We start from the raw sequence: 66,110 nt of genomic DNA on the forward strand, positions 1-66,110 counted from the left end.
ATTAAGCAAAGAATGATCCATTCAAAAGCAGGAATCGTGGCTAATAATAAAATTTTTGCGATGTGAGGTAGCTTAAACTTAACAAATTGACCCATGTTGAAAGCACTTTTTACTTTTTTCCCTGACTTATTTGGTTCATCAACGTAAACAACTTGCCCTTCATCAACCCTTCGTTTGCACATACCGGTTATAGCTTTCCAAATTTCACTTCTCATGCATAATTCTATATTATATATGGTCAATTGAAAAATGATCATTTTATATATAATAAAATAATATGTTTTAGATATCTGAATGCATTGAGGGTAAGAAAATTAATTCAAGATATATTTTGGTGAGCAAAAAATTAATTCTTTAGTGGCCTGAATTCTAGAGTAAGATTTTTATAAACGTTTTACATTAGATAAAATGGTAAAATTTTATGAAGTTTGAAGCAAGCCAGAACTTTTATATTGCTGACATTTTTAATCATTCTTTTTTCTATTTTTCCATCGGCCCTACCCAGACTTTGTAATAAAAAATTTTTAGGCCCAGCCGGGGTTTGTAATATTTTACTTTTAAGACTGGCCTGGATTAAAAAAATTATCTTTTGTTCAGTTCCAGTCCGAGTTTCTAGACCTAGAAGTGTCTAGATTATATAATAATTAAATTATCGTTTGGTATAATAGTTCAAACTAATTTAATTTTTTTTAGTGCATTATTATAATGTGCATCGCCGAAAGATGAATATTTGCAGGAATTATGAGGCACAATATTGGTTGAGTTTATGCTGTAAATCAGTTTCTCAGATCTTAGGCAAAGTAGAGTCTGGCTTAGTCAAGTAATTTTTAAATTCTTTAGACAAATATTTAAGAAGTACAAGGTGATTTTTAAAAAAATATATATAAAGGGCTCCTTCGAAAATTTCTTCGGAATACCGTTCATTGGAAAATATTAAGAAAATATTCCTGAGCAAATTTTCTAAAATTATAAGAAATTACAGCCATAAGGATTAAATGGTGTTAAAATAACTAAAAAACGGAAACACAGGTGAAATCCCAGGAAACATGTTTCCTATAACCCAAGGGATTATTTTTATAAAAATTTGAATTATAGATTTTCTGAATTGATGGTGTTCTTAAAATAATTTTAAGTCACTTTCACATGTTCAATCAGCCAAAATAGTTTAGAATCACCAAATTTTTAAACTATAATGAGTGCATTAAAAAATCTGGGACATGAAATGGGTTAAAATATCCTCCAAGTAATGAATACCTAACAATAAATTTTATGTTATTTGAAAAAAATATATCAAGGTTTTTGAAAGAAGATAAAAAATTATAACAGACAAAAGTTCAAGCAGGTCCAATTCCAAAATTTCTTATATAGCTATTTTGTAAAACTCTTCTAGTTTTATATGATATGCCACAATCATTTTTAACATATGTTTTTTTTATTATATAAAATGCAGAGATCTGTAGAGGTACCATTTGTACAGCCCGGCCCGGATTTTTTTTTCAAAAATTTTTTACGGCCCGGTCCGGGTTTAAATTTTTTAGGCCCGGCTAGGATATTTAACAAAAAAAAATTTTTTTAGGCTCGGCTCGTAATTTTTTAAAATTATATTCGACCTGGTATACTAAAAATACGTCTATTTGGTATTTTATCATATTTTTCGGCGAGTATTATCATTTAATAACCATGCATATTAGCTAATGTTGTTAAACGGCTCGTTTTGAGCCGATTTTGAAATGTGTAAATGATATTTTGAGAATATACTATATTAATTGTATTTATAAAAAATTTGTGTAAATGATATTTTGAGAATATATTGTATTTATAAAAAAAAACTGTATTTTAATTAATAAAAAATATAACATATTATATATTAATGTATTTAATCCTTTGCGTATTTATTCCATGGCAGATTATGAGTGTTAGCTAGTGTTTAACTTTCACCAAACATTATATTAATCATAACTATACATAATCATTATAACCATATCTAATTGACAAATAAAATAATTCATGTTGTATGAATTTTTTAAGAAAATACAGCCCGGCCCTGGTATTTTAAAAAGATAATAAAAAAAAAATTCAGGCCCGGCCCGGGTATATTTTAAAAATTTAAAATACGGCCCGGCCTTGGTACTTGGGCCGGACCGGGCTTAGGGCTGGGCCTGCAGGTCTCTGATAAAATGTTTACAAATTGTAATCAAAGGTAATTGAATGATAACAATTTAGTTTTAAAGAAATGATTAAGTTTAAAATAAAACTTTATTATATTAAAATAAATCACAAATAATTCAATATTTATATTTCAGTGAACAAATATATAAATCAGAGACCTTCAGGTTCAGTACAGCCGTGCCGTATTTTAATTTTTTTTTAAATATACCCGGGCCAGGCCTAAAAATTTAAAAAATACCAGGGTTGGGCGTATAATTTTTTTTTAAAAAATACCCGAGCCGTATAACCTAAAACTGAATATTTTAAATGGCCACTATAAGCTATAAATATTAAAAATAAATGTAAAGTATTTTTAAAAAATCTGGGCCTGGTTGAAAGATTATTTTTTTAAAAAAATCCGCAAAATTGTCTTTATAAAAAATAATTAGGACAGGGCCAGGCAAATAGTACATCTACAGGTCTCTGATATAATTTACACAATATAATATTTAATTTTCATTGAGTTTAATATTTTAATTTGACTTTCTTAATTAACTATTTTTAAAGTTTGAGTGTGTCTAAGGTGTTAGTTTTTCTGCCAAAATAGGCTCTTAGACTAAACAACAATAGCGTCACGGGGAGAGGGGGGGGGGTCTCGAGTCCCATAAAAAAATTTGAAGAGCCTCTTCAAAATTTTGAATAATATTTTATAACACTGAAAAAATGGTGAAAATTTTGAGCCCCCTGAGTTGTTAAGGCTAGTGACGCTCCTGCTAAACAAATGTTCTACAGGAGCGATTTATGTGAGTGAGACACTATAAAGTAATTTCAAATTTGATCATCATATAAATACGGAAACGGATATATATTTAACATGAAACCTCTGTCCTTTTTTACATTCCAAATTTAACTAGTTACAGTTAAATAATGCTATTTTTTTCTCAAAAATATAACTAACTTCCCTGTAACTAATTACTTTAACAATTAATACTTTAAGTATTAAAAAATATTATTTTATATTTTAAATAAATACAAATATATAAATAATTTTATTTTATTATATTTCTTAATATTTTTTGTATACAAATATATTTTTTAAAAAAATTTTGCCAATCTTGGGTCTCTAAGAAGTAAAAAAAAACATTGGAATCATTTAATTTAAAATTCTATAAATTATTTTTTAATGGCTAATTTGAAGATTGAATAAAAAGTATTGTTTCCTTGTATTTAAATCATCATTTAAGTTTATTAAATTTATCGAATCACTTGTTTTGTATTTGTAAAAATTCAAGTGTGTAGTATTTAAATTTATTATACACTGTAGAAAGTGAATGTTTTCCATTTTCACAGGGGCAATATATTTATTCATTGAAATATTAGACATATGAAAATAAAACCATAAGATAATAATTGTCTTTTATGTGTAAACCCTCATAATTTCATCTGTGATATAATCATAATATTTTTATTAATGTTTTGTGTTTTATTAAAATCAAATTACAATTTATATTTTTCTATATAAAAAGAAATGATATTATAAAAAAATTCTTTAGAAACACAGAAGCATCGGTGGTTCAGTGGTAGAATTCTCGCCTGCCACGCGGGAGGCCCGGGTTCAATTCCCGGCCGATGCAAATATTTTTATTTCCTTTATTTAAGTTATTTTTTTCGATTATAAATCGCATAACGTATCAGTAAATTTTAAAAATATTGCCAAGTCACACAAAAAAACAAAGTTGAAAATATATCGTGCTTTTTCTTTACTTTTCTTAAATATTTTATATCAACTGCATACTTTATATGTAAAGGTTTGCAAAGAAGTATTTTGAGCCATGATTTTTCTAAGCCAGACAATTTACCTGGCCTTCAACCGAGCCTGGTGGAGGGGGGGGTCTTAATTTGGGATTTTTTTTAATATTATTTTTTTTCCTTTTGTTTTTATTTAGCTTTTTTTTTTAAAAAAAATTCTAAATATAAATAGAAAACTCTCTACTCATAATCCCTTAGAAGCTAATTATGTGAAGTGTGCCATTTTCGTCATTTTACCCCATACCCAGGGTAAAAATAATCTTTTTATAGCTTAAATCACACCTTAACTGTTTTAACCAAACACAAGGTGATATATTATGTACAACTCCTTTTTGCCTGACTTTAAGTCTATAAACTTCTGATAAATTTTATTTTGTAGCTATGGCTTTAAGAAAAATGTATATAAAATTAAATTCTAAGCCTCAATATATTGCTAAAAGCAAAATTAATTAGCGGGTAATTTTTATAATCTTTGGATAAAAAACGGTTTTTAAAATATGTCTAACCAGGAAAGTTTTTCTAAGGATAAACATAGGTAATAAATTAGATATAAAAAGAATACATCTTCGCACCAAATATAAGGTTATGTTCAAGGGTTAAAAAGTTATTCGCGTTAACATTGTTACCGTCAATCCTACCCCAGTGCCCCCTATAATTATTAAAGCTAGCATAGACCGATCCGGTTAACTCGGGTTACTCGTCGGATCCTGATTTTAGAGTAAATGGAAAAAATAACTATGCCGTCATGCTTCAAACGTAACAAACAAACTTTTGGAAACATTAATTCTGAAATTTATACCAAACTATTGAGTACTGCTTAATTAGTTTATTTTCGTTTTTCTATTGTATAAAAAGAAATTGTATTGACAAAATAATGGCATCATCCAGTATGAAAGTTTCTGGTTATGAATTTGCACAAAAACTAATTTTTTAAAAGTATTATGTTTCGGCTATTTGTGGCCAGGCTATTAAGATTTGTGTAAAATATTTTTAAATTAAAATTCCAATCTAATATTTATGTTGTTTATTAAAATATGAAATGCAAAAAAATTGGTTTTTATATTTCAATAATTAAATTCTTCCTGAAAAATTTGAAAAAAAAATAGATATAAAGAATTAACAAACTTAAGCAGAATTTATAGTAAACTCATACGTCGCGTTTCGTGCTTACTGTAAATGCGGCATGACTCAGTCGGCAATACGGTGTGTAAATTCATACAAATGTTAATTTTAATATGATAAAAAATTTTTATCAATTAGTCATGAACTCACTTAATAAAAAGAGACAGATAGCAGGAATTAACACAAAAAACAGGGAATATATCCTCCTCAGCCTTCTATTAGCCCAATGATGGCTTCTATTCTTTAGATATTCGACGGGCGATAATTTAAACGGTCTAAGGCGGTAACGAGGTCTTAGGTCCCGGATCGGCCTCGCAACTTGCAAAGGCTTGATTCTGATAGCGCCCGGTCCTCTTTCTCCACCAGCAGGGTATGAGCCTCTCGGAGGGTTACGGTATACTACGTAATTATAGACACCAGAGGAATTAGTAAAACTATCGTACGTTTCGTAAGGATTGCCGGCACCAACAGTTCCGACAACATTGCTACCAACATTTTCGACAACATTGCCACCATATCTAACATCATTAATGTTACCACCATATCTAACATCATTAACGTTACCACCATATCTCTCATTATTCGCATTTCTATAGTCCCCTCTATAATAATCGGAGGTATTTCTGTTTCTTAGTCCTGGGATGGAAGCCACTACCAGATTCCTAAACCTAGGTGTACCTATATCAACATGCTCGGGACCGCAAGGGCAAGAAAATACGAAAGATCTAAACAATCTCATGAGTAAATAAATCAAGAGGATGAAGAATAGTTCCCTCAATGTGGTCAAATGGTCTGATATGAAGCATTTGATCGATTTGAAGCAAGAATTGGCCGGGGCCTTATCCTTCGAATGATGTCCCTCCAGCGTTGTTTATTATTTAATTATATTTCCTTAAGAAAATTATGGAATAATTTATGCAAATATTTTTTTATTTATCCCGATATAAATTCGCGATCGAATGTTAAATAATATTCATTGACATAATTTTAATTTTTCTTCTAATAGTGATTATATTTAAATATTTTTTGTATAACTTTGTTATTTATTTATTTATTTATTGGGGGAGGGGGGGGGAATGAAAAATAAAGTAACAACTGAATATTATTATGATAGTGAAATCTATGACATATACCACATAAAATTTATTTATTTATTATATCTTATTTAAAGAGAGATTCTATTTCAATATATTTTTGTATTCTCTTAAAAATTTAAACATTGGGTGGAAAAATCGTTATAAAAAATACAAATAAAAGGTCACATATTATTATTATTATTTTTTTTTAAAAATCATATTTTTTTGGCAAGATACGTTATGATTGAAGGATGAAATGTTTCAAATAAAATAAATATTGAGAACTAAAATAATTAATAATAATCCTCATGTGGAGCACTTAATCACTGTTGTTAATTTCTTTGTGCCATCCCTAAACTTGTTCCGTTTACAATTTTCAAAGAATGCATTTCAAATATTATTGTGTTTTTCCAAAGGTAAAATTTTGTTATTTTTTATCCTATCGAGCGAAGAAACAATATCTAATATGAAATGTGATTGAGGTTACACAAATAAAAATCGATATTCATTGATACTTGCAAAAAAATATAAACCTACTTATTTTATCGGAGATTGTAATAAATTTTTAAATATATCATGAATATTAATTAATATGGGCGGTTATTATTATTATCATTATTATGACTATTATTTTATTAATAATTATTATTTCACTCCAATTTCCAATAGTATAATTACAAGGTGATCTTAAAATAAATAATCCATAAATTTAAATGAAGATGGGTTTTTACTTTATATATTTCATTTTTTTAAAAAATAAAGGTTGGAAAATTAAAATGTTTTTTTTGAAAAATCTTAAATATTTGGAATGCTTTGTTATTATGTTACAAAATAAAAAATCATAAGTTTTTTACGCAGAGAATGAATGAAGAAGAAAAAAGGAGTTACCTTATCGAAACGAAATTGACAATTATAGTTGTAATTATAATTAATGGTAATGAAATTTTTTTTATAATCCGATATATTTCTATTGTTTAGAAGCCGTGAAGAATATTAAGACAATGAGTTTTGTTATTGAAGTTTTTTGAATATAATATTATCATTTCAAATTTTATCCATTATGTGAATGTCAAGATTTAGAGGTTAAGTCTTAGTGTAACTACGAAATACGAATCATATTTGCATTATTCGTATTCGAATCTCGATAATTCCTTATTCATATTTGTAAGAAAATAAAAACATTAATGGATTTGATTCGTCGAATACGATTCGAAAATTAAATTCCATAAAAATATTTTCAAAAATGAATTATAAAAGTGAAGGGGCAAAAAAATAAAAAGTTCGGCGAAGAATATGTTAAATATTTAAGAATAATTTCAAATATTTAAAAATAATTTTGAGTATAGTGCGCTAAAAGTTAAAAGGACAAAAGTAAAATATCAGAAGAATATCGTTTTTTTCCTCATATAAAACATTAACCAAGACCAACCTCAACCAAAACCGAATATAATAAAGAAAAAAATTTAATCCTTTATGATCAATTAATTTGTGATTATTAATATTAATATAATATATCATTATACTTGATTTTATCCGTAAATCTATCGATACAAAATTATCAAGATAATATCCATGTATCCCCTCATTCACAGTTAGGGCGAATTTGCGGGGAAATAATAAGATAATTGTGAATGAGGAGTTAAGCTACAATGTGGCTTACACGTCGCTAAGAAATCTTAGCATCTATTAACCCCCCCCCTCCTTACAAAAAGCCAGAATCGCCCATGATTATACAACCATGTAATTACAATCTTGGCTATGGCTATGATACAAATTAAAAATTGACAAATAAAGCATTCCAATAAAAATAGACAATTTAACATAGTTAGTTCCTTATGACATAAAGTATTTCTAAATATGTATTTACACATATTGGCAATCAACATTAAAAAAAAATTCTTTTGCCGACTGCACGAGATAGATTATATATCATAGGAGGAAATAATTGTTTGGACTAAATAACAAAAATATGAATGGAATGAATGATTGCACTAATTACATAAATGTGCGATATTGATTTATAATAATTATAGATCATCAATGCGTTACATCTTTCATTCCTATTTTGTGTATATAATGGGTCTTTTAATTTAAGTTGTGAATTAAACCATTTATAATCAATTCTAAACCTACTAATTTGTGTTTTATTCTGATGTTTAATGGTGCAACCAAGTCAAAATTTTATTTTTAAAAAAACTAATTTATTATTGAAATTTACGAATTCGAGTTTGAACACATAATGTATAAATTCCGAGTTGACTTTGGAAGCACCACCCTAAATGTTTCTTATATAAAATAATCGATATTTATTTACATAAAAAGTTAGGGGCTATGTAGCTGGAACCACTGAACCCTTTAGAAAGATCCAGATACACCTGAACTAGCCAAATTATCATCTATCCTTGTTAATTTTGGCAATAATTCATTTAGTATTAGTAAAATGTTTACTATTTGGGTAAACAAGTTCTTTGAGGTGAGAGCGATTCACGTGACTTTTGATATATCAGGACTTGAAAGTGAATGAATTTAAAATTTCTAAGGGTAATAGTGTGTGAATACGCTTTTCAAAAATTTCTTCTAGTAGACGTGAATGAAGATTTCCTTATCAAGAATTGAATGTTTTTAGCAATTCTATATAATGCTTTGGTATAAAGTTATCAAGAGACCTGCAGAGGTACCAAGATTTTTTTTAAAATAATTATTCGGCCAAACCATGCATTTTTTTTTTTAAATGTTTTCGGCCCAGCTCGGGTTTTATATTTTCAGACCCTGCCTTTAAAATATATTTTATTTATTTTTAGTTTTTATAGATAATAATGACCATTTAGAATATTTGGTTTTAAAATAAAAAAAATCCCGTCCTGGGTGTATTTAAAAAATTAAAATACAGGGCCGGACCTGCAGGTCTCTGATATATATAATAGCAAATTTGAATTTTGGAAGATCCTTAAAAAAATAATTAATAAAGTTCCTTTTTAAACTTTGAAACTGATTTTGCTAGAATCATATTCCAAGATGTATAGGGTATATACCTTCCCTCTATATTTCAGATATATCTGCCGTGAGATTTTAAACTAATCTTATTTTATATTAATTTTAATATAATATACAGGGTTTCCCATTCAAAAAAGGAAAAGTCCCAATCAAAAAAGGAAAAATTTCAATCATAAAAGGAAAATGTCCGATCATAAAAGGAAAAGGTTCAATCAAAAAAGGAAAAGGTTCAATCAAAAAAGGAAAAGGTCCAAAAAAGGAAAATTTCCAAGAAAGGAAAAAGTTTGATCAAAAAAGGAAAAGGTTCAATCAAAAAAGAAAAAGTGTCAAATAAAGGAAAAGGTTCAATCAAAAAAGGAAAAGTGTCAATCGAAAAAGGAAAATTTTCAAAAGAAAAGGAAAAGTGTCAATCAAAAAAGGAAAATTCCCATTCAAAAAAGGAAAATCGTAATTTTTAAAATTTTTTTTAAAAAAATATAAATTTTTCAATTTTTCTTAAATTTTCTTTATTTTTGTCATTCCTTCTTATTTTATTTATAACTTTTTGCGATTACTTTATTTGTATCTTTTCTTAATTTATTTTTCTTACTATATTTTTTCTCAATTTTTTTCATCTCATTTTTGATAATTCTTTTGTATTTTTAAAAATAATTTATAAATTTAGGTCCATTTTTTTAACAATTCTTTACGTTTTTTTTCATCATACATATGTCGTAATTTTTAAAAGGATCATAACTATCCGGGATCTTCACGGGATTTAAAGGGATCCCTTTAAATTTCAATTTTTTAAAGGATAAAAAACTATACGGCATTATCACGTTTGAACCATGATAATATAGATGAATCTTATTATAAAAAGCGTTTTTCGCGCGTTTCGTTTCGTTTCGTTTCGTTTTTTAATTTTATTGTTATTCATTAATTTTCAATGTTGTTTTTTTTGGCCTTATGAAATAAGATATGTCTAATATAGGGTATCATCGATAGCTAACCAAAAGATCTATTCAACTGGATGTCAATCCTCCCAAAATGGAGAAGTCTAGCTTTTGGTGAGTCAGAAATATTTTTATCAAAACAAAATATCGATATGGGTATCAAATAAAAGCTAATTTAAATATCTTTAGATTGAGATTATATCATTGTCTTGATGGGTATGACTGTCAGCCCTCAACATATTAACAAAATGTCTAGTTGGATAGGATTTACAGAAATAAAAGAGAATGAAGATAAAACAATTTTTTATATCATTTTTCGGTTCCACAGTCTACCCATCAAAACAAAAAATGGATAATTTCAAGATATTAATTAGCTTTTATTTGATACCCATATCAAAAAAAATTATTGTTTACTCCCCCACCCCCTTTATTAACCCCCTCCTCCAGACCAAGTCATGCTAATAGACCAAGAATGAAGACTTTTAGTCAAACGATATTGTAAATTACCTTTTATTTGAAAAAAATTATTTTTTACTACCCCCCCCCTTCCATTAACCCCCTCCCACAGACCCAGTCATGCTAATCAAGACCAAGAATGAAGACTTTCAGTCAAACTATATTAAAATTAACTTTTATTTGATACCCATATCAAAAAAAGTTATTTTTTACACCCCCCCCCCCTCTATACATCCCCTTCCCACACCCAGACCAAGTCATACCCATCCAGACCAAGAATGAAGACTTTCAGTCAAACCATATTAAAATTAGCTTTAATTTGATACCCATCGATATTTTGTTTTGATAAAAATATTTCTGACCTTCCAAGACCTAGACCAGCCCATTGTGGGGGAGAGATTGACTTCCAGTTGAATAGATCTTTTGATTAGCTATCGATTGATACCCTATGTTAGACATATCTTATTTCATTAGGCCAAAAAAAACAACATTGAAAATTAATGAATAAAAATAAAATTAAAAAACGAAACGAAACGAAACGAAACGAAAACGCATTTTAAAATAAGATTTTTCTATATCATGGTTCAAATGTGACAATGCCGTATATTCTTTATCCTTTAAAAAATTGAAATTTTAAAGGGATCCCTTTAAATCCCGTGAAGATCCCGGATAGTTATGATCCCTTTAAAAATTACGACATATGTATGATGAAAAAAAAACGTAAAGAATTGTTAAAAAAATGGACCTAAATTTATTATTTTTAAAAAGCAAAAGAATTATCAAAAATGAGAAGAGAAAATTGAGAAAAAATATAGTAAGAAAAATAAATTGAGAAAAGATACAAATAAAGTAAAGAAATCGCAAAAAGGTAGAAATAAAATAAGAAGGAATGACAAAAATAAATAAAATTTAAGAAAAATTGAAATTTATATATTTTTTTTTTAAAAAAATTTTAAAAAATTACGATTTTCCTTTTTTAAATGGGAATTTTCCTTTTTGATTGACAATTTTCCTTTTCTTTTGGGAATTTTCCTTTTTCGATTGACACTTTTCCTTTTTTGATCGGACTTTTTCCTTTCTTTTTGGGAATTTTCTTTTTTGATTGACACTTTTCCTTTTTTATTTGGACCTTTTTCTTTTTTGTTTGGACCTTTTCCTTTTTTGATCGAACCTTTTCCTTTTATGATTGAAACTTTTCCTTTTTGATTGGGACTCTTCCTTTTTTGAAAGGGAAACCCTGTAATATAATAAATATGGATTAAAATAAAAATACATAAAAGTTTATGGCAAAATGGTCTGAATTTCAAAGGGTGGATATTATAATCTCCTTTGACATATGCATATCTATACTATAATATATTTAAAAATTAATATCTAACCAAAGAACCACCAAAAGGAGCTATGGAGCCAAAATTCGATTCTCATAATTTTCCCAGACCTTGAAAAAAGATTTGGCTGATTTATCAAGAGGAAATAAAAGGTGGATGATCATAATATTAAGAATGCAGCGTAATCGCTTAGTTCTATTGTATTATAGTATTTATAAACTCCTGCGAGGGGGGGGGGGCAAGCAGTGAGGTCACACTCGGTAGTCAATTGTGGAGGCCTTCAAATTTTGCACCAACTGAGGCCAAAACATTTTAGAATTTTTTTCTAATATTATCTCTGATTCCTCCTTCCCAACTCTTAATATTATTTCACTATTAGGGGAGACAAAGCTATTGACGGGGTAACAATGTTAACGCGTAACTTCTTAACCCTTGAGCATAATGACTTTAAATTTGGTGTGAAGATGCATTTTTGTATCTAATTTATTACATATGTTTATCTCGGTTTGACAAACAAAAAACCGTTTTTACCAAAAATTATAAAAATCACCCTCTAGTATTCTTTGCTTTTAGAAAAATACAAAGGCTCATAATTTAAAAATTTGCATACATGTCCCTTAAAGCCATAGCTATACAATAAAATTCATCGGAAGTTTATTGCATAACTAGGAGTCACGCAATAACAATTTACATGGCACACCTCACATAATTAATCGCAGCTCCTAAAAGTATTATAGGTAGAGAGCTACACTTTTTTTTATTTTGTAGATGAGGGATTGTCTATGTATAAATATATTATTTGTTCTGTTTTGTTGAACCAATCATTTTACCCCGTCTCCCCTATTAATCTACCATTTAATTATTTATTATAAAGATATTTAAATTATAACGAAAGAGTATTTTAATTAAATAAGTTTTTTCCTTAAATTTAAAAACATTCGATTGGAAAAATACGAATCAACTTCAACATGATATTGGATATCTTTAAATTCAACAGAAAGGTAGATAAATTTTTTAAAGTATAATGCTTGTGAAAATTGTGAATATATATAGCTCAGCGATTTAGATTCCATTATTTTATATCCTAATTTAGTAGAAAATAACATAAATCTTATATTTATGTATTCTACAAAATATCAGATTCTTTTTATAAACTTAAACAAACTAGTATTTTTTTAAATGAGACCTCCAAAAATATTTGAGCACCGGAGCTGCTAAATATGGTCCTGATAAACTCATAATTAAGAAGAAATCATAAATTCAAAAAAAAGTCAATACTGTAATGTTTATTAACATAAATTTTTTTCAACAAATCATATTATTATACTGTAATATGAATTAATATCAATAGTTTAATATTATTTATTAATAAATTATTTAATTTTTTGAGTTAAATCTTACCTTTCTTGAATGGGCTAGCTGAAGTAAAAAAAATTAGACTTTCGCCCAGCTCTAATAAAAATATTTATTTAGCTTTTGACATGAGATCAGTTATATTTTAATTCGTTAAGAATTTATGGTGTCTTACGTTTTGTTTAAAAGATAAACAAGCGATTTAATTCTTATAAATATTGTATTTATCCCTCGACAAATATTGCAGATAGAAATCCTGAAATCATAGGAGCAAAAAGAATAAAATAGTTAGATATGGGATTTCATATAAATAGTTTTTTTAAAAATAACAATAAAATCGTAAACTAGATTTTTTTGATATAATCTTGATATTCAATCACTTATTGTCATTCAATATGAATATACAATGGCTATTATCTTAATTTCATTAAATATCTTTCTTTATTATACTGAAAAAAAAAACAGAATGAAGTACTCTCTTTTCTATCATTTGAACATATTTTTATTTGAGCCTAGAGAAATAGGCACTTAAAAAATACTAGTTATTCAAATCAAATATAATTGCTATTAAACTACAGTAAGATAATGATCAATTTTAAAAATACAATAAATAAATTTTAGCCCTTATTTTAAAATTACGATAAAATATATTTTGTAAAATATTTCTAAATTTGACATGACAACACTCATAATATTACTCAACCGTTATGGCATGAAATATAAAATCTAAATATAATAACAGCCGGGTTAGCTTGCCTACATATTTTATTTTGTTATAATCTTATGCCAGCGATATCTGTTTTTGATCAAATGTCAAAAACCTTTGAATATATATTTTACGACCTACATTTTAAAGAAATCAATCATTAAAAATCCGATAAATGATAGATTATTTTCAAGAAAAACGAACCTTTAAATTCGAGTAATAAATGAAATCTTTAGAATAAACAATAAGTTGACATCGGTATGATTTTTAAACGATGTCATAATGCTTTCTTTATATAATTTTTACAGAATATATGTTATAAGAATTAATAATCTCTAATTCATCATTTTTCTCCTAAGAGCCTAAGGGAAAAAGTTTGAATGGGGAACCGCTGCATAGGGATTTGAGACATTGTTGTTACGCCACCTAAAAGGCAAAATCGAATATTCAACAGTTAAGGTACTCTATTGGAGATCGAAGTAGTCGGGTCCCGGACAAATTGTGCAAAGATATGGGGTTGGGCCAAAAAAACCTTATCAAAAATTTACACTGCCGATTTAGGCCGGGACACGCTAAAACCTGTACTCTATACTGGAATGCATTTTCGGTAAACTCAGATTTTTCAAATTTAAAAATTGTTCCTCTTAAAATGAATTAAAATTGACCATGCGCTATTATAATATGTATATTAAAAATAAAATTTACAATTGAAAATTGACGAATTTTATTAGATTAGAAAAGCAAAACACATTTCAAGTCAATAATTAATTATCGTTAGAACAATTTTTTAAAGTCATTATCTTATAACAGACGCATAATAAGAGAAATAGGTTGTACAGAAAAAATACTTGAAATGCGTATAAGCCTACAGAAAAATTGAAATATAATTTGGGCGATTTTCTGATTGTGTTCACGATAATCTGAAGGCCAGTACCAAATATATTTCCAAGTTTAGGAAATATAGTCAGCCATAAAATTAAATATATTTTATGCAATACTGATATGTATAAAGATATAATCGTTCCGATAAATGAACATAAATAACCTTTGAGAACACTCGAAATAGATGGCTTAATTTTGTGAATAACTTTGTTACACGAATATGAAAGTTGATTGCGCGATGAAGTTTCTAAATCCATTTGTCTGAAACCTATCAATTTGTCTTTTTCACCTTCTTTATCACCAACACAAAATTCGAATTCATCTATTTCAGTCTCATCTTTAAACTCGTGATTATCATCGAACGGTATAAGTCTTCCCAGATCAATGTTGCTTTTACAACAATCTTCTTTTAAAATATAGGAGGAATATGTTGTTTCATTATTGGCAAATTGATCTGTATCCCCTCCATAATTGGTAGACATGCTTTCATTTACAGGATTTGTTGAGCTCCTAGGTAATAAAACCCATGCAGTATCTGCTTCCTCTTTATCGTGCGAATTCAAAATATCCTCTACAGGAATATAATGCGAATTATAGAGTGTGTCATAGTCCATAAATTCCATATTTTTTAAATCATAGACTAGTATAATATTTTTGTGAAGAAAGTATAATAAATGGTCTGTATAATGTATATTATATATTAGATAGAGAACATTAAATTAATATATGAATAATAAATTTCATGTAACAATATGAATCATTATAATTTCCTTAACGTCATATTGACAATTACGCCTTATTTATCTGAAAACTTTTACATTATGCGTTACTTCTAATAATATTAATGATATAATCCCTAAAACCTCATTTTTTTAATACTGAAATCGAAAATTGAAATTTAATTTTATGAATGTATAATACTCGAATAGCTATTGAACATTAGATTTTTACAATTTAGTACTTTCCATAGTATATACTATAATAAACGTAATTGGCTAGTCAAATTAGGTCGTCTTTAGTGAGAGATGTTGGTGGGGGTATTTTATTATAATTATGTGTTTATGTTGCGATGTTGTCGCAATTGTTGTTTAGGAGCTTGAAGGATTTAGGATAATCAACTTATTCCTGATCTTCAAAATCTTCAAGTTTTGTATTTTTCTTTCATCGCCATTGTGTTTAACCTACGTAGGTAATATTACTCCACCCAGGAAATCTTTAACAAAAAAAGAAGAACTTCAACTGAAAATTAAACAAACTAATAATTTCAATATTGCTACTCATACATGGAAGTATGTTTACATAATAAAGCTGTTAATATAAAATAGGCGGAAGGTCGTGAAACACGAATTAAAAAATATGAAAAGCCACGACCCACTCGATCCTATAATGTGAAATGAAATTTTACTCAACTCATTTTTCTAAAATCACTTAGAAGAGTGGTCATCAACAATTTTAAGCAATATAAACATCTGTATTTTTATATTATAGTTTTAATCTAATAAATCATTTTTTTTTTAAAAATTAAATGATATTCTTTTAGTTAATCTAAGAGTCTAATCTAGAGTTTTAGATTTGAAAGGAAAATAAAAGTATTTATATATTTGTTTAAATTTAAAATGTTGATAATATGCGATTTATATATTATTTGTTTTTCTATTTTCTCAATTTCAATTTTTTTTTGCTAATTTTTAGGGCAGTCATGTATATAGTAGGAGTTTGTTACTATCATGAGTTTAAAATTTTCCCGTATATAATTTTAGAAAAACTTAAGTCATATGCCGTACAGGGCACATAATCAAATAATGAGCTTTCCTGACAAAGTAATCTGTGCGAATTTATTTGTTATAATGCATAGGCATAGCAATGGGGAGAGGGGGGAATAAAAACCTTCCCCCTCCTTCGGAAATTTGCCTGTTCTCATAAATATCATTTTAAGCTAAATAAAAAAAAAGTTTCCTACAAACCCCCCACTCTCATCTCCACAATAAAAAAAAGAAAATTGTAATATTGCCAAAGGCCTAAGTGGACCTAAAAATCTCAAATAGAATGTGAATGAATAATAAAACTCACGTAGTCGTGCTCAACCCCTCCCTCCTTTTTAAAAATCCTGGCTACTTTTTGTCACAGCATCGCTTCATTTTATTAAATGTATAATTATATTTAGTTTTAACAGCCCGTCAATCAACAAATATTATGATTGGACGGAAATAAATAATAAAAATAATAATTTGTTTGCAAAATAAAAAACATAGTATTTATTATTAACTTTTTATATTATCTCGAAATTGATTATTGTATTCTCAAAATTATAAAAAAGTGATTATTATAATTTTACATTAATGGAAAATTTTTACTATATTTTTGAAAAATTAAATAGCATTTTTGATATTCTAGATTATAGATTCTAAATATCATACATATAAAAAAATACTGATAAGTAGATACTAAGACTAAGAAATGAGATAAAGAAATATTAAGAGTTATGAAAATGTTTCCCCAATGATGGATCGAATTTTTTGGGATGATGTAAAAATATCGCAATTTATTTACCATTATATTATCAATGCGGTTAAATGATCACTGTTAAAGGTGCAGTATACTCCCCCTCAAGATTAAAAGAGTGGAGAATAGGTCGCTACTTGGCAAATATATTAGGGATTTATATTATAAGGTACCAAAATTGGAAATAATATATTATAAAAGATAAAATATAATAATAAATATTCCTAAATTGAGAATTAATATAATATCCAGAGACCTGCAGAGGTACCATTTATACGGCCCTGGCCCGGCCCAGATTAAAAAATTTTCGGCCAGGATTATTTTTTCAAAAATTTTTTGGGCTCGTCTCGGAATTTTTTTAAAATTATATTTGACCCGGTATACGAAAAATTGATTATTTCGTATTTTAGCATATTTTTCGGCGAGTATTATCATTTAATAAGCAAGTATATTCGCTAATGTTGTTAAACCGCTCGTTTTGAGCCGATTTTTAAAAACGGCTAACTCAATATTTTCGCCAGAAAAATATTGACTATCGAAATTTTGATACTATATGTCTAGACCTTTGCTCCTTTTGTGAGCAAAATTTTCAGGCTTGCATAATATTTTTCTGAATAAAAAACTGAGTTAGCCTTTTTTAAAAATCGGCTCAAAACGAGCCGTTTAACAACACTAATTTTATTTTATTTTATTCTAAACAGATATTTAGTATATTACAAATTGATATTATAAAAAATTTGTGTAAATATTATTTTGAGAATATACTATGTATTTATAAAAAAAATAAAAATGATATTTTAATTAATAAAAAATATAACATATATTATATATTATATAATAATGTATTTAATCCTTTGCGTATTTATTCCATGGCAAGAAAACTATAACTATAATTTTATTATGTAATAGATAGATACTATAGTGTTAGCTAGTGTTAACTTTCACCAACATTATTAATCATTACTATATATAATCATTATAACCATATCTAATTGACGAATATAATAATTCATGTTGTATAAATTTTTTTAAAAAATAAGGCCCGGCCCGTGTATTTTTTTAAAAAAAATTTTCAGGCCCGGCCCGGTCCGGGTATATTTTAAAAATTTAAAATACAGCCCGGCCCTGGTACCCGGGCCTGGCCGGGCCTGCAGGTCTCTTAATCTAAATAAAGTAATAAATATTCGAAATTTGGAATATTATTAAATATAATATTTTTGGAAGGAAATAAGTTTCTTAAAGGAACTATTCAATTTATGTTTTATTGGGAGGACGCTATCAATGCTAACATATTATTTGGGGGTTTTATTAAAGTAATCGCGGAATAAAATATATTCATCAAATTATTCGAAATCGTTTTTCAGATATTATCCAAAAAAATAAATTTGGAATAAATTAAAAGCATATAGGAAATGATTCGATTGTATAAATTCGCTTTTAAAAATATGCTATATAATTTGGAAATTATAATCATATAGGAAATGATTCGAGTGTATAAATTCGTTTTCAGAAATATAATAATTCGTGATAGATTCGATCGTATTCGTAAATAAGACGAATAAAACGTCCTCCTATGGACAAAAAAGGTTGCATCGTGAGACGAATCAAACGGCCTCCTCCTATGGAAAGAACGCCGAATTTCTTAATTCTTATTACCGGGGTAAAGTGATCTAAAAAATTATGATTTATGATAGGTAGGAATTTCCTGTCAGAAGACATGAAAGATTCGGGTTAAAATTCATTAATCACCATATGACTGTTGATATATTTGAAAAATGATTTTGTTGGGAAACAAACTAATACCTCAAGCTTTAGGATATTATGATATATATTTAAACAATGATGTTCAACCAAGTAGCTGGGAATCAACTATTGCTGAATAATATGGATTATAATGACCGACAAACCTTGGCTAATATGAACATCAGAATTTAAATAAAAATTTTATAAATTATTATATACTATGCAACGCATATATATTATGTTGTACCATTTTAATACAAAGACGCTTGACTGGAAAGGTGGGCGTGTTGTATTCTCATAATGTAAATAATTTCTCTTAACAGATATATTGACCTCGGAAGAGCTATTTTTATTATTATTGCATTGAAAAAGAAATTGTAAAAAATAGATCATTCATTGATTATTGTAAATATTTATTTAAATTTATGTTATAAGAATAAAAATAAGAAAAACATAGTTAAAATTTAATCATATAAAGTGTTGTGAAGATTTAATGAAACATATTGACGATTAAATTCAAACCCATTCATATAAAATTATAATATTTGCAAAAATAATTAAAATAACAAAAGGAATAATAAAAGAAATTTCAATAATGCTTTGTCTATATTTTAATTATTTTTGCAAATATTATAATTTTTATATGAATGGGTTTGAATTTAGTCGTCAATATGTTTCATTAAATCATCACAACACTGTAATATCGCCATTGTCATAATTGAATGTTTGGAAAATCATCATTGGTAGGATTTAGATTTATAAAATTTGATTTTTGGTGAAGTCATTATGTTTTGCGTTTTGTGAGTTATTTTTAATTTATATATTTTTGGATTTATAAAAGCTGATTTGTGATTTTTAAGTTATTTTTTTTTAGTTTATAATTATGATTTCAAGCATGATTATGATTTTTATAATTTTTTGAAAAATATATTTTTAACTTATTATTGTTTCGAATTATTTTTTATGAGTAATAGCTTTCCTATAAAAGGGAAGCAAATTAAAATGTATTTTTTTTATGTTTTTTAAAGTGATTATTATTATTAAGATTTTTAGTAATATTGTGATTTATTTCTGGGAGTAATATTCAAGATAGAGGCGGACAACGTAATAGCCATCAGAGGCGATACTCTTAAATTCAAATAAAATAATATATGATAACTTAAATTAAGTAAAATTTCCATTATCTGAAGAATTCACATTACAATGGAACGTTGTTTATTCTTTTTATTTGACCTATGAAACTCTCATGTTATAATATGGACATTTATTATGTCCAATTAAATATAAAATTAATTACCAATTCTTTTATAAAATGGAAATTTTGCTTTGCTTCATAAGAAAAAATCTACATAGTTGTAAATTGAGAAGAAAGAAGAGTTGAGATGAATGTTTATAATAAGCGTTGCCAGAGTAGACCACTCCCTAATGTCAATGTCTCTGAGCCCCCTACCTATGACTAAAATATATGATGCATTTATAAAGGGGATAATGATATAATTATAGTGGTACCCCCTGAGTTAATCCTATAAATTTTAATAACCCAATTATGTTACAGATCCCTAACCGTGGTAACTGAAAATGTGTTATATTAAAAAATACCATACCTGCTTTGCACTCCAGGATATTAGTTTTTTTTACATCTATGGGAAATTTTTCGCAATAAAAAATTACCAATACTGGGGCTATAGTCCTGGTATCTCTGTTTTGGGAGCCAAATAACATAAAAACTGACCCTATCATATCCATTTTTAAAAAGAAGAGTAAAGTTTAAACCATAAATTTTTTTTACAACTATAATATAAATAAAATATATTTTCTAATATTTTCTATTAATGGTAGTATTATTCTCAGTTTTAAAATGGATAAATATATATTATTTAATCAGTTCTTTATTGTTTAACATGTATAACTCACGCTAAGTCAACATTTGATCTCATCATATAAGAAATGGTTATTGTAATCAAAAATGTACTTGAATTCTCCATTCAATAAAGCTAACGTTGTATTAGCTAATCAAAATCAATTTTCACTATGTGAGAATATTTAATCAAACCACTCGAAAAATATCATCCTCGGTTATCCATAAATTGACATTCAAATTTCCAGCTCCTGCGCCCTAATGAATTTCTTCTTTCCTAATAGGTATCATATTTTACCAATCTCCAGAGGCATTCTACCAAACATACTATTTCAGTGTTGGGTAGTTTAGGGTGTGGACATTCCTTTTTATTTATAACAGTTAATTATTTCATCATTAAGGTGCAATCATATATTTTTTAATGGCCAAAATTTTGGGGGATTTCCAGCAATATCATAAATTTCGCCACACATCTCAGGGTCCATGTTTGCGCAAGACTTTAAGGTTATTCCTTGAAAAAATAGAGTGATTGGCTGTAATATAAAAGTGTCGATAAAAATTATTTTACATAAATATATCTGAGAATATAGAAACCTATTTTGAAATGATTTTTGATACAAAGATAAAGCTTTTTTAATTTGCAATAGGTAATTTGTCTACACTACAATGCCTTGATTTATTTTTCAAAAGTATTTTATTACATCGGGTGGAACTTTAAATGGTATTTAATAAATATTGTATAGGTTACACTATGCTAATCGAATAGAATACTTGTATTATTCATATTCGATTAAATGATATAGGTATTCGTACGAATCGAATAATTCCTTATATTCGTACAATAAATAATTTCATATTTTAACTAAGAATAATTTCTTATTCTTACAAAGACTAATTCCTTATTCGTATAAATCAAATAATTTCATATTCGTAATAATAACTACTTATTCGTGCGAATCGAATAATTCCATATTGTTATGAATCGCAATTTTATATTCGCGCCACGCGAATAATAAGATTATTGTTAATATCGTAAAATATTTGATTCGAAAATAAGATCCTTTAAAAATTTTCAAAAATGAAAATATGAATTACAAATTTTAAAAATGATTAATAGGTGATTTATTTTAGGTAAAGGTTTCATTATAAATTATCAATTATTATTGTTTTATATTCATGATGAAACTTTGATAGTATATTTTTTTAAATGTTCATTTTCTTTGCAAGGGCATGAATAAAATTGCAAAATGACGGATGCCTAGTCAGAGTGACCCCGCTAAGTTTGATTTTAATATTTTAAAATAAGTATAAAATTTGTTATAATATATAGTGAATGCTTTTTAAACATAGTGTAATTCTGAATGGTCGAAAAATTACCCGATATTATCATACGCCTTTCTTGACTCAATGAATTATATGTGAGCAAATCATTATAATTGTTTAAAACTTTAGATATTTATGGGAAAAACTATCCAAAAGGCTAAATAGGGCATATTTATGAGAAAAAAATTAATTAGTTATGAATAATTTAGTTGCATAATAATGAGAAAAAACGATACCTAATTTATAGAGAAGAATGAAAGGGTGAGTGTTCATGTTAAATCATCGAATATGATATAAGAACGTGAAGAACAGATAATTAATTTTAAACTAAGTATAAATAATTTATATAGTGAATTAAATTTATTATATTATAAATTTCGAGTTACACTAAATTATCCGTCGATCGCCACATAAGATATATAATTATTTTAAATGATAAAATCAATAAATATTTTTTTAAACCACAAGGCAAGAATAAAGGTTTCATGATATACTATACATAAATTCAGGGATTTCTACCACTGGGAAAAAATCATAATTGAAATGAAAGGAGGGGGGTATAAGGAGTTATGCCATTGTCATTTAAATTATAGGGAGATAGTTTTGATTTCCTTTATTATTAATTTTGATTTGGTAGGGGTAAAGATGGTATAGGGTAGTGGGTAAAAGAGGAGGGTAAGAATTTAAATTATAGGGAGATAGTTTTGATTTCCTTTATTATTAATTTTGATTTGGTAGGGGTAAAGATGGTATAGGGTAGTGGGTAAAAGAGGAGGGTAAGAAAAAATAGGGGATAGAAGGGGGTAAATTACCATTGGCTTATTTGGGTGCAGAAGTACTTGATTGAATACTTAGCAAAAAATAAATAGAATTCAAGAATTTTGGGAAAATCTGTTTTTTATTGCTAGTATTATTATATCATAATTTAAATCCCAATAAAATAATATCTTTTTATTAGTTAGCTAATAGGAGGAATACTGGCAACCGAAGTGATAAGGCAAACGTCTATAACTTTTCAATTTTTAGGGCGAAATATATTAAATTTAGTCAAAAGAAATATTCTTATACATAATATATGCAATATGTTTAGGAAGCTCGGAATTCTAAAATGTTTATCCAAAAAACGTTTTTAGCCATTTCTCACTAAAAAATAATGACAAATCAGATTTTTCAAAATTTAAAAAGTTTTTTTTTCCAGTAATATAACAAAACTGGTCTTCTCTCTCATGTAGAAGAATAGCTAGGGTCATTTATGCAAGCAGAGTGCCCCGAATTTACATAAGAGGGGGTCAAACAAAAATTAAATTTTTATTCTTTATATGAAATGATAGTCGAAAAACAAAGAATATATGAGGAAATATAAAAAAAAGGATATAATACATACTAGTAAGTTTAAATTTGCATAATTTTGACACTGGGTTGAATCGTAAATAATGAATTTCCAATGATATCGTTCATATTTTGGCGATTTTACCTTTGTGTCCAATACATATAAAAAAATGTACTTTATTTATTCTAAATTTTCTATATAACCTCAATATAAAGAAGGCTATGCAACTTTTTTATGTCGCAAACGCTCAATTTGTAAGCACTTTAAGAAAGAAAGAAAAAATATTTTATCAATCCAGAATACTCATAATTTATTCTATCAATTAAATGCTTAAAGGTAGAGTATTAAATTATTAAGAAAAACATCTTCATAGCTCTATCGGTTCACTTTAAGATACAATTTATAAATACATTATAGAAGCCGATAATTGGAATGCAAGGATGAAGTCACCAAAGATGATAATGTAATTTTTTCTATTATAATTTATATCTTGTTAAATTATTTTCTATAATTAGATTCTGTATTATTCTTGATTTGGATAACTACATATCCTGTAACTAAGAAAACAAATCATAGATTTTGTTGTAGCAGTTAGAAAAAAGAAGAAATAAATTTAATATAATATACTAAATGTCAGTCATTTTTATGACATGAACAATTAATTTTCATTGGGGGAAGAAGAGAGAATGGGGAGATTACAAGATGCCAGCTGAAAAAGAACAAAGAAAATATATTGGATTATTGGAACCGATTTTGTAATGTGATAGTTATTGGTATTTGTTTATATATTTTTATATTAGTTGTTATTTTATCATTGTGAATAAAAGGACTTTTGGATTTATAAGATACACTGTTAAAGGGAAGGATTGAGAGTAAGGGGCATTCTTCACAGTTGTTGACCGTGAACCAGGATAGGCAGCATAAGGGTTTCGGTACATAATGCAATTATTAACCACTATACAGGTTGTAAAGAGGTGAGATTAAGGGATTTTAGAATTTTGTTTTAGATGTTTAGCAAATTAAGAACAGGATAGAAAGTATGTAATGAGTATTAGGCCTGAAAATGAAAATAAAATCATGATTTTAAGATAGTAATTTATATATTACCTTAAAAATAAACTTTGGTTAGGGGTTAATGATATTTGATTCATTTTGGCCCATTTAAGACAATAATATTTGTGGTATTAGATGTTTTCATTTTGGTCATTTAAGACAATAATATTTGTTATATTATATGTCTGATGTATATTGTACATCCAATTTTGACAATAGGTATGATCTTATTATTTGGTAGGCCTTAAGACTCATTGAATGGTGTTATAGGTATTCCGTCATAGGAAAATTAGACCTCAAGATATGCAGAACAGAAAGGATTGCTGAATATTTAAATATTGGGGATTTATAAAAATATATATAGAAGTGGATTTTTGTAATAAAATATTTATTATATAATTATGCATTTGGCTTTTAAAAGGATGGGCATGTGTGGGATGGTTTATTATTAATTAATGTTACTATATTGTGTATGTAATCCAGTTTCAATTAAGGTTGATATATTATTAAGGGAGCTATTGAGGGTGAGTTAATGTTGTTTATTTTGAAGTAATTAACCATTTTTATGAAATATGGTGTAATGTGAATTACACATATGATATATTTAATTATTTTTGATTTAATGTAATAAATTTGGCATGGATTTATATGATATATGAGCAAAATATGAATTGATATATATATAAATTTGTATGGATTTTTATGATATATGGGTTAAATAGGAATTTGATATATATATATAAAGAAATTTGGTATGGATTTATATGATATATTAGTTGTTAAACATGGATAATTATTTTATTATACTGGTTGTTATATAGCGCAAATTTTTATATGTCGCATTCATTTAATTAACACAATTTATATTAACTTCACTTAATAGTTTCATTAAAATTATTTAATAGATTTTTTTTATATATAAAGCATAAATTTTTTGTATTTTTAGTTAAATATTTTTAAAATATATTTATTAAATAAAAGTTTTATAATCACTTTCTTAATTTTGTTTTTCTCCCTGCTAACCTTAACATGGTGGCAGCGGAATTTATAATTTTAAAATCTTTTAAATTTTTATTTTTCTGCAAAATATAATTTAGATCAAATGGATAAATCAACAATGAGGAGAATTGTTAAACTAGATATCTAACTAATAAAAATCAACTAATACTAGATATGACGATACCCAGATGATGTCATATACTGAGAGCAACAGACATTATGATAATAATTACAAACATCAGTTTAGACATCCATGGCAGACTCGACCATATTATAGCAACCAAAGAACAACCAAAATAACTATCATTTTCTAAGACAAAACTATGACAGATTTTATGATCAAAATAGATGGGAAACTCCTTGAACACGAAAGATTTACGTCTAAAGAGAACCTAGGCAGGGTTCCTTTAGAGGGTGGAATGTTAAACATGGATAATTATTTTATTATACTGGTTGTTATATAGCGCAAATTTTTATATGTCGGATTCATTTAATTAACACTGTTGCATAATATAATTTAATATCATAATATACAAAGTTAATTGAAGCTTTAAACTATGACTATTTACATATACAAAAACATTCACTAAATAATATATTATTTTATTTCTACATACGAAGAACCATCAATTGATTTACCTTAAATTGATTTTAATAGATATATATATATTTAAAGTTTTTGACTGATGATGCACGCGATAATTTTACTTGTTAATAAAAATTATTTTTTTTAACGACTTGATATATATATTTTTGCTTTTTATTTAAACACTAATAAAAGAATAAATTTAATTGCATTTTTATTATTATTTGGAGATATCGTTATTATTTATTCTAAAGCAACGAAACCAGTCTTACATATTCTTATTCTACTACCGATTCTTTTTAGCGCAATTATTCTTTATTTGCGTCAAACACAATTTATATTAACTTCACTTAATAGTTTCATTAAAATTTTTAATAGATTTTTTTTATATATAAAGAATAAATTTATTATATTTTTTTAGTTAAATTTTATATATATTTTTATAAATAAAAATCTTAAATTTTTTTGTTAAATCTTGTCTAACTCCCTGCCATTAACATTAGTATAAGTTTGATATATATATAAATTTGGCATGGATTTATATGATATATTGGTAGAAATTATGCTATTGAATATTTTTTTTTTAAATTATGAAATCTTTATATTTAATATATATTTTTTTTAAATTATGAAATCTTTATATTTAATATATATTTTTTTTAAATTATAAAATTTTATAAAATTTTTTATTTGCATGTATTATACTGTGTTTATTGTAATTTTTATTAAAGGGAAAATATTTTTATGGATAAGGTCAGCCATGTGTTGATGGGTGTGCCTTAACATGGAAATATTGTTTAGTTTAAATACTTGAGAAAGTTTTTTTGTAAATTCTTTTTTGTAAATTTTTTTATGCATTATGTAATAATTTTATAGCACATCACATTTTACTATGTATATTATGAACATGTATTTTTTTATAAAAAAAAAAGCTCAGATTATTTTATATTGTGATTGTTATATTAAAATTCTCTACATGTATACCATATAACCCATTATATTATCAATTTTTGTTACTTTGCATTCTACATTTCTGTGAATCCGTGCTAATTGTGATGGCAGAGTTAAGTAGAAATGGTGTATTTTTCTTAGGATACTGAGTAATTCCTAGGAGAAGAATATTTTATTTTCTACGTATTATATATTTTTCCTACCTATAAAATATTAAATTTATTTCTATACATATTCCTTGTAATTTTATTTAAAATCTTTGTTCGGCAAATTTTCGCAATTATTTTTAATACCTAAAAATGGATTTTTATATCTATTTTAGGAGATATTTATAAAAAATGTAATTTTTTTTTTTACATGACAGAAGGAAAGTTACATGTGTTGAAATTGCATTTCAAACATAGACCATTTGTTCACATTACAGCATTGTATGCAAAATCATTGTTTCCTAATTCTCATTAATCAGACCCCGAATAATGTATATTATAACTTCTAGTTCCCAAATGTCTTAAAATGAATAAATTATAATATTTTACTGATATTACATTGTCAATATTAATGTTACATAGATTATAAATACGGATACCACGATGTAAATGTCATTATTGATAATATGTTTTCCCACGATTATATATTGAAATGTATCGGAGATATTATACTATAAATCATCATAAAAGAAGACGATTAGATAAATTCCCTGAACGTTTCCAAGGCGTACCGAAAGTTGATACAATTCAAATGGAAGATTCGATACAATACCACCAGAGAGAGAGGGACGCTGGGCCTGTGAAAAGTGGGCGTGTTGTAGGAGTTAGAAAAAAGAAGAAATAAATTTAATATAATATACAAAATGTCAGTCATTTTTATGACATGAATAATTAATTTTCCTTGGGGGAAGAAGAGAGAATGGGGAGATTACGAGATGCCAGCAAAAGAACAAAGAAGATATATTGGATTATTGGAACCGATTTTGTAATGTGATAGTTATTGGTATTTGTTTATATCTATTATTATAATCCACAAAAAACGTCAATCAAATTTAGCCAATAGTGTTCTTTTAAAAAAAATTTGTCGAATAAAAATGATCATAGGGTAATCGGTCCAATAGGAATCATCTTACACACGAAACATTCATACACTTACCATTTCATTCACTTCACATAGCAAAGCAATGGTATCCAGATGGCAAGTAAATTTTTATTATTAATAAATAATTTTTAATTTTTTTAGAGTTAGAAAATCAAACATTTTTTATTCCTCCTCCTAAATCTATGCATAAAAATATCAGTTCAGAAGAACAACAATGTGCATTGAATGCACTGAATAAATGCTTAATATTATACATATTCCCAAGTAATTTTTTTGTTTATAACCAAAAAATTTATTGAATATAATAAACAGTTGGAAAACTAATAATAACTTTTATTTTGAAAGATAATTTTTCCATAAAATATATATAAATTATTATATTTATAGGAATATTTTTATTAATAACTATAGGGTTGATCTAGTTATTATTCAATAATAATTAACAAATAATAGTAACATAATGTACAGTATTAGACATAAAGATAGCAATTTCATTAAGGTAATACAGTTAGTTTTATATACATATATAAAATAATATTGTTTCCAGATGTCAATTTTTAGATTCCTAAAATAAAAAACTATTTTATATTCTGTGTCCAAAATGTTTTAAAATAATCCTTAAAATTTTCCCAAATTAATAACAACATTTTGGATAAATTAAGTTTTAAAAAAATTAAAATATTCAAAATGTTTGATATGATTCAATTATTAGTTATTTATTAAAAGATATGTAAATATTTAATTGTATTTATTATTATATATTACCTTTCAGTTATTAAACTTTGTATGAACTTATTATTTAATAATGGTTATATTTACATTTTATTTATATACTTAATAAATAAATATATGTTGTAAATAATTGTATCAATATTTAATAAACAGTTGGAAAACTAATAATAACTTTTATTTTGAAAGATAATTTTTCCATAAAATATATATAAATTATTATATTTAAGTTTAATAAAATTATAATAGAGATGATGGAATATTTTTATTAATAACTATAGGGTTGATCTAGCAATAACAAATAATATAACATAATGTACAGCATTAGACATAGGGATAGCAATTTCATTAAGGTATGATGCAGAACCCTTTTATATTTTTGCCTTTTAATATTTTACATTTGTCTGTGTCAATTTTAAAATTGACACAGAATATTTTTTCTTTTAACCATATATATACTGTTTGACATATAGTAGATCCTTATTTTCCAGCACCTTTTAATGTTACGATCTTTAATATGTATTCATGAATTTCATATAATGATAGGTAAATCAGATATTTCCCCTTCATTTGATGATAATTTTGAAAAATTTTCCCAATTAATATATACATATATTAGACAGATTTAATTCTTATAAACCCCTTACTATTTTTCAGGATCCAAGGAAAAAATAAATTATACTGAGTTTTCCTGGGCATGGTAAATATTTTTCACAAATAATTTGGATTTGAACATAGCTTGCTAAACATTTTTCAAAAAATTTTTTAATTTTAAATATGTGCTAGAAATTGGCCTGATTTTTGAAGACATGGCCAGGCCTGATCACAAACCAAGGCCCATGACTTTCATATTCTGATTGTATTTTTAAATGCATTGTGACTTTTTATATATTTTATTTCAGTTCTCAACTACCAAAATTATTATGGTCTTTGGCAGGTTTGAGAAAATTTTCCCAAGTGCGTGGATCTGGCTTGGGAATTTTTTTAATATTAGGCATAGGTGTAATATTTAACACAATTTATATGGCCCTCAGGTAAAAGCTAATTTAAATATTATTTTTATCCAAAAAAATAGTATTCACTCTTAGTCTAAATGGGTTAGCCTTGGTCTGAAGTAGGGGTGAGCTGGGTTAAGTTTGAATAAAAAATAGATATGGTTTTTAGAGATTTACCTATCTCCAGGTTTGGAAAAAAAATTTGAAAATTACTATGGGTTGGCCAGGCTTGAGAAAATTTTTTATAAAATTATTATAAGTTAAACTGGGCTTGGAAAATATTTTCATAAATTATATTGGGCTGGGCTTGGGGAAAATTATTATGAGCTTGGACGTTTGATAATTTTTTTATTATTAACTATGGGTCAGACATTGGCCTAAAACAAGTTATTTATTTTGCAGGTCTGGGCTCGGCCTCATCAAAAAACCAAGGCCCATAAATCTGATTTTTATTTTATTTTTAAATTCATTATGATTATTTAAATGTTTTATTTCAGTTCTCAACTACCAAAATTATTATTCATCCATCATTGAGCAAAGAAGAAAATCCTGATTTCCAGTCATTCTTGACGCGTTATCATCTAGTATTTTTATATTAGTTGTTATTTTATCATTGTGAATAAAAGGAATTTTGGATTTATAAGATATATTATTAAAGGGAAGGATTGAGAGTAAGGGGCATTCTTCACAGATTTAAACTATTGTGATGAATATATAGAAATTTTATATATATATTTAAGATTTAAATTTTCCTTAAGTTTGATATTTAGATTTATATATATTAATTCTTAGTATTATTAATTAACTATTTAAAATTTGATTAATAATATCATATTTTAGATTACTATTCTTAAGTTTGTTATAAAAAAAAAAATTTTCTTGCAAATTAGATCAAAATTTGATAATACAATTTATTTTTTTTATAATTAGCAACAATTTTAAAGTAATAAAACATTCCTCATTTTTCTATAAAAAATAGGACAGGTTTTTTTATAAATATTTTGACCTAATTCATATAGGACTAAAGACGAATTGTTTAAACTCTCTCTAATACCCACAAGACAGCAAATCCCCCATCACACATAAGGCCATTTGTCAACTGACAAGAATTGAATTCCTGTAAAATTTTCCAATTAGCGGTTAAATGTTGTAATCGATTGTAACCATATATTCTATGAGCATTCCACACTAAACTCGAACCATTTTGATGGAAGGGTACATTGAGAAATAAAATTGCTCCTGGTTTCATTACACACCACATTTGAGCCATCGCTTCTAAATCTCCATATGGATTCAAGGGATCACCAAATCTTCCTAGCCCCGAATGTTCGATTGACGAAAATGATATTGCAAAATCAAACATAAGCGAATGATTTTTCCTGCCCTTTTTACTCCGAGTTAAACTTGATTCACGTAATTTATTTTCGTCCATAATTGTCAATTGTTGATGCCAGATACGATATAATTGAAGCTGTGTCAACGTTTCTATCTCATCATCTAATGAAACGGTCTTTATGTAATCAAACATATACATTTTAGAAGCCCCATTCAGCAGAGCTATCGATGTAATCCAAGGGTCACTGCTACCGAAATCCAGTCCTATTTTATCTTGCACCCCTTGCGAATATTTAATTAAAGCCGCTTGTAAAAGATCTTCTTCGACTATTCCATACGTTGACATTTTCCATCTTAGGGCCCTGGCTGTAATTTTAAATTGTATTTCTTCTTTCGTGATAGGTGTCGATTTCATATTACCTAAATATTTTTCTTGAAAATACCATAAATTTTTATCTAAGGGCATCCTGCCAAACATCGTAAAATCATCGTACATTTCAATGGGTGGTTGTTTAGGCGGTGGCCATTCTGTTTTAATTGTTTTGGTTAATTTTTTCATCATTAAGGGGCAATCGATATTTTTTATGATGAAAGGCCAAAATTTTGTGGGGTACCCGTGAATATTAAGATCACAAACTTCACCACAAACCTCCGGGTCGGTATAATTGATACGTTTGTATTTTATTTTTGCGAGATTTGAAGAATTTTGAGCATGATGCTTGAATTCTTTGGTATCATTAAGGCTATGAATTTTATTTCTGTCGTGTGATGTATACAAGATATTATATTTGTCCCATTGTAAAATAGAGCGACTTTCGAGAATATACGAGGACTTCTTCAACCATCTAATGTTTATTATGAATAAGGTAATAGACAAACCGATTAAAATGGTTTTACACATATTTATACAGAATGAGGTGGTTGAAAAAATATGAGTAGTGGATTGCATATAATACGTTAAATTTTATTAATACAATGATAAAATTATTATAATGAATTAGATGATTATTCATATTATTTTTTAGTTTTTGTAAATCAAAATAATGTCGCATTTATATATTTTTTTATATTATAATATAAACTTGTAAACCATATAATTTGAAATATAAAATTAAAATGAAAGTAAAATAACCAATAAACTCGGGACCTCTCCTAGTTATAGATATTCTCTACCGCCCTTAAAAATATTTCCTTTATTTTACCTAATTAATTGAATTTTGTATAAAAATATGAAAACGGTCATTCTATAAAATCGGATGTCGGACTACAATTTCCCAAAATTTTAAATTTAATAATGTCAAAATTCAGGATTATGAGAGATTTTTTTTAACTTTCATAAATTATAAGGGCATTTAACCAAAAGTGCACTATATCACATCGTGAGTCATCAATATCCTTTAAGGGTAAATGTTCTTTTTTATAGCTTAGAAATATTGAGAGCTAGGGTTAGCATTATTTCACATTTTTTGAATAAAAATCATAGTTTAAATAATAATATTTTATGTTTTTATTATGTATATCTCATTTACTTAAATTTTTAATGTCTTAATTAAAAATTAGTTGCAAATATTATTAGATCAAAGGATTTTACATGTTCCGCATTACGTTTAATCTTAAAGTTAATTTTTTGGTATATATTATAATAATAAACTGCTTTAAATTTTATTTAATATTGGTACAAAAAATTTTAAATTTACTTCTAGTATTTCTGTTCTGTTTATTAATTATTTATTCTATATTATGTTTATCTACTAAAAATTTCAGTTGTTTATAAATATTAATTCCAGTATATATGGCGTTAGGTAATTTGTAATTCATGGAGATTCGAAATCTCTCAATTTTAAATCAGTTAATAAGAAGAAATTTTTTAAATTTGTAAAAACCTGGTTTAATCGTAAACGTATTTCAGCAGATGTAGAGTATGCAGCTCTTAATTTAAACTAATTTTTATATTTTTATGTAAATTTTTATTCATGATGAAAATTGATGAAGGGTAGATAGTCTATACATGGTGGAACACTTTTCCAATCAAGGTTTTCAAATTTAGAAATCACCCCCATGCAAATGATTTAAAATTGAGATATTCCGAATTCCCTTGGATTCCACCAATGCGGCACATATTAGAATTAATATTTATAAAGTGGATCCAAGTTATATTAGTATATAAACAAAATATAGAATAAATATTTATACATGACAGAAAAACCTAGAGAGAATTTTGAGAACTAGATTGATTTCTTTAACAATACTAATGTTTTTTTTTAAATTGCAGTTTAAAATTTTCCAAAAATTTAATTTTAGAATTAACGTAACGATGTAAATCATTTACTTTATTAATAATATCAGCAATTAATTTTTAATTTAAACTAACTATAAACATACAAACATAAAATGAAATTGATTTAAATCATAATTTTTATTCAGAAATTGATAGATCAATTTGATTCAATCATGTTAATAGTTCTTAATAATTTTTAGGCGATAAAAAGAAAATGAACCTTTATAGAATATTAATGTTTCGGATAATTATATGAAATTTTGGTTAAATATCTTGTTCAAGAAATTAATTATTTTTGCTCAAAATTCTGAGTTTTGACATTAAATTATGAAATTACAAAATCAATCATAATCAGTAAGAATATATATAGGAATATAATATTTTTGAGTAGAGACCTATACCTAGGTTCAATTCTATTTAGAAAGATCTTTCCTACTTTATACTTATTTTTTTTTCATTTTGATGATCAATATCAAATTTGATTTCAAATTATTTCTATTAGAGGTTTATACTATAATATATAGAAGAAAATATATAAACGACATTATTTCGATATATACTTTTCTAAACAAAGAGAAGATAATGTGAATAATTAACTATTCATTATAACAATTTTATCATCTATTCATTAAATTAAAATAACTTTATTATTGTATTATTATAATAATTTAACATTTTATATGTAATCCACTATGTATATTTTTTTTAAACAAAGATTTTATATCAAATAAATCTGTGCAAAACCATTTTAATGGGTCTATCTTGTCGTGATGTTGGTTTTTATTAATTATTTTTTTGGGATTCAAATTATGTTCCGAATATAAAAATTTATAACAATATAAAAAAAACTAATAAATATTTGAATAACGCAAGGTCTATAAGTCGAAAGGCTTGGTAATACGAAAGGCTAAAAAATAATATTGAAAATAAAAATAACAAAGAAAATGATTAATGAGATATTTGATTGATTTATTGCTTTTTTTAGAGAAAAAGTATTATAATTACATTACATTATAATATATTAAAAATATGGAAATTTTAAGATCTTTTCAATTTTTTTATTAATTCTTTGAAATAATTTGCGGTTTTTAAAAATTAATTTTATATATTAATTTTTAAATTATGCAATCTACCGACCGCACCCTATTCTCTTCCCTGCTCAATGGTACGGGACATGAGTTTCTTGAGGCCATCCCTTCTACCAATCTTCAGCTTCAACTATCTAACAATGAATTTACCCACGCCATCGGCATTCGTCTAAATTGTTCCATCACTCACCCTCACATCTGCTCAGGGTGCAACTCGCCAGTTGACTCGAAGGGTAGACATAGTTTACATTGTCGCTCCTGCAATGGACGATTCATCAGACACAAGCAATGTAATACAATCATCCAACATGCTCTGAAATCCGCCCAAATTCCTTCCACTATAGAACCACAGGGTCTTTTTAGATCTGACGGTAAACGTCCTGACGGGATCTCTCAAATCCCATGGAGGAGAGGCCAACTTTTGGTATGGGACTATTCCTGTATTGACCCCTTGGCCCCATCCAACCACGCCATCAACATCCTTGACCAGAAGGAACAACTTAAAACTTCTAAATACACAGAAATAATGAACGATCATTGCTTTATCCCAATCATATCAACCACTCTTGGCACCTTCGGCAAACTCGCCTTAGCATTTTTCAAAAACTTAGGATCACAAATCAGCAAACTCTCAGAAGAACCTCGAGAGGGTTTTTTTCTTCGTCAACGACTATCCATAGCGATTCTCAAAGCTAATTATATCAGTTTCAATGGTAGTCTTCTAGCCAAAGAGCTATCCTAAACAACACTTACGTCCCTTTTTCATTTTTGTTTCCCTGCGCCACACCATCTCCGTTCTTTTTTTTAATAGTATTATTATATATTATAATAATATATTTTTGATTTTATTATATTAATTTTTATAATATTTGGTTATGATTTTATATATTAAGTAAGTATAAATATATTGTAATTAGTTGATAAAGAAGTAAATAAGAAATATAAATTTTTTAAGGTTTTTTAATTTGAGAAAGCATTTAAGAAGGGAAAGGCTAACATCTTAAACGTAATTTTGAATATAATTATATCAATGAACTCAGAATTTAATTCTCTATCCAAAACTGCTTAGATAAACTTTTTTACGTTTCCGGTTAATAAAATAATTTTTTTGTCGCGAAAGCCTTTTATAAGGGAAAGGCTAACATCTTAAACGTAATTTTGAATATAATTATATCATTGTACTCAGAATTTATAAGATGTTAGCCTTTCCCCTATAAAAGGCTTTCGCGACAAAAAAATTATTTTGTGAACCGAAAACGTAAAAAAATACATCTAAGGGGTTTTGGATAAAAAACTAAATTCTGAGTTCAATGATATAATTATATTCAAAATTACGTTTAAGATGTTAGCCTTTCCCCTATAAATGTCTTTCGCGACAAAATATTTATTTTGTGAACCGGAAATATAAAAAAATACATATAAGCGGTTTTGGATAGAGAATTAAATTCTGAGTTCAATGATATAAATATATTTAAAATTACGTTTAAGATGTTAGCCTTTCCCCTATAAAAGTCTTTCGCGACAAAAAATTTATTTTGTGAACCGGAAACGTAAAAAAATACATCTAACCGGTTTTGGACAGAGAATTAAAATCTGAGTTCAATGATATAATTATATTCAAAATTACGTTTAAGATGTTAGCCTTTCCTTTCTTAAATGCTTTCTCAAATTAAAAATACCTTAAAAAATTTATGTTTCTTATTTACTTCTTTATCAACTAATTACAATATATTTATACTTACTTAATATATAAAATCATAACCAAATATTATAAAAATTAATATAATAAAATTTATTTATAAATTAATATAATAAAATTAATTTTTAAAAACCGCAAATTATTTCAAAGAATTAAAAAAATTGAAAAGATCTTAAAATTTCCATATTTTTAATATATTATAATGTAATTATTATAATATTTTTTCTCTAAAAAAGCAATAAATCAATCAAATATCTCATTAATCATTTTCTTTGTTATTTTTATTTTCAATATTATTTTTTAGCCTTTCGTATTACCAAGCCTTTCGACTTATAGACCTTGCGAATTTTTTTTACTTAATTTTTTTTACTTAAAATATAATTTTTTACTTAAAATATAATATAAATATAATATTTTTATTACTTTTAAAATATAATATTTTTTCCTTTCTCTTATAAATTAAAAAATATTTTTTTACTTTTTATTATGGATCAGGATATTTTCACTCCATCTGACAGTTTATCTTTTTTGGATGATTCCCCATTTGAAAATTTAAGTCATTCTCAATTTGGTGAAGATTTTCAGGTAAAATTATATTTCAGTTAGCTAAAGTGACTGCCACATAAAATCCTGACCCATATATAAATTATTCAAATAATATTTTATATCGAATATTTTACCACATTTTCAAATTATGCATCATCATTTCTTGATTTAAGAATTAAGAAAACATTTTTATTAAATTTCATAAATAACCTTGGGTTTTATCAAAAATTCAAAAAAGTTTTGATGATTATTGTACATCGAAATCGATATATGATTTCGAGGAGGAGGATAATAATGAATCCAATCTAATGTCTGTCAGTATTCTGAATGAGTTAAGAAGGTAAATATAAATATTTAATTATATAGAATACTCATTATAAAAACTTCTAACAAACATTTTTGAAGCTATATTGGAGTGACTAAATTTAAATATTATGCTTACATTAAACAAAAATTATGATAGTAATTTGAGTTAATATAAATATTTATTAAACATTTAAAAATAGAGACTTAAGAACTTATAAAATCAATAAAGCATATAGTTGCAAAATAGGCATTTTAAAATATGTTTGTTGATTATATAATAAATAGTTAATTTAATTTTAAATATTATATATTAAGGAAATCTTACATTATGCCAAATTTAGACGGAGAAGAAATCGAAGAATATTTAACAGATCCGGTTGCTCAAACCTCTGTTGATATTATAGATTTGTGGCTCGAAACGCTAATCGTTTTCCAAAGCTGTCGACAATGGCCAAGGATTACTTATGCGAACAAACTACGTCCGTAGCAAGCGAACATATTTTTTCTCGAGCTGGCGCAACCATTACTAAGAAGAGGAATAGGATGTCAGCCACAACGTTAAAACAATGCCTATGTATAAATTCATGGGATGTTAATGTTTTAAATTTGCGTGACTAATTTTTTGTATAATTTGTTATTTTTCCATTATTTGTTATTTGATTTATGCATATAATTTTTATTTTTTATTTATGAAAATAATAAAGATATGGCATTATATATTTTGCATTTGTAAATTTTTACTTATAAAATATAAGAGACTTACTTGCGATAAATGAATAATTTTAAATATACCATTTTTAAATTAAAATAGTTATTATTTCTAAAAAGAAAGGGGGGGGGGGGGGGTTTATAGATAAAAAAAATTTAATTCCTAATTAGTAGTATCTCTGAAGGTCTAAATGTTTTACTAATTTTTTTTATGATATTCATTCTTAAGTATGAATATTTGGATTTTGCATAAGTCATCCACACAATTACCAAAGAAAAAAAATCAATTAAAAATTATAATTTATAATGATACATTAGTGGTAGAAAGTATTTAGGGGGTTTAACAAGGCCCGCTAACACTCGCTTTAACAATCGTGATATGTAAACAAAATATTTGTAAAACTCAGAAATTATGAAAAATAATTTAAAATTTGTCAAGAATTATATCCATGATCTTAAATCAAATAATAATTAAAATCTTGTGTTTCAAATCAAATTTGATATAAAAAATTTATAGTAGTTACATATTACTTAATATTTTTATAAGATTAGGAAAAATATATGTTTTAAATTTAAAAATGAGTTCCTTGCTCAATTTGCCCTGTATTTTCCTATTATCTACCAATCCTTTAAAAAGTTTCAAATTATATACCACTCATATCTAATACCAAATATTATAAACTAAGTTTAAGTAAAAAAAAAAAAGAATAAAATATAATATAATAGCAATATCAATATTAAGGTTTAGAAATATTTTTCTAATTATAAAAACTTTTTACTAGTCTGAAAATAAGTATAATTTTTTTTATATTTCTAGATTTTTAAGGGTGGAGTCAAAAAGTAATGAAAGAAAAAATTTCTTACTGAATCCAAATATTTTATAACATCTTTCCAATATCAAAATTTTTTAAATAGGCTTAAAACAATTTTAAATAAAATTTTCCTCATTGGAATAAAATATAATTGCAGTGACACCTTATTACTAGATCCAATAGTTTTAGAAAATAAATATCCAAAACTTTTTACAAGACTTTAAACATAAATAAAATGTTTTTTTAATTTTTACATTTCAAGCGTGGTGTTAAAAAAAATGGCAATATAAATTTCTTTATAAAAATAAAATTTTAGAACTTTATAATATTAAAAACCACTAAGATTAAAAGAAAGTTTTAAAAAAACTTAAAGATGACGATTAAGACAATTGTAACTTTTCTAAGGTACGTATTCACTGAAAATTTAATTTAACTTGTTTACAATATATATTTTTACCTATTAGCTTCAAAAAAATTCGACAAAACTTAAAAATGACGATTATGACAATTGTCACTTTTCTAAGGTACATATTCATTTAAAATTTAATTTAACATGTTTACAATATATATTTTTACCTATTTGCTTCAAAAAAATTCGAAAAAACTTAAAAATGATGATTATGACAATTGTCACTTTTCTAAGGTACATATTCACTGAAAATTTAATTTAACATGACAATATATATTTTTACCTATTTGCTTCAAAAAAATCGAAATAACTTAAAAATGACGATTATGACAAATTTTAACGCAAGCCGACCCAGCAAGCTGACTAGTCGAGTCGGCTCATTGGGTCGGGTCTGATCTATGGCTAAATGAGTTTGCTCGGGTTTAAGGTCGTTTTTTTCGGCTCAAACCTTGCTGGGTTTTCGGCCAAGCCGACCCAGCAATTTAACACTAGTCCATATATATATAAAAGCCTGGGGGCTTTGCCCCCCAGACCCCTTTTAAAGGGCCTTCGGCCCTTTTGCCCTGCCTTCGGCCGGGTTTATCTTACAAATCATAACCATAATAATATATAATAAATATATTTTTTAAATGCTTCAATAATTCGTTATTATGATTTAGTAGGTTATTCTTAATGACTTTATAATAATACTATCCAGAATAATTTCACTAGTAATATAATATCCTTCCACAAACATCAAATCCAGTATAAATATTAATGGTATTTATTTGATATAAAGTCACCACTTTTAAGTCTTTTGAACGTATAATCTAAAAATAAATTTTTGCTCTGGGAGGGGTCCAAACCCGAAAACCACCCCCGTAGCTACGCCACCGAATGAAAGTATGTCTGCAAATCTTATCATAAAACATATTTCCAGTTTATCTTTAAAGAAGAACTAAGAAAACATCCCTATGAAAATAAAAGTTGAATAAAATAAATAAAAAATTATTAAGCCCAAATTTTTATGTAATTATTTTAATTGTGTTAATGTTTTTTAAATACAAATAAAAAAAAATTTCAATGGAAATTATCTATTTAAATTTTATTCATTAAATTTTTTTAATCAAAATTATTACAACAAAAAGTTTATAAAAATGCTTAATTATATAAAAAAAAAATATATAACAACTAACTTTTAACAACTAAAATTGTTTTTAATTTTATGATTGATCAATTTATATAGAAGTTTATTCTCGGGCCAGTTAACTCATACATTGTATTGAATGGCCCTTGTATTAGTAAAAATATATAATTTATAAACTTTATTTTAAATATAAATCATAACAATAATAGAATAAATAATTAAATGACATTACATTTATACTTCAACTAATAAATAAAGAAAAGATTAGAATGTAAATTTGCATTTATTACAAAAAAAAATAGTTTAACTAAGCGATAATTGGTTAATCGAATCAAAAAATTCGGATCCAACTAAAACCATGACGTATGAATCAGCACCAAAACGTCTTCGCATTCAATTTGCTCCCCAACCCCCCCCCCCCCCCCTCTTCCCAATTTAGAAGAACACCTTATATATAATAAATAAAAACATTTACTTTACAAATCATTTAATAATTCATAAGGAATCTTTAGTTTAAAATAAACATTATAATAAGATTTTAAATATAAGAAATCTTTAACATTAAAAAATAAATAATATTTTTTTTAAATTTAATCATACAATAAGATTTAAATATAAGAAAATAAATAAGATCATATGCGGTACACTACACTTGAAAGTGTATATAACTTTTTACATTGAGAATCAGATCACCGGTTAATTTGGTATAGAAATAGGATAATAAACACAATTTTGTTGAATGTATAATTGACTAGTTTTGTTTGTAAAATAAATTGAATGTAAATTAAAATAAATTTAAATAGTCTAAGTTTAATAAAAAAAAATATATATAAAACTTTATAACATATTTTGTACCTCTGTATTGATATTATATATAAAAATGTATTAAAATGAAAACGTAAAAAAATTGGACTAATATTAAAATAGAGTAATCATAAAAATTTTTATATAAATATTTTATTATGAATTAAATTTATATTAGAAGTATGTTTAGAGATTGTAATATTGAAATTCTTTACATTGAGAGTAACGTATGAAAATTTAATATACATTAAGAATTAAAATTAATGGGTTGATATTTTTTAAGGAACCATTAATTACTAATCATTTTAAAATTATATGCGCGGAAAAGATAAATCGTTTCTATCCTCAGTCTGATATCTTAGCACATTTACCATTTACTAAGTCCCTTCCTTCGAAAGGTCTATCCCTCCCATAATAAAGCGTCATAAACTGTAACAGGTTGTTTCGATTCCAGTATTTACCATAATGGATACCATCGTTAATAAAAATTCGACAATTATAACATAATGATGTAGGGGGGAATAATATTTTAGGAGCTAGGGGGTCGTTACTAGAACTATTTGATTTCGAATCTTTGGCTAAACGAGAATTAACAGTGTTATGGGCGGCCCAGAACCAAAATAAGGCTGTGGATGGGTATTTTGGCAGTCTTCGCTTGCTATCAGGCAGAGAAAAGGGTTTATTCAAGAGAGCATTGTTAAAATTTTGATTGAGATCGTTGGAAGATTGATCTGATTGAATTTGACGATATCGCAAATTTCTACGGTAACGACTCGATCTGACGGATAAATTTTGTTTAAGAACTGGTTGTATGGGTTGGTTTTCGAACAAATTTAGAGAAATAGACTGGTAAGCCGTTAGGAGATCGGAACTCATGGCCAAGAAGTGAGTGGTGCATTCACGGCAACCGAAAAAGTCACGGAGATAATCCCGGATAATTAGCAAAGTAAGGAGACCGTCTTGGTAAGCATCTGGGGATTTAAAAAAATTAAGGAACACTGTAACTAATATAAATAAAAAGTATATATTAATCTCACAGAAGAGGAAATTTGGACACTTTAGAAAAAATATTATATTGCCCCCTTTTCCTAGAAATTTAAAAGTGGGAAATATTAAGAATGGGATCCAAAATCAAAGCTAGAAATCTTTAGATAAGCGGAATTACATGGAAGTATAAAAATAATTACGAGTAACGGAATTTTTATAAGCGTTGACGGTTAAAGTGTGGAATAAAGTCCAGAGACCACAGGTGTAACCTCTCAGGGTGGGTTGACTGCCCTTGCAACCTATCCATTTTCGATGTTCGGGAGGAAAAACATAGCTTGAAACGTTCTGGTGATTTTTAAAAAAAATTTTAAATGATATTTCTGATGTTCAATATTTTTAAAAATATAGATATGTTTCTTTAAACAAAATTCAAAATTGTTATTAAATTAATTAAGTGTTGTATATACCTGTTGTTTATGTCTGTATAATCTATTTTATAGCAAACCAACGTATTTAAATTTTAAGTAAATTGAAATTTTAAATTACCAATTAAATTAAGATATTATATATTTTTAAGTACATTATAACAATTTCGTAACTATAGACCGGTTTCGATATTGTTAGATCTCATCATCAGTATAACATTACTCTTAATATCATTGTATGTACATTGATAATGAATATTTAATAGAGCTGTATTCAAAAAAGTAACGCATTCTTTCGTTACCTTGCAAACAAAAGTAACATGTTACCGTCACTTTTCGTTGCCTAAAAAATATTATATAAATTTTATTTTTAACAATTAATCAATATTTTGATCAGATATACAAAAGCGCTTAATGTTTAGTAATGCTTTCGCTGGGCTAAAAAACGTTTTCTTACACATGAGAGGGTTGTATTAGGGCCATTCCATGTTAAATCTATCATGATTAGGCCGACCCCTTTAATATTGTTACAAATATTTGGAATTATTTAGATAGGTAAAAAAATGAGAAAGCCGTTTATTTTAACTCGCTTATACACCTTGTTCCCGAGATACAGGGCTTCAGAGGTGCGAAAAATAGCGACTTTCTAATCTGCATTGAAAAAAATCTCTAAAGGTCTATAAGAAAAAAATTAGGCGCCAATTTGAGTCTTTAACTTCCGGTTTACCTATATTGCCTTCCCATGTTTTTAAGCAATAAAGGGAGTTGGTTTTCTAAAAAATTTTGTTGCCCTACATCTTTTATAAATATATATAAGATGTAAACTTGGCGACGCAATCGGCCCTTCCGAAATATGTATTTTTACCAAAAATTGAAATATTTAAATGCTTAAAATATATGGCGCTATATAAAACTACAAATTATTGTTAAAATTTTGTTTCTAATTTATCAATAATAGGATATTTTCAGAAATTTATACTAATATATCTCGAATATTAAATGTACCAATTAAATTGAGGGGTAGAAGTGCCAAATACCCTTTAGACATCTTATAATGTATCAATTTAATTCACATAAATATTCGCGTGAAATGTAATAATTAATATTTGAGATTCTATTTAATTTGAATAAAATTTATATCCTGGTAAATTGGATAAAAATATAAAATTTTTGCGTTCCTGATATTGAGCTCTATATTGAATCTCTTTTGAATTATTTGCTTTTTCTCATATTCGTCATCTAAATAAAAAAAATCTATTCCTTAATAAAAAATATAATATATATTAATAAACTAGAAAATTTATACCTTTAATATTTTTCTTAGAATAGGCAAAAAACTCTTTATGACAAGTTATTTATTCTGAAACAGGTCTTACGTTTCATTGTACCACCGACCGTCACATACCGATTTGCCATGAGATGTGGCCCATAATGAAATCATTTTCATAAGTGGTTACGATTGATTTTTTTTGCGATTCTTATATTGTGATGCTGCTCCATCTGAAAAGTAGCAGATTTGGATGGTTTTAAATTTCCAGTTAAATAGCAGACTAAATATTTTTGAAATAAGTGAATGGCAACTGAATGAGATTCCGATATTACGTAGCTTAAATGAATTAAACTTTTAAGTGTCTTGTAATTAATCGCAAAAGGATGAATGGTAACTTGTGCTTTATCAATAATATCCTAGTATTTCACCTTAAACCACAAGAGAATAATTTTCACCAAAATCTGCTTTTATTTTAATAGAATTCATGCCTTAAAAAGTTTTTGAGATATAAAAAATTAAAAATTTTACAGGTGCGAAAATTTCGCATTTTTGAGGCTCTGTATCTTGAGATGTGAGTTAAAATAAACCCATTTATATTATTTTCTGATCTAATAATTCTAGCAATTTTTAACAATTTTAAAAGGGTCGACCGAAAATAGAACTATTTGGCTTGACATAAATGGCACAGAAATTCAAAATATTTTAGCATAAACAATAAAGATATCTTAATATTGTTGAATTAGCAACAAAATTTTAACCATAATTCGTAGTTTCGTATAGCGCCATCTATTTTATGCAAATAAAATTTTCAGTAAAAATGCATATTTCGGAAGGGCCAATCACCAAAGTTTTACATCAAATATATACTTATAAAAGATGTCTAAAATTCCGAAAACCAACTCCCTTTATTGTATAAAACACGGGTAAAGAAATATAGATAAATGGAAGTTAAAAACTCAAATTGGGGCCTAATTTATTTTCTTATGATAGACCTTTATAGATTTTTTCTTACCTACAATTTGATATATTATATAAATTTTTACTATAAATAGTGAGATATAATAATTTTAAAATTTTACAGATTCGAAAGTCACAATTTTTAGCATCTTTGAGGCCCTGTATGGAACTAAGTGTGCTAGCAAGGTTAAAACAATTCTAGAAATATTTAACAATTTTAAAGGTGGCGGCCGAAAACGTGCCTTTTTGATTGATTTGACTTGGAATGGCCCTATAAATAATTGTTTTACTTAATTTTATCCTGAATTAAGTGGGACTGCTAACCACCATTTCAATTTTTTAATTTTATTTATTATTTCATCTGAAAACATTTTTTATTAAAAGGGTCATATACAGCTTAAAATTTTACCAAGATGGATAAGAGAGGATTACAAAAACAACCATTATAATAATCAATCTCTAATTTCATTGGATAATGCATCAGGATACTAAATTGGGAAATAACAGTAGCCAAGATTTTAGATAAATTTTTAATTGTAAGCTTTTTATTTAATAAAATATCAAGTTATTTCATGGCTTATCTATATAAAGTTTTTCAAAAATTCCTGACTGGGTCTCCTGAAGCATGATATCTGTAATTGCAAGAAAATAATATATTGAGGTAAAAAAAATATGATATAAATGATATTTTTAAATCTAAATATGTATCTCTAATTAAAATATATATTAACAAATAATTTAGCAACTTTTTATTCTCTCCAATTACAACACCTATCATATTCGCTTTTCATAATTTAGCTAATAAAATAAAAAATACAAACGCTTGAATCTTGGGAATTCTTATGTCAGAATATACAATTACAATTTTTTTTCCTTCTTTTTAATTAGCATATATATATATTTTTTAAATATTTTTCATTTAGTTTGGCACAAATTTACATAGGATTAGGGTCATTCCATGTCAAATCGATCACGATCCTCTTGAATCCTTGGGATTTAGGAAAAGTTCTGTATACAAAGGTAAATGTAACTAAAGTAGTGTTCAAATTTTAATATCCTAGCTCATATATTTTTGGGGATATCAAGAATAATGTATAAAGTCACCTATTTTTACGCTTATCATGTTGTAAATATTTTATTTATTTTTTAATATGATGGATTTTTAACCACATTTCTGAGTTTAAAATTCTTGTAAAAAATAATATGTTTCTTCGATTTTTATAAAATTTTAAGCAAGTGTCAGTAGGACCAATCTCTATCTGTATAAAAAAAATTAGAATGCCAATTATTCGCTTTCATAAAATAAAATCAATAGATAGCATGTTCTTATCAATAAAATGAAATAGTACACAAATGTGTTATGTAGAATCTTTACTATAATAAGAATATCTTCAATGAAGACGAAAACTTGGCATATTAATTTTTTTTAATATACAGATTTTGGTCGTGACATTTGTTTAAAATTTTATAAAAATTGAGGAAACCTATTTCCTTTACAAAGATTTACTTAAAAAAGAGGTTACATATTGACCTTTGATATTTCCAAAAGTTGAGCTAGGAATGCTTAATTGATACACTGTTTTAGTTATGTGTACCTTAGTTTGTATATAAAATTTCATCCAAATTCGAAGGGATCCCGTAAAAATCATGTTTCTTTGATCAATTTGACTGGAATGACTTTATATTTGAATCTTTTTTGAAAATAACTAAGTACATAAGGTTAAATTTCGACATAATAATATACAATTTATAATTACAATTTGTTTTTATAAAAATATGCAATTATCTTAATTAAATAAACAGGTAGTATCTACTATATATAGTGTACTTTAATTCTAAAAGCTTATTTATTCAAAATTTAATATTAAATATTTATTATGCATTTGCATATAATGTAACATGTGTTTTAAAAGTATGTCTTTACATACCTTGTTAATATTTAAGACCGTTTTCTGTTTTATTTTTTAAAATTCAAAGTTAGAAAAATAAAGAATGCAGGAAAAATATAAGCCTATTATGCAAAAATTTGAGGGCCCGCCGTCAATGTTTCTTTTAATTTTCTCATAAAGAGATGAGAGTAATAATTAAAGGCCACCAAACTGAAAAAAGCATTGAGGGAAGGAAATATGCTCTCAGCTCAAAATCAGGAATACTAAAGAGCTTAATGAAGATTTTGAACATAAAATGGTTTCTTACATGAGTTTTCATATATCTCACAAAATCCTTATTAGTTAACGGGATATTCACAAGAGTGGTATTAAAGATAGAGGGAATTCCGATAGTCGAAAAAAGATCGTGTTTCATGCGCGTCAAAAATTGGTTAACGCGTTGGTCTCCATATCTATTAAATAAAACATAAGGGTAATATTATTAGATGGAATTTTATTCATTCGTGCTGTTATATAATCTTTCATTTATAATCTATTTGTAATATTTTATGGTTAAACAGAGTCAAGTCCTAAAAATAAAAGTATATATTTAATTTTCCAAATTTTTTTTAAATGAAAAGTGCAATTTTATATGTAAATAATTAAGATAACCTGGGATAAAACAAACCAATCACGTGAATCATACGAGCCAATGAGGTGCGAGAACGAGGATCAAATTTGACTCGTCGTGGAACTTCTTGAGTTAACATGTTGTAGAGTGCGTACTCGAGATCTTCAACAAATACACAATTGTAATGGCCTCTTGATGTATTATTTAAAAGAACCATTTTTATTTATTATCTATATATGGAAAGGACAGTGTTTAAAACATGGAAATGTATTTTATATATTGTAAGTGGCCGTTACTCAAATTTGGTATTTTGATTGATGATAGTGTCCACTTCGTTAATATATTGAGCTGATGTTGTGGTTGGGGATCGAGTGGAAGATTTAGTTGCAATCGTAGATTTTAAGTAATTGACTATATTAAGATCGTTTATTAGTTGACGTGGCTCATAAGTTGAGCTATTGCTGTTAATTAACAAACAAACAAAAAGATCGTAAATGAATTTGGAAATTGCGTGATTGGCATTTAGTTCTAATTTAATGAATAAATAGAGAAAGGCGTTAACTTGATATACAGATTGCCTCTATTATTATAGACTTTATCAAATTGTTATATTTTTAGTAAAAACATTCCTTTTAAATAAAATTAAAATATACGTAAAAAGAAGAAATTTGGCTTTATTTGGTTTGGCAAACAACTTAACCAGCAAAGCTCCATCGCCGTCCCTAGGAGGAATTTGATCCTCATTGTCAGTTACAATATTTCTCTTGATTAGGAATCGATGTAAGACATTGTTATAATTTTCGAAATAATCATCTGTCATATTTTTGTCGACAGAGATTCGAATTTGGATAATCAAAGATTTGAGGTGTTGCGAAGTGAGCCCTGTGTATTTGGATAAGATTTCGAGATATTGGAGTGCCGTGATAGGAGATATTCGGAAAAAAGAAACCCTGTTTTTGACTAGAAGGCCGTTCATATCTAAAATGATCTGAATTTAATATTAAAATGACTTTTATCAAACTCTTTATAATGCAATGTGGGATATTATTGGATTGGGTTAATTATCTGTACATAATGGTTTCTATTTGTATTGATAGGGCAAAGTCAAGGTGAGATTAAAGTATTATAAATATAAAATCCGGATATTAGATAACCAAGTTTTTTCAGTAGTTTAATTTTAAAACAATATTCAAAAAATTTGATTTATATAGAAAAGATACCAATTTCCTAGTAAACCTTTTAGATTTTTATATATTCAAAATGTATATACGGTCTTGGTAAAACGTCTTATCAGGCAATTTAAAAAAAATATGCGAACACGCGTATTTTGTAAAAATAATGCGTTTTTATTGATGCACGTAATAAAATGTGCAAATATTTGATATCTGTTTATATTGTTTACAAAAATTTGCGAATTTTAATTTCTAGCGAATTTTAATTTCTAGCGAAGACAAAAGCGCATCCTTGAACCATGAGATTAGGCAAATGCATTGGGATTTTATTTGCATAGATATTTTCTAGTGTTGTTAAAGAACTTGTTTATTTTTACAAAATAATAACTGAAACTAGTGTTAAATTTTTTGGATGGTAACTGAAAAAATAACTAGTTACTTTTTAATATATTTTTATAAATCTTAAATAAATATATTCCGATAATTATTAATATTTAATATTTTATAAGAAATTAAATGTATTAATTTAAAATTTTGTTTAAATGTCTGATTCTGTATGTGCGCCTTTTTTTATATGTAATATTGAATTAATAATTGATCAGACTATCAGACAGCAGAATATAATATGAATTCTGACTCGTCATTTGATGAGGATGACATTCAAAATATTCAATGATGAAATAAAAATTGTACCATCCTCTTCTACAACTATTACCAAAACAACGTTAAATAAAAAAAATACCTTGGTCAAAGATCGAAAAATATTTTGGATTTAACAAAGAAAAGGCTGGTAGTATAGGCAATATTGTGTTAACTGTCTCCTATGAAAGAGGCACATTTATCTAAGTCACCCAGAGCCAATCTATGGAAGCACATCTCTAAGTTTATTTTCACATAACTAGTCTTAAATAATTATACTAAGTTTTAGTTTCATGTAAAGTAACAAGATCTTTTTTCATATTGAATTATTAATTAAAATAACTTTTTATGAATAATTAATTCTCATATAAAAAAAAATATATTTTTAGAGAAATCATATCATAACCAATCCTTAAAAATAAAGAAAAGTATAGATAATAAGAAAAATCTGAGCCAAACCCGAACCCTTTTTTAAGGTCCTAGTTGTTTTCCTTTTTAAAATATTTTTCCTTTGTAATTTTTTTTAATATTAAACTTTTATTTTATAAAATATGTTAAAAATAATAAAATATAAAAAATATTTAATTTAATTTTAAAGCAAGTTTTATTAAAAATAAGTTGAAAATTAAATTGATAATGTATCAAATATAATATGGATTAAATAAGTATAATAAAAATATTTATAACAATGGTGGCTATTTATAAAGTAAATTAATCATAATATTTCCTAGAATATGTCATATCTAAATTATAATTAAAATAAGGCAAAATTTGTTAAGTAAATTTAGTTTAGATAGTTTTAAATTTAAATAATGTTAAATAATCATAATTTGTAAATGAAAATCAAGGATAGCGAAACATTTCAAATTTAATGATAAGGGAGATTCTGAATGTAGAATATGTGATGTAGTATTATTAGGCCGAGTCATAATAGCAATTTGGAGAGACACTTTAAGAGAAATGACCGAAACAATTTGATGAATATTTGAGTAAAAACGAAAATCGTAGAAATTTCAACTACTATTAATTAAATCTGCTACAAGAAAATATAATATTCATAAAATCGAAAAATATTGTAGATTCTATTCATATTACGACGTCAGAAGATCTGACAAATGGTTTAATAGAGATGGTGATTGTAATAACCGCCCTTTTCAATCATTGAAAACTTGGGATTTAAAAAAATAATTAACCTTATTACTATAGCCTTAGATGTGATTACAAATCGTTCTAAAATTAGAGACTTGATTATAGATGAGTCAAAAATAGTGAGAAAAATAAAGAGAAACAAAAATAAATTAGTGTGTTTAAAAATTGATTCTGCTAAAAGATTAGATAGAATCATTCTGGGAATTTATTAATTATGAGGTAATATTATTGTATTAAGAAATTTGACGATGAAAGAAATAGCTATGGGAGATAATATGAATAAATAATTTTAGGGACCCTGAATAAATTCGGCATTTTATTAAACAACCTGTATACTATAACAACCGAAATGGTGCAAATTTAATAAATTCTATAAAGATTATAATGAATCTGTGGAAAGGGAGAATTGATATGAAATGATATAATATTATAAGAAATGGCGGATCTAGACCAAATGTTGAAAGATTTAACTCCAAAAGTTTTAACATTAAGTGTGCAGCAGGCGTATTACAGTTAGCCATTAATGATTTTAAAGACAAGTTTATAGACTATGTTACAACATCGGAAGTTATTCAAGAGGAAAAAGAATGGGATTCAATAGTTAGCATAAATGATTAAAACCACTTAAGGTGACAACTATGAAACTACAATAGGAGCAAATGTGCCTCTCCTAAAATGCCGTTTAGATTTGGAAAAAATAGACAAAATTTTTCCAATGAGATATTAGGAGATATAAAATTTAGAGAGGAAACTTATAAATAATAATATTCTTCATGCCTCATTGTATTTAGACCCCAAAAACCTATCAGGTAGAGGGTGCTTAAGTTCGTTTAACAGAATTATGGGGAAAATATAAATAAATAAATTAATGAATGCATCAACATAAATTTCAACCATAAATGATCTTGATAATTTTAAAAATTGCTGTTAGAAAAAAATATAATCATATTAACACCACAGCAAGGTGAACAGTTTCCAAAAGCTCATATAAATATTTTCACAAAATAATTATAAGGATGCAAATATTTTATACATCTGAGAAGAGAATTTTAATTTATCCAGATATACGCTGGCGAAAATTAAGGTGTCACAGCAACATAAGTATTAAATATATATTATATAAAACTTAATTATTAGGTTAGCGTTGAACAGTCATTCTCATCATTAAAATATATATTTTCGGACATCGGTAGAAGTTCTCAATGACGATATTTTAGAAGATATATTATGATAATTCGCCTAAATAAAATTTTTAAAATAGAAATACAATATTATCTTTTAAACTGCAAAATCAAGAAATTTAGAAAATATTTGGACTAATCAAAAAAATGTAAAAAAATATAGAAAAACATAAAAATATTTGGCCAAAATCATAAAAATGAAAAAAAATAATATTGTTGATAAACATTTCCTGTTTCTGAACTAAGATTGTAATTAGATAATTGAGCACTTTAATATATAAATAATTATATATATTTACAAATTAAAATCCTCATATCGATATTTTTTTTTCTTTTTAGCTTACACCTTTACGTGGTAAGCTCTTTTAATATCTCTCTCCACTTTATTACTCATTCAATCTCTTTTTACCTAATATATATTTCTGATATCCCACCGGAGTATTCTTATCGATTCCATTTGGATCTTGCACCAAGGTATCGCTATCGAGGCCACTGTCTAGATCTCACACCGAAGTATCAAATCGACAGATATCTCACCGGAGTATTCCTTACACCAATATCAAAATCAATATCGACAGATATCCCACCATAGTATTCTTAGCGATTCTATTGTAAATCTCCCACCTGAGTATCAATCTCGATGGATCTCCCACCGGAGTTTCGTTATCAAGTCCATTGTAGAATAGTAGACACTGTATGAACGGCCCCCGAGTCACCATTATCCTAGAGCTGGCGATCGCTATCATCCTTGAAAGGCCTACAAGTTCAGCTGGCCATCTTCCATTTGGTTTATTGGACAAATTTCCTAGCACCCGGCTGTCCAAGCCTATCGGTGACCAGGGTGGCACTTCTCAGCTCAGAAATTCATCTTATCATATGTCTATCAGTCATCGAAGAAAATGTTGCTTACCAGGATTGAACCTGAAACATTCGGTTTCCAAGCATATATCATAAACCACTAGGTACCCCGGCGATAATGATATATCGATATATAATACTTATTTTAAAAAATATAAAGTAAATATTATATATCGATATATATATATATCATTAAATTAAATATGTAAACATATATTTTAAAGATGCTCAATTATCTAATTGCATTTCCTCAGAAACTGTAAGTTTTTGTCAACATTATATTTTTTTTCATTTTCGTGATTTTGGCAAATATTTTCTATATTTTTTAAAAAAAATTCGTAATTTCGATTAAATATATTCCAAATTTTTTTTTATTTTCGTGATTTTGAACAAAACGTTCAAAATCCATTCTAGATTTTGAGGCAACACGATTGTGGGTATTATATTATATGTTATAATTATGATATTATTTTTATGATCAAGCATACTAAATATAATAAAATAAATTTAAAAAATGACGCTTCTGTTATTTTAGCTAAATTTTAAGTCATTATTTTTCTGGTCTCCAAATCCTAAACCCGAACAGGGATCAGAGATTTTTCACTGAACTCAAACCCTTTCTTTTATAAGGAGAGTTCACAGCAAAAATTTTCGTAATGATGATATATTGAGTTACTGCAACCAATAAGAAGATAATATGTAGATAAACCTTAACTTCAAGAATATTTAAATATGTTATTTAAATGAGAGATATTTTAAGAGAAATATCATTAAAGCACAATTTTGTTGGCACAACAGATGCTTCTGGGTTAACTAATTGCGATTTAAATGACTTCAACGACCTTCCCAGGCACACAAGATGATCTTGTCTAAACTTAGTGGCAACATAAGATGCCAACAAGATCTTTTTAGAAAATGATTATAAGAAAGCATAAAACATTGCCATGTCAAAATGCCAACGTTGTGGAATTTACAAAATAAATCTGGGACAACATTTTAACTAATTAAAAAGAGATTAAATTTTCAATTACCATACCCAGTATAACAAGATTGGGTAAAACTTTTTATTGATAATGAACATATATAGAAAATTTTATACAATCCATCAATAACACATTATGTGATGATTTCCCAGATTTTTTTATTAAATATAATATCATATAAAGTGCTCCCATAGAAAGTTTGTTCCATCTAGGGAGAGAAACGAGCGGGTCTTTTAGAAAATTTTTTAAACCCGAATTTTCATCAAAAAAATATTCAGTGCAAATATATGATATAATGATATTTTATTTTAGAGTAAATATATTCTATTCTCTCTTATTTTTTCAGTGTTATCTTCGTAAATTTTTTAATATTAAATAAAAAAAATGATGCACTAAACAAATATTTATAATGTAACTAGTGATTTTTAAAATATAACTGTAACTAGTTACTTTTCTGAGGATGTAACTAGCGACTAGTTATGTTTCAAAAGTAAATTTTAATAATACTAATATTTTCGCTCTTTATCTAGTAAAAAATATCCACTGGGAAAAGAAAGGAAAAAATTTCATAAATATGTATTTGTAGTGGTGTACCGCGATACCACTTTTTGGAGGCCGATCCGATATTAAATTGATATAGGCCGATTACCGATCCGATATCATATCTAATTTTGTATTCTGTAAAGATATCAATGGTTTTAATTTTTGATATACGATTTATTAATATAACATCTATAATTTAACTGTACCATAACTTATGTCATTTAAATATTTTATAATGATTATATATTTAATATTCAATTTAATTGCAATTCTAAAAGTATATAAAATATTTTTATGTTTAATTACTTTTTTATAACATTAATCTATAATAAACAAATATATTATGAAATTTGAAATAAATAATTAAAATAATATTTAACATTAATATATCGAAGATTTCTTTTTAGAAATACCAAAATTTCAAATTTATCAAAGGTCAGCCTGCGGCGATGATAACTGTCAATATCACCAGCTTCACTAAAAAGAGATTCTGAAAAGATTATCGCATACTTTTATAAACAGAATGCGCAAAAAAAAATAACAATATGGCAGAATGTTTATTAATTAAATATTATTATTAAAAAAATATACATAAAAATGGATTTCGCATTTAATTGTAAAAATAAATGATTTTAAATATAACTTTTTTTTAAATTTTATAACATTTTATTTTTGTTAAAGAAGCCATTTTATATCGGATCAGAAAATTTTATAATATTGGCCGATAACCGATATTTTAAAATATGAGAAATATCGGCCCGATCCGGTATAAAATATCGGTACATCCCTAGTCCGTTTGGTAGTTTCAACATCATGTTCACTGGGAAAAGAATATAATATGCTTTTTTGAAATAATAAGCCCATAATCGAATTTCGAGGGCCATTTTATAGAAGCAAAAAATTAGCTTAGGAATCTTCCGACAAGATTTCAAATTATATGGTCATCACCGTAGGAAAATGGCATTTTAATTAATTATTATTTTCTTTATTTTTTATATATTTATTCTTTAAACTGTTTTCTTTTTTTTAAATTGCTTTATTTTAAAAATTACTTTTTTAAATAATTGAGATTCTAATAAATAATGATCTCTAATCAATAACCAATCATTATCAAATTAATTTTATTCCTTTCGATAGTGATGCATATGTTAACGTCAATGTGTTTTTTATAGGTGGTATTATTTTTTCAACTTAAAATTTTTTTTGAGCACGTTTTTTTAAATTTCATAATCTGAGCTCGGAAATGTATTCCAGCATGTTTGAAAACCTATCTTATATGTTGTAGACAATGTTGCCGTTAAACTAAGCCATTTATAATTTATATAGAAAAGTATAAATTTAAGGCTAGAAAATGCTTTTTCTACGGATATATGCGTAGCTGGAACTGCTAAAAATGAATATCAATTATATTAAGTTCAAAAGTTCGTAGCAAAATTGTTTGAAATTCATAGCGTAGTGTAGGCACAAACATGATAGAATATATTTAACACATTCAGATTTTTTAATTTAAAAAAACGCATTCAAAAAATGATTTAAAGATGAATTGCCGTTAAAAACACATTGACGCTAACACATATAATGACTTTATTTCAGGATGTATTTAAAATCAGACTTTTTAAATAAGGGTGGATTTCATATGACCAAATACTTGAGGATTTATGACTGCATTTTTAAACAGTCTAATATTTATTCATATTAAAAAGGAATAGCTTCAAGTCTGAAAATGTAAATTTTAAACATTATACAAACATAAAAAGATTAAATTTACTTTAAAATATTAGGTCTCATTAGAAAATAGGCATGGTTACAACTACAAGCATAACATAGATGAGGATAATAACTATAAATTCTGATTTTAGGAATACTTTAACTCATATAATGAGCTCATATATTTCTTTTTGAATGAAGGTTTTATTTTGATTTAAAACTAATAGTTTAGAGGTAGAAAGTGTAAATTTAGAAATAATTATTTTGAGCTCTAAGTATCCTAGTGAAAGTAGTACACTAAAAAATAATATTCAAGCATATTAAGTCAATAGCCAATACTATGTACAATTTCTAATGAGAAGCGAAAAATATTGACAAAATAATATACCAAAAGGTTATAATTATCAACCTTAAGAAATCTGTTAAAGATATTCGTTTTGATCGCAAAATCCTTGGATTTAATGCAAAAAAATCATTAAATATATTAGATTGTGTCAAACAATAACTTCCACACCTAATCCTTTTACTAAATAATAATTTTGACAAAAGGTATCTGCGGGTATCAAGTATGAATTTGATAATTATTATGTTTGGTTATTTTTATTTTCACACCCTGTTTCATTTAAATTTATATGATAAAAATGTATAAATTCACCTGAGAACCAAAAGCGCTATCCGATTCCTCGATGATGATTGTTGAGCCATTACGAGCTGAATCCAAATAAAACGATTCCATATAAGACCTGCATGTAAAAAATATATATAATTCTTTGAAAATATGGATAGAAGAGGAGATAATAAACCCCCCCCCTTCCCCTGTAATAACAATCGCCTTGATGAATGTTTATAAAAAAAAGTTAACTTTTATTGTGTTTAATATTAGATTGGACCCAACCGGGCTGATGGCCCCACAGTCTGTTCTGTTTATCATTTATATTTTTCTCTTTGTTTGTACAATATTCGTATATTACCATTTATATTTTTCTTTGTTCACTTATACCGAGCCTGATTTGATTTCATCCTCAAAACTGGTTCTAGCCAGTTTTCGAAATGGACAAAGATGAAATTAATATTTTTTTATTATTGTTTGACTGAAAAAAGGGAACTATATAAAGACCACGGAAAATGAATTGTGATTCATAAAATTTTGATTTTATTTTATTTATATGATATGAAATGGATGTTTTACTGTTTGATAACCAATTAAAATAAATTCGTGTTTTATTAATTCTTCGACTTAGTCCCTGTGATTCCACGACGAAATGATATCCAAATCCGGCTCCCTCGGACTTAACGGTCCGACAGTCCAGTTGTCTTAGAAAAAGACCTGATTAAGTGCAAACATTACTTGAACTCTAAAATTTATAAAAGGGTTGAGGTTTGGGTTCAGTAAAATCTCGAGGGTTCGAGTTCTCAGCCCTCTAACTTGAAATCGAAAAATTTAAGGAAACACAATAATAAAAGATAAGCCAATTCGTTAAGCTGAGGATCTGTATATTTCATCGTCAGTCTCATCATTAAAAACAAAATTAGAACATCATGAGGTTTAAGTTTGATAATCAATATCATTTCATGATATAATTATAAATAATATTTTGAGATCCTCAATATCAGACAGTATATTTAAAAAGTTATATATTTTAAAACCCTTTTTTATAAAATATATTTCTAATCCCATCCAGTTCTCCCGTTGAGAACATATTTAAGCGAAGAAAGATTTATGAGTGTTCTGGGACTAAGCGAGTAGCCTTACAGATATGATTATTATTAGGGCGCTAGCATATTTTAAAATTTTATAAAAAAAATATTATTAAAAAAATATCTCTTGTCTTTATCATATTCTTTTTACACTTATTAATAGAATTTCCTGAGGCCATAATTTGTAGGTATATCTTGTCATTATGGTGAATCTACTATCCTTATTATTTGATGTCACCTATGTGGTAAAAATAAGGATGTGATGTAAAAAAAAAGAAATATATATCTCTTCAATAATTTCATTCTTTTTTAGTGACCGCCAAAAATCGTCATAAACATCTGTGATTAGTCTTTTTATTTAGACCAAGATACTGAGCCCATCTTTTATACCATGAGGAAAAGAAAGTATAAAAATAAAATTTATATACCACCTGTATAAGGTTATCACAATAACCAAAGTAAACAAGGAGTAAAGTGTATCAAAGTTCACTAAAATAGTTTTCTCTACTTTAGAAGAACTAAGAGTATTGGAAAAGATTTCCATTTTACAAAAATTTATATGTAAATAAAATTATTTAACTTGTAAAAATTGATAAGAACATATATATCAACTCAAGTAATTTATTTGCAAATAAATTAAAAAATATGGAAATGTTTTCCATCAACTGTACTGTAATAACAATAATAGATCCCAAAACAGTGGCAGGACTAAAATTAAAAATGGCTATCAAAATTTTTGATTAAATAGATATAAAGGTAATAAACATTCATGTGAATATCAACACCCAAAAAAATCACTTCTCAACAATGTTAATATTATATTTTTACAGGAAATAAGAAAACAATTGTAATTTTTGGAAATGACTAAAATACGCGCCCCCTATTAAAGAAGCTTAATTAAATTATATTAATATAGAATCGTATATTTAACGATATAAGATGTATTAGAAAATGTTTTCTTATTTTTAAAAAATGGTAACATGAAATTTTTTAAAAATAATTTTCTTACATAAAATATGCGCCCATCAAAGAAGCTCAATCTATAAAAAGTGAATGCAGAATCATATAGCTTATTAAAAGGAATCAAAAAATGTTAATATTATATTTTAAAACTTTTAATAACTTAGTGGGCTTTTGAAAAACACATATTTTTTTGATTAAACTATGCGCCCCTACGCCCCCCCCATCAAAGAAGCTTAATTATAAAAAATTAAAGCATAATCATATTAAACTCATTAAAAATAATCAAAAAATGTTTATTTAGTTTATATTATAACTTAGTGGGCTTTTGAAAAAAACAATTTATTTCTTCTTTTTTTAACTAAACCATGCGTAATGAGTTTAATATGATTATGCTTTAATTTTTTTTTAAATAATGTATATTCACCTAGGGCGCGTAGTTTAGTCAATAAAAGAAGAAATAAAGTGTTTTTTTAAAGCCCACTAAGTTATAATAATTTATAAACTTAATATTAACATATTTGATTTCTTTTAATGAGTTTAATATGATTATGCTTCAATTTTTTATGAAATAAGCATCTATGGTGTAGTTTAAAAAAAAATTTTGTTCGATAATTAAAATTTTTTTATAAACATGATTCTGTATTCATTTTTTAAAAATAATGTATATTTATGGGGGGGGGGGGGGGGTAGTTTAGTCAAAAAATGAAGAAATAAAGTGTTTTTCACAAGCCCACTAAGTTATAAATAATTTATAAACTTAAACATTTTTTGATTCTTTTAATAAGTTTAATATGATTATGCTTAAATTTTTTATGAATTAAGCTTCTTTGATAGGGGGGGGGGCATGGATTAGTCAAAAAAATGTGTTTTGTCAAAAGCCCACTAAGTTATAAAAAGTTTTAAAATATAATATAACATTTTTTGATTCCTTTTAATAAGCTATTCTGCGTTCATTTTTATAAATTAAGCCTCTTTGATAGGGGGCACGTATTTTAGTCAAGTAAAAAAAAATCATTTTTTAAAAATTTCACTGTTGCCATATACCATTTTTTTTAAATAAAAAAAAACATTTTCTAACACATCTTATAAAGCTAAATAAGATTCTATATTAATATAATTTAAATTAAGCTTCTTTAATAGGGCACATATTTTAGTCATGCACAAATTTTTTAATTTTTTTTTTATATTTTCTAATGTATAATTTTAAGGGCTATAAAAATATATAATTTGTAGCTCTATCTTAAGTATATTATTTTTAAAAAAGATTTAATTAAATCATATGATTTTTGACTAGGCATAAATCTTTGGATTTAGTTGATCTATCGCTATAAAATTTTGATTTTATTAAAATTTATAATATAAATAACCAATATGACAACTTTCATCATTTTAAGATGATTGCCTGAAACACTGATTGATTTGTAGTAGAATGACCCCAAAACAACTATAACAATTTTTAATATTTTAAATTTTTGAGTTAACCTTTATATAAAAATTATTTGGAAGTAGAGCAATATTTAGGAATTGTAACACTTCTTATACAAATAAGCCTTTTTTTAGTCCAAGCTCCAAACTTTAATAAAAATATGAGTAAAAAAAATTTTCAAATAATGATATATATTTTTAGAAAAATTATGCAATTGAATCCCCAGAAAAATTAATCTTAAATCATCCAATAAATTGTTAAAATCAAAATAAAACCAGGTCAAAATATGTATACATAAATTAGAACCAATCATTTTAAAATTTATATGATCACAACAATATCAAAATATAATTTTATATAATTTATCAACCTATCTCCTTTAACTTCTAAAAAATTTGGCCATTTCAATGTATTGTTCTTATCATTAATCATAACCCTTTTTAACTGTTGAATGACCTCCATTTTAAGATCATCATAATGTGCAGGTACAATTGTTGATATAGGTAAAATGGTAGTACTAGCAAATGGTGGGAAAAACTAATATTAAAAAAAAGATACATGAAATACAATTCAATTAATATCTTGATGTTAGACATTTATATATTTAGCATAGCTTACAAAGAGGGCTGGAAAATTAAGAACTCCAAATTGTTGACATATATTAGTAGTATCAATATTATCACCACAATTTATTGCCCCCAGCCTTAAGACATCTGCCCATTCTATAAAATTTAATATTAGAGTTAACTAAACATAAAAATCCCAAAAACCTTTTGTTTCATCAGCAAGACGTTTCCATACTTTTGAATATTGTTTACAATGAGGGCAATAATGAAGATACCATTTTATATACCATGCATATGGCTTATTGAAAATTAAGGTATCTACATTTGAATCATCAAATTCGATTACATTATTAACACCATTATATAATGATAAGCTTTTATCGCAATTGGCATTTAGAAAATTAAAGAGTAACAAGTAAAAAAAATTGTATGAAAAACCCATGTCATTAAAATAATCGGAATGGGATGGGTGAAGAATAGAAAATGCCCCACCTAGCATAAAACAAAAGGAATTATAATAATGAAAAAAAAATTTTAGAATATAAAAAAAGTTTTCTATTTTTTGTAAAAATAATTTTGTTGAGCAAAACTTCTAGTATTTCGAGCAATCATTATGAGCATTCAGGGGGTGGGCAAGTTTCAAAAAAATGTGCTATTTCCAGTTCAATTTTATTAGCCTCATTATTTTTAGAAGGTATATTATTGAAATAAAAATAGTTACTGGTCCAAATGCATTAACCCTGTCCTTAAAATAGGCATGTGCTTCATCAAGCAACACGATTTTGCAATTTTGTTTTATCATCATTATCAATTAATGTCGTAAACGTTTTTATAAAAACATGGACCAAAGCGTGGGAATATATATGACAATTTATGAATCATAGGCTATTAGATATTTTACATTGACTCCACATAATATTATCATTGGGAGTGGGACAGTGAAGTCTTAGCATATAGGGAAGATTTAAGTGTTAAAACCCAAAAGTTGAATAAGCTATATATTATATTGAATCTTGAATCAAAGATAATTGTTTTCAGCGCTAGACTTTAATATTGTTCTTTCCAGATTCTCTTTCATGGTTGTTTTTTGAAGCTTCTAAAGCATTAATTAAACAATGTAAAAAGACTACAAGTAGATAGATTGAGAAATAAAGATCGATATTACATTATAAATATTGATGATATTTTTGTAGGTAATATAAATCCGAGTATATTTGATATTTAAGTAAATTGTCTTTTGTATCATATTTTATCAATCTTATAAATTTAGTCACACCCTTAAAAAAATATCTTTATTCCTTATTTATTCAACACGATTTTTAAAAAATATTTACTCAAATAACTTATTATATAATTTTCTTATATAATCGGATTCAAAGTCACCTTAAACCTAAAGTGCTAAAATTGAGAAATATTGTAAATTATAAGATTTATAATGTTGAAAATTTAAAGACTAAATTAAACATAACAATAAGTAAAGCAAGTTATACTGTTGTATATAATATAATATTTTATTATATGAATTGATTAAATGAAACTTGTACTTATATAAATATATAATAGTGAATTGTTTGAATTCGCAAATTATGTTAATCAATTTAAATTGAAACTTTTTGTCCTGAGCGTTTTCTTTGTAATAAATAAATAAAAGTTTAATATCTAATTGTAGTAAAGAAGTAATCTATTGTAATATTTTATCATATTATATTTGCCAGTTATATATGATTATATATAATTAATATAATAGGTGTTGTTTAACTTCCTAATGTATTATGTACACACCCATCCATTAACGTGTAATTATATATCGCCATTTGTAATTAAGTACACCTTATGGTTAAATTATACTGAATAAAATGTCAATGAAAAATGATACTTATTGTGATTGAATTATAGAAATAAATAAATGTAAGTTAAAGTGGCGACGACGAGGATTCTAATTAAAACAAGTAAGAAAATAGTTATTAATTTTATAAATTATGCCTCAATCCAAAAATACTAGTATAATTGATAAGTTAGAAAAATATCAAATTAATGGGTCTATACAACGTTGGTTCCAATTTTGGGACGCAACGTTAAGACTAAAGAACTGGACATTAACCGATCAAGAAAATAAGGACCTGTTCATAATGAGTTTTGGCTCTGAGGGCATTGACATTCTCGAACAATATTTATTTTCTGAAACCATTCTAACGACTAAATTTGATAAGATAGGGAGTGTCTCGCTACATATTTTTGAGAAGAATAAAACCATTTTCGGTAGTAGATTAGACTTCATAAGGTTAATTAGGAATGAGTATGAACCAATTGGAGAGTTCGCTAATAGAATCAAAATAACTGCGAAAGCGTGTTGTTTTACGCCGTCAGAAGTTGACGGCCGGTTAAGAAATCAATTTGTTGCGGGTATAGATCTACCAGGTCTCAAAGTTGAACTTAAGACTAAATATCCTTTAGCATTGGATGTGAACAAAAAGCCCCTGACGTTCCCGTTTGTGCTAGATAGGCCACGGCAACAGAAAATGCTCAAAACGAAATGACTATCAAGAAAGACTTGGTAAATAGTGTCAGACCGCTAGATTGCAAACATAAAATGCCTAATTCACAAGAGCGTGTTAAGAGAGACAATAAATATAGGAAGCCTAATAACAAGTTTTACGATAATAAATGTAAGAATTGTACCGGCTGGCATGAAAGATATTTAAGCCCAGCTAAAGACAAAACATGTTTTAAGTGTCAAAGAACGGGACATTTCGTAGCATGTTGCTGTAGTAAGCCTGTATATCGAAATTTAAACTCAGTGAAACCACATTTTCACTCAAGTGATTCAATTAATAATCTCTGGACAAGGGGATTAAATAAAAGGGCAAAGGTCACAGCCAAAATAAATGGACTTTGTGTCACTTTTGATTATGATACAGGAGCACAAGCCTCAATTATAGGATTATATATTTAGGAGAAAATTGGCAAACCACTAACATCTTCCACAAACCCATTAGCAGCCTATGGAGATAAGCCTTTGGATCTTATGGGTGAAGCCATGATTCGTGTGCAAGTGTGGAAGGAAATTCGCAATTTATCAGTTATTATTATAGAGTCAAATGACCTACCTCTGTTTGGATTGCCATGGATTTTAGCATTTGGGTTTGAGTTACCGAGACAGGTAAGCATACAACAGGTTCTCAAAATGAATAGAAAAACAATAACATCAAGTTGCCACCAAACCAACGTGCCCCGATGGGCCGCTCGAATACAATCGGTGCCCCGCGGGCCGAAGCCCCGATGGGCCGTTCGAATACAATCGATACTCACAGGAATCGAGGATGTCACTAACGGAAAACTCAATGGGGCATTTGTTAGCTAAACAAGTTAAAGCTGTTTTTAACGGCAAACCAGGGTTGATTCGTAATTTCGCCGTGCGACTCCAATTAAAAGATACGGCTGTTCCAAAATCGTTTCCAGCTCATCGAGTGCCATTTCCGTTACGCAGAGCGGTTGAACTAGAACTGGATCGCCTTGTATCTGCGGAGATTTTGGAGCCCATCAATTCCTCTATAACTAGGGTGCAGTGACGTAGCTATGGGGGTGGTTTTCGGGTTTGGACCCCTCCCAGAGCAATTTTAGATTATACGTTCAAAAGACTTAAAAGTGACTTTATATCAAATAAATACAATATTTATATTTTTCTGATTTTGATGTCTGTGGAAAGATATTATATTACTATTGAAGTTATTCTGGATAGTATTATTATAAAGTCTTTGAGAATAATCTACTAAATTATAATAACATATTATTTATGCATTTAAATAATATATTTATTATATATTATCGAAGATATGGTTATGATTTTAGGATAAACCTGGCCGAACACCCCCCCCCAGGTTTTTATATGTATGGACCCCCTCTAAGGAAAATTCCTAGCTACGCCACTTAGGGTGCCATGGGCAACCCCAACAGTAAATGTCAGGAAAAACAATGGCGAGATTTGTATTTGCACAGATTTCAAGGTGAGTTTAAATCCCCATCTATTATATGATCATCACGTTATTCCTATGCTGGCTGACTTATTGGTTAAGATTAAAGGGGAGAACCGTTTTATGGTGATAGATTTAAAGGACGCGTATCTACAAATGGCCGTTGAGCCAGAGTCCATAGAATATTTTATCATCTCAACACATAAAGGATATTTTCGATACCGAAGGATGCAGGAGCGTCTATAGCCTTCACAATCTCAGGGGGCTCAACTAAAAAAAATTTATGGGGGCGAAGCCCTCCATACCCCCAATTTGCGGGCCTTTGGTCCGCTTTTGCCTGGCCTTCGGCCGGGTTTTATATTAATATATTATACTTTTTTAAAATTTGCTAACTCTGAACAATTATTCTGATTTTCATATTTTGTCATTTATTATATTATGCATAAATTGGCATATAAAAAATGACATAATGCAATAATATAATTCTTAGCAACTACATTGACAAAAGGTTATCAAACTAGTATAGCTCTCTGTTACCATTTTAGACAATTTTTTATAGAAAGGACTAATAAGGAAAATTTATTGGCCTAAACCCAATCAACAATTTTTGAAGGAGAGAGTATAAATGACCAATCTAAATCATAAAACTATATGGTGGTTAGAGCTTCCTCTTAGAAGACATGATGGAAGCTAGATAAGCAATCGAGAAAATTATTGTGAAAATTTCTAAAAGATTATCTTCCATTTTAAATGATAGATAAACGACTACACAGCTGACCATTATTGTTTATCTAAAATATGCAATTATATGCTCTCAGCCGTATAGTAATAATCTTAAATTACATAGCAACACAAATAATAGATGCTGGTTAATTTGCAGTAATAGCCATGACACTCATGATGTAAACAAATATCAGAATATATATGTTGGATAAATTGATAAAATAAAAACACTATAAATCTTTGGAAGAAATAATTATGCAAATATATTGAAGCCTGGAGTTATTTATACGGCAATGCCATATTAGAAATGAAACATTTTCTAACTATAAAATAAGGACCAGAATGATTTGATGAAACAATTAAGATTTTACATATTGTCGCACCACCATGATATATTATATCTTAAATTAATAGTAGTTTGTAATAATATCAAAAATATACTTGTATTAAAAATTTAACTCAAGACTGTTTTTCGAAAAAGAAAAAAATAGCTTTCCTAAAAACACGTAAAAAAAGAGAAGAAAATATATCAAATTTATTTTATCTATTGCAGGATGAATAATAAAATATTTAATTTTTAAAATTATTTATATCTAAATAGATGGCGTTAAATACTTGAATGCAATTTGTTATCATAATTTGTTATCATATTTATTACCAAAACCATTTATTATCAAAACCATTTATTATCAAAACCATTTATTATCAAAACCATTTATTATCAAAACCATTTATTATCAAAACCATTTATTATCAAAACCATTTATTATCAAAACCATTTATTATCAAAACCATTTATTATCAAAACCATTTTTTAGTAAAATTTAATAGTAAAATTTATTATAATATTAACTGTAATATATTATATAACTGTCAAATACGTCTATAAAAGTGGCATTATATCTAATATTTTATAAACAACTGTATAGTAGAGGATTATAAACTATATCTACTACCTTGAAAATATTTTTAAGGTATGATAATAAAATTTAATAAATATACAGTTGTTTAGTCATTTTGAACTCGGCTAATTACAATATTAAATTTGTTAATTTTCAAATAATATATGATTATATATATTTAATTAGGGTTAAATAATAATTTAAATAATAAAAGTCAATTAAACTTCAACTGTTAAGTTAAAGCTAAATTAATATTTAGTGAGTTATTGATATTGTATTTTTTAATACAGAATTTGATTGCAAGCTGACATAGTGAAAATATAATTTATATGTATTAATCTAATCTAATAATTAAAATAATATTCATTTAATAAAAATTTAAATATTATTTTCTAAATAATAAAATTATATCTATA

At 26.5% G+C, this 66,110-nt stretch overlaps 3 protein-coding genes, 1 long non-coding RNA gene and 1 other non-coding gene across 6 annotated transcripts in view; 2 read left to right on the forward strand and 3 right to left on the reverse strand.

The window, feature by feature from the left end:
* The window catches only part of LOC135923608 (uncharacterized), a 2,152-nt gene extending 2,126 nt beyond the window's left edge, over nt 1-26 (reverse strand). The window contains exon 1 of the mRNA XM_065458453.1: nt 1-26. This exon is cut by the window's left edge and continues 9 nt beyond it. Within this exon, the coding sequence (XP_065314525.1) occupies nt 1-2 (2 nt within the window). The 5' untranslated portion in view covers nt 3-26.
* A 3,685-nt stretch (nt 27-3,711) lies between these two features.
* On the forward strand, nt 3,712-3,782 carry Trnag-gcc (transfer RNA glycine (anticodon GCC)). The gene has a single exon. It is a non-coding gene; the product is annotated as a tRNA-Gly (tRNA).
* A 27,145-nt stretch (nt 3,783-30,927) lies between these two features.
* On the reverse strand, nt 30,928-36,966 carry LOC135923610 (uncharacterized). Its single transcript, XM_065458456.1, has 2 exons — nt 36,843-36,966; nt 30,928-32,144 (listed from the first exon to the last, which is right to left on the reverse strand). The coding sequence occupies exon 2, from the start codon at nt 31,859-31,861 to the stop codon at nt 31,001-31,003; it is 861 nt and encodes a 286-aa protein (XP_065314528.1). The 5' UTR covers nt 31,862-32,144; nt 36,843-36,966; the 3' UTR covers nt 30,928-31,000.
* On the forward strand, nt 36,783-37,931 carry LOC135923611 (uncharacterized). Its single transcript, XR_010571251.1, has 2 exons — nt 36,783-37,250; nt 37,532-37,931. It is a non-coding gene; the product is annotated as an uncharacterized LOC135923611 (long non-coding RNA).
* Nucleotides 37,932-40,799: 2,868 nt separating this feature from the next.
* LOC135923609 (sulfhydryl oxidase 2-like) lies at nt 40,800-60,553 on the reverse strand. Of its 2 annotated transcripts, XM_065458454.1 has the most exons (10): nt 60,303-60,553; nt 60,151-60,254; nt 59,903-60,069; nt 56,101-56,188; nt 47,867-48,201; nt 47,510-47,674; nt 47,255-47,404; nt 46,911-47,055; nt 42,263-42,407; nt 40,800-42,046 (listed from the first exon to the last, which is right to left on the reverse strand). In XM_065458454.1, exons 1-10 carry the CDS (start codon nt 60,538-60,540, stop codon nt 41,421-41,423), a joined length of 2,163 nt encoding a protein of 720 aa, XP_065314526.1. In that variant the 5' UTR covers nt 60,541-60,553; the 3' UTR covers nt 40,800-41,420. The 2 variants fall into 2 exon arrangements, with proteins under 2 accessions (XP_065314526.1, XP_065314527.1); XM_065458455.1 differs by lacking the exons at nt 59,903-60,069; nt 60,303-60,553 and having other exon boundaries at nt 40,804-42,046; nt 60,151-60,233.
* Between the last annotated feature and the right edge of the window lie 5,557 nt (nt 60,554-66,110).

The sequence above is a fragment of the Gordionus sp. m RMFG-2023 genome, chromosome 2, assembly GCF_954871325.1.
Source record: "Gordionus sp. m RMFG-2023 chromosome 2, tfGorSpeb1-WG-v2, whole genome shotgun sequence".
Taxonomy (NCBI): Eukaryota; Metazoa; Nematomorpha; class Gordioida; order Chordodea; family Parachordodidae; genus Gordionus; species Gordionus sp. m RMFG-2023.

Bases quoted from the DNA above. Each gene is read 5' to 3' on its own strand.
- LOC135923609 (XM_065458454.1), bottom strand. From the start codon at position 60,540: ATGGGTTTTTCATACAATTTTTTTTACTTGTTACTCTTTAATTTTCTA. The intron at 60,255-60,302 runs GTTTTTGGGATT...TAAATTTTATAG, and splicing joins TCTTGCTGATGAAACAAAAG to AATGGGCAGATGTCTTAAGG. The intron at 47,056-47,254 runs GTTATCTTAATT...TTTATTTAATAG, and splicing joins ATTGGTTTGTTTTATCCCAG to ATATGGAGACCAACGCGTTA.
- LOC135923610 (XM_065458456.1), bottom strand. From the start codon at position 31,861: ATGATGAAAAAATTAACCAAAACAATTAAAACAGAATGGCCACCGCCT.